The 72,089-nt window shown below is 39.6% G+C and overlaps 1 protein-coding gene across 2 annotated transcripts; it reads left to right on the top strand.

Annotated features, from left to right (window-relative positions):
- The first annotated feature begins 23,365 nt into the window (after window positions 1-23,365).
- Window positions 23,366-63,326, top strand: SLC9A7 (solute carrier family 9 member A7). Of its 2 annotated transcripts, XM_029964731.1 has the most exons (16): window positions 23,366-23,560; window positions 24,839-24,916; window positions 25,601-25,677; window positions 26,344-26,456; window positions 27,859-27,964; window positions 28,234-28,375; window positions 31,925-32,030; window positions 32,388-32,476; window positions 32,590-32,703; window positions 33,880-33,991; window positions 35,390-35,543; window positions 42,048-42,107; window positions 46,867-46,930; window positions 49,388-49,470; window positions 52,558-52,663; window positions 59,265-63,326. In XM_029964731.1, exons 1-16 carry the CDS (start codon window positions 23,549-23,551, stop codon window positions 59,508-59,510), a joined length of 1,662 nt encoding a protein of 553 aa, XP_029820591.1. In that variant the 5' UTR covers window positions 23,366-23,548; the 3' UTR covers window positions 59,511-63,326. The 2 variants fall into 2 exon arrangements, with proteins under 2 accessions (XP_029820591.1, XP_029820592.1); XM_029964732.1 differs by lacking the exon at window positions 42,048-42,107.
- The last annotated feature ends 8,763 nt before the right edge of the window (window positions 63,327-72,089 follow it).

Raw genomic sequence — 72,089 nt, 5'->3', positions numbered from 1 at the left:
GCTGAGGATAGACATCATGTATTTACATTCCCTGTACACCCAGCACCCTTATTTGCAGTCTTAGGATCTGCCTGGTTTTGTAGGTGAACTAGAAACTCTACTCTTTTATATATCATGAAGTATTAAAAAAAATTACATTTGGAGAAGTAGAGGCTTTGTCTGAGAATCTTTGAGTGATCTGCGTTGGCTTTTTGATGTAATGGCAATTCACCAAAGACCTACATAGGCTCTGTCTCACTGATACTGTATTTACTTGTCTGTGTATGAGCAATGAAGTTGATAGTTTTAAGTGGTTGAGAGAGAGAGAATACAATTCATGCTGTATTTGTGTTTGCTACTAGATGCCATATTTGAACTTGTTATTCATGGCCTGAAACATGAACTTATTTCAACTGTCTTTTAGTTTTGCTATGTAATTTATGCTTTCAAAGTAGCCTTTATAAGTTGGACTCCATAGAGGAGTTTGAACTGGCAAACACTATCCCTCCCTGGCTAGTTGGAAGGGATATGGCATCTAGGTGGAAATAGCATTTACAGGAGATGTGAACCAGTGCATGGAGTTGGCATCACTGGCTACACTGCAGTTCTGCCATGTCTGGAACATACCTAGAGGAAGAAAACTGGTGTAAAGGCTTATTTCTGTCATGGAAGTGACACCTGATTGTTTCTCCTGGGTTGTCTTTGATATTTCCTCTGTATTAAGCGCGGAGGAAGCTGACTGTAAGTGACCTTCCACAGACGCGTCTGGCAGGGTTAGCTGTAGCATCCTTTCCTGGCTCACAAAATTGAAGTGCACACTTCTGCTTGTTCAGTTTGTCTTGAATCTTTTACTTTGACAGTTGTCTTTGTATTGCTGCACAGCATAAACGGTGTGGTTTTGTCATACCTATCTTCAATGATAGTGTCTTACAGGGAATGTATTCCCACCAGACACTATTTATTCACCTTCTTCCAAGAATGATTCACTGCATTTTGAAGATATGATGGTGTGAGTGAAGTAACCTTCATGCTGGAATAGACTTTTACGTAGGCAACTGAGTGTCAGTACCCTGTTTCAGCCTAATCATTATTGCTTTTGATCTCTGCACAGCAGTATGTCTGACTTGGCAAAAAATTGTTTATGAAGTTCATTTTTTACATCTAGAAACTTTTAACCTTTTTCAGCCATGTTTGTATGTGTTATAGCAGTTTGTATACATACAGACAGACACACACACACTCTCTTCCTGATGATCTTTTACAGACATTCACGGACATAAAATTAATCTTTTCCTCAGCACTGCATGACTGAAGAACTAGTGAGTGATTTTCTAATGATGACCTGCTTGTTAAGCTGCAGTAACAAAATATAATTGCAGTATACTCTGTTTATACATGTGCCTGCATGAAACAGAGAAATGTCAGCGTAGATATCTTGGTGATACGTAATACTTGATTATGTCCCCCATTCCCTGAGGGAACCATAAAAAGATTTTATTGCTTTTGCTGGCAAATGCTTGAGTATATTTATTTAAACATGTTCAGTTTTTGATCCTAATGGTTTTGGGATCCCTTCCAAAGTGTAAAACTTGGGACAGTTCTGTGTACTTCAAACAGAAATACCTAATCTTCTCATAGCATCAGGTGCTTATCTTAGTGTTTTGTCAACCCTAATTACAGATAGGGGAGACTTTGCTTGTTGCTTTTATGTATGACAGAGCCCCTCTCCTAAGGGCAGGGCAGGAGGTGTAAGCACAATCTACTTCGCATTTGTAATCACTTTCTTTTTAGTCCATTGAAGCTGAGGCCCCTCACTGGGGCCTCAATCTTTTAGGTACTGGTTAAACTTATAGTTATGTTCTTAAAAATGAAATTAGAAAAACAAACTCAAAATCTACCTCTGAAGCATTTGGTTTGCTATGCTCACTAGCCAAAGCCATAGGTTGTCTTTGCTTCTCTGTTACCAGATCACAAGTTGTTTTTCTGCATTATGAATTATCTCTACCACAGCTCCCAGAGAACTTTAAGACTCCCAAAATTTTTGGAGGATGATGTCTATATGAATTTTAATAGCCTCTTTTTGCTTTCCTTTATTCATATACATGATGCTGACAGAGATAAATCTTGCTGTCCAATGGTTCCTGTGGGTTTTGTTATTCTTGTCTTTTAGCTCTCCTAAATGAAGTATTATATTTATGCTGACTGCATGCTTTTTTGTGAGAATCACCTAAAACTCTTTCATTGTTACTTCACTTCGCCCCAAGTGCATCCAATAGCTTACTTGAATGCTGATAACCTAGATTCCTCTCCATAGGTCAGACCTACTTTTTTTTTTCTTCCTCAGTCTAAACTAAAAATCTTTGCTCAGTTCCCTGCATAATGGGAATGAGAGGGTTGGCTCAATATCAGAATGGTTGAAATAGCCTGTCATTTTTATCTTCCTCCTGCTACCACAGTCTTCTCCATCACTGAGACTGGTTCCCCTGAGCACTAATGAAATTATCTGTACCTTGTCTTCACTTGTGGGCTGTTACCTATTTCTAGGTGACGTGTATATATAAGATATGAATTCCTATGTCTCTCTACATGTCTACAACCTAGGCTTTCATTGCAACATTGACTCCTTTGATGTTCTGCTTCCCAAGGCACAGGAGAATTGTGTTCAGATTAAACTTCTGCTGTTTGTGTTACAATAAACTTTTTTCCTTGACCGTCTCTTGCTTTGTTGCTGTTTTCTCAGCTGTCCTCCTGGTTCTGTGGGTATTGTTTTAGATTTTTTTTAATTAATACTTAATGAATCAGTGTTTTTGTAAAGTGAAAAGTAAAGATGCCACTCTCTCTAGGAACATTTAATTATAGCAAGAATCAAACTAACTTTTTTTTTTAACTTGCTGATAGGCTATGTCAAAAGCAAGACCTACTTTTCAGTCCTTGTGCTTCCAAAGAAGGCTTAAAGTTTGACTCGTGAGCAAAGTATGGATTTCACAGCTATGATGAGAAAAGTTGGACCACAGGCAACTATTTGCCACCAGGGTTATCTAATAGATTTTTCTTCGAATACTGAGTGAGGAAATTTGAGTTAATTTGTAACATTAAGTTATAATGAGTTTGTAAAAAAAGTCTTTTACTGAACCCTTCTTCTGAGATCTTCAGAACCTTTAATTGCAGAAAAGGGCACTATTTAAGAACAAAAGTTGGAGCTTTTGTAATGATGCCAAAGTGCTGGAATCCAAATGTGCATGGTGTTTTCTGTACACTGAGATCCTTAAACTGATCACATTTCTGACCCACGTGTGTGCACCCACACACAACATGCACACCTCACAGTTGAATTGCTCACTTTCCAGAATAACCTGTTCTTGTGTAATACTCTATCTGAGCACAGAGACAGATTTCTGAAGCTTTACTTGATTGGAAACAGTATTTCTTTACACTTGATTTACTATAGAAATATTTTACACGTGGAGATGGTGGGTTTTTATAGTGAAACCGTAAAGACTTGTCAACTAAAACTCAGATATCTTCTTTCTATTGTCCTGAAATATAAACTGAGTGTATGTTGCATGGAGAATATAAAAGGTCTCTGATCCATATATGAAATAAATATATGATCGCTGGCAATCTGATGCACCTTAAATAATGGTTAAGTATACTCCTAATTTTGACAGCTCTTACTACAGGTAATTTGCCTGTTACACTATATTTGCCTTACTGGTTGAGAAACTGGAAACAGCAGCTTTTGACAAATACAGAATTATGGGAAGTTCCTGCTCCAGCAGGGGTTTTCTGTGGTTTGGAGGGGGTGGACTGGTTTGACCAGGAGGGTGTTCTGGGGCAGTTAAAAAGGATTGGGAAGATCTTTCTGATTCCTGTTAGCAGTTGTTTGCCAGAGGTCCATTGAATAATTCTGGACTTCAAAGTTAAAGATAATTAATTTGAAAGCAATATCCATTTTAAAATGTGTGGAATGAAGTTCACTTTCATGCTGTAACTCAAACTGACCAAGTTCCATGGACCAGGGGCTACTACTCTCATATTTGTAGGACATGTTCTGCTAGAAAAGTTGTTGTCTTGATCAGGAAAATTTATCTATTACTTAGTGCTTGATGGGTTTGAGGATCAAGCAGGTTTTTTGTAAGCTTCAGTGGGTAGGAGGTCAGCCAGTGCTGGAGAAGTCACCTAAGCTGTCCAGCAGAAGTTCCAGAACAAATTGCTGTGGCAGCAGGTACCGCAAGGAGAAATGCTTGGCTGAATTGTATCTGCAGAGAGAGAGATGTAGCCAAGGAGAAGGCAGAAGATTCTATGAGGCTTGTTCAAATGGGCTGAGAGACTGGAAGACAGAAATGTTCTGGGAGAATATGATTTTTTTTTTTTTGTAGGGGTGACAAAACAGTGGCTGAAAAACTAGAAGCTTTTCTGCAAAGAAGAAAAATGTTCTGATTACTAGTCTAGAGTTTTCACTGTTATATTGCTGTGCTATTTGTCAGACCTTTCTACGTAGTCTGTGGGTCACAGGCCAGTAGCCTCAACTCTTTGAGGTGATAAGCAGGAAATCCTGAAAAACGACACTTCCTCTTAAGAACTTAACTGAGCAGGGAATTTCTAGCTGTGGCTGGGGCTAGGCTGCTGAGGTATATAGTGGCAAAGATTTTTAGAAGTCAATGTTGGTTGCATCATCTCTGAACCACCACGAGTAAGTTGCTCAGCCCTTAAAAATGTTTTTAGTCACCTGTTTATGCTGCTTTTTTTCTTTGTACTCCTACTTGCTTGGCACACCTGCAGGAATGGTACGATAGCAGGGAGCAGGGGAATAGTTGAGCCACTGCTGCTCATCAGCCTGAAGTTAGAACCCAGATTTTATCATAACCTGTTTATATGGGATGGAAAAAAAAGTGTGTCTGTATTTACAGCTCCATGAAATACCAAGTATCCAAGCATTGTGAAGTCTTTTAATTTTATTTTTTGCCTTTTAGAAATGGCAAATAGTACTAGACCAGAAGTATGCAACAGGAAAAGTTTGGTCAAGGTTGTTTGGGAAACTCCTGGCCAAACTCAGGTCATGAGCTGTGATTCTGTCCTTACTCACTGATTTCCATCAGCATCATCTTTACTGTTCTGGGAAAAGCAGAACCTCTACTCTAAAGCAGTGGATACTGTGCATGCTCTTTGCTCTTGTAATGGTTATACAGGGCCCCAATTAAACATGATCTGACTTTGCATATCTGACCTGTTTCTAGAGCATATCCATATCTTTTTCTTTATAGTAGCCACGCAAAGCAGACAGGCTGCCACGTTTCTTACGGAATAAGTACAAGTGCTAGAGAGTATAATGGTGCTGGACTGTCCCTACCCCATGGCTGAGTCAACCTGGCACAGAGGCATGGAGTGACTTCTTGTGCCCTCTTTTCTAGCCAACATAAGGAGAGCTGACTAATTTTTTTTAAGGGTGCCTAACTATTGGTAAAACAGTTAATGGGGGAGTTTCCCGGGTGTCTTGTGGGGTTTTTGGTGTTTCCCACAAGTGTCTTAGTATTGGGCATTGTGTGCATAACTCATGTTGTAAGATCCTCTCCGTCCTTTATTTCTGTCTGATTTGGTGCAAAGTTTTAGTTACTGTTGTAGCAGGAGAACTGTGGGACACTGTCAACTTTCAGTTGAATTTAATGGTAAATCTTCCACTTAGACTGCTGGAAAAGACGATCTTTTGCTCAGAGAATAATCAAGACTGAATCCAGTGCTCAAAGCAAATATTTTAGCAGTGACCAGTCATTAGGCTGGGTACTGAATATGCAAATTTCTTATATTTAGTGATATTATCTGCCAATTTTTTTTATTGTTATGTTTTTTGGTCTAAAACTTGGCAACCTGACACTGAGTGTTTTCCCAGTGATCTGGCAGTTCAGTCTGTCAGCATTTAGCATGAGCAATTGGGCACACCTTTTGTCAATGCTTTGCTATTATAACAAATATGACACTTTCTCCTGCACCCATCTGGATCTCATAACCTGCAACATTATGGTGACAATGATAATGCTGTACTGAAGCCTGAAGTTCTGTTGTTCCTCTTGAAATATTACAGCTATTATACAGCTATAATATTCCAGAAGAAAATGGTAGGCTAAGCAGTCTGCTTGCTTTCTTAGGATAATTAGCTTCAATCCCAAAACTGGTTTTCTATACCTGTGAGTCTAAGGAGCAGTTATCCAATTTGATCTTCCATTTATTATTGTTTAACCTGCTCATATTTCATAACAAGTCCTCTTGCTTAAATTGATACAGCTTGTTAAAAGCTTCACAAAAAATGCAATGAATGTGTATTTACTGGGTTGCATTAACTATTGTGTAATTTATTTTTAGAATTTGGGAGACAATTTTTTAATTTGCATTGGGTTATAGCAAAAGCACTGTGCAGCTGGTTTGCCTGCTACTGAGGAAAGGCTCATTGAAGCAGTAATTCTCTTGAGGTCCTTGGTGTGAACATGCATTGCAACAGTAATTTTTCTCAAGAACTATTTTAATTGCTACAACTTCAGAATACATCATTGTCAGGACCTGCCATGAACATACTTTTGTACAGCAGCAGCAGAGAGCTCCACAATACCTGCAACAATGTTTGAACATATCTGTAACCTCCTTTTATTTTTGTCATTTCTTCCTTCTGTGAGTTATGGATCCCTAGACAAAAAGGAGTGGGGAAATGTAGTCTTTCTGTGTATTTGTGAAGGAGAGTACTGTGAAAACTTTATTCATAAGGAAGCCCTTTGCAGTTTTTGAAATACGGCATTTAAATGATGTAGTGCTTCATAAACAATTTTTACTCAATTTCCACCATTTTCCTGTTTTGTTTGCAGTGTGTATGCTTTCTAGCTGACCACTGTACAGATCAGCAAATCTTCAGTGCATGCTCTGAAAGCCTGGATTTTCTTTGGATGGATTTTCATTATGGCCCTATTGCCATTCTTTACAATCTAAAGAAAGCCTGCATTCATAAGGATTACTGCATCTGTGAAGGATGAAGAATAAGTAGGAATGATGAACTCTAGTGGTCATGAATGGGCAGATTGTCTTGGGCATTTATTCAGTTTTCAGTATATTGTGGAGTATTTGGGCTGAAAAAAATGTTAGCACTCATAGGGTAACATACTCATTTTATTAAAAGCACAGAGTGCATATTCCAAGACCACATGTGCTGTACTAGTGTATCTCCCTTCCTAAATGTGATTGATTTGTTTATTTCTCACTAAAAGCTTGAAATTTTAGATTTTATTTCTACTTTCCATTGCTTGCTGTCTTAGCAAAAAGGTGCTTGCAATTCTGAGTGGGATGCTGCACTGTGTTATGTCAGGAGCACTGAAGAAGGAATACTTTGCTGTGCTGGCTGAAGATCAGAGTTGATTCTGGAGTCTGAAATGTTCCCTGTATTTCTCAAATATAAATAGTACTGTGACCAAGAGTTATGTGCCTTCAGACTCCAATTTGCCCTTGGTGTGGTGGGTCATACTAAATGCAAATTTTTTCAATGGTGTTCTGATAAAGCACTTTAGCAATTCTATCCCCAGTAATAATAGTCTCTTCTAAATATGATGTTAATCAGGAGTAAATGGCCACTGGGCAGTTACTATACTCTTCCATGGCATGCAGCACTTTGCAATACTCTGGTCCTGGAGCAACTAACATCTCATGTTAACAGTTTGCTCTTGATGGAACAATCCAGTTCAAGTACAACCAACACTTTAGATAAAGCATTAGGAATTTACTACAATATAATTTAAAATAGAGAATTAAAATGAATTCTTTGGTAAAGAGTTTTGCAGGGTATGGGTACCTAGTGTGTCTGGCACTGAGGGTGTGGATCAGGACATGTCTTGACTGACTGGGGCTTCTGATTCCATTGGGTTAGCTGGTTTAGCAACTGCACAAACCAAATGTAACACCTGTTAATGGTGTATAAAAAACACCAGCACTTATGTGAGTGTCATTTATTACACATAGTATTAATACTTTCTTCTGAAGAAGGTTTTCTTGCCTTCGAGTTTTCACCATGGAATCTCCTTTGATTGAGTCCACAAGCAAATCTGTGGACTTTGACACAGCTGCTGAAGTGGTAGATCTTAGTGATACTTTTTGAAGACAGTCTTTCCTGATCAATATTTTGATAGTGACAGTTTGCTGTCAGTTCTTGCATAAAGAGCCTTTGAATAGCAAACTAAGAACTTGAAAATAGTAGCTATTTCAGATATATACACATAGATTTAGAGGAGGAGAAGCAAGGGGGAAGGGATTTCCCCTTGATGAAGATATAGATATAAGCCACCTAGGCACATATTTTGAATACTGTTTTCTTCAGTGATATTATTTTATGCATAGTTGCAATCTTTAGGGTCTTTGCTAGTACTAGACGTGAGTACACAGTGATGTGCTTTTTTTGCAGATGTATGTGTGTTCCCTGGTTTGACAGGAACTGGTGTGACTATGTTTCCTGACATCAGGACATCTGTGATTATTGCTCATAGGTGTTGTTAATTGAATATTTGCACTTCTGTGGGTACCATTTGCCCAGCTACTATCTGTCAGGCTGGATTTGTATTACTGTAGCCATATGTCATGGTTTGAGAACCTCAAAATCCAATTCCCTAGTCCAAACCCCCTCCCACATCTCAACCCAGTGTGAGATGGTTTCCAGACACCACACAAGACTCAGAATGGGGGAAAGGGGATATATTACAACGACTGTACAAAATAAATACTACAATACATTATATACAATCTTAATTATCTCTACCATGGCATAAGTATTTACAATGGATCAAATCTCTTCTCCCCTCCAAATAAAAGTCCAGGAGGGAAGAAGGAAAAGATCCCTTTCTACTCTCAGAGCAGCGATGTCTCTAAGGCAGCAGGTCTCTATCCTCTTCTCATGCAGCAGCTGTAGCTGGATCTCTGCCAGTACACACGAGGGGGTATCCAAGCCCCTCAGCCACTCGTCTTCAAGCGAGGGTCTTCTCTTCCGTGGGCTGCGTTCACCCAGACAACGGTCACGTCACCACATCATACCACGAAGCACGGGGGTCTTCGTGACGGTCTGTATCTTCAGGGGATTCAAGTCCCTTTTGCAGAGCTCTGTGCTCTGTCTCAAGCAGCGGGGGGGGCCAAGGTCACCCTCTCCGCATTCTTTCTCTGAGCTTTTCAGCTCCTTCCTGCAGTGCATGCTGCACTTCACCCCTCCCTTCTAAGAAGTGAGGGGTCTCCAAGGAGTTTGGGGTCTTTTGGTTCAGTTCTTACCCCAAAACCTCTGTCTGTAGAGCTTAGGTCGTCTCTCTCTGCTGCTGGCTCTCTTTCTCTTTCTCTCTCTCCTTCCAGGAGTTCTCTGTGTTGCTGCATGTCTGTTGTTGCTGCTCGGTCTTATCTTTCCTGGCTCTCTGCCACTTTCTCCGTCCACTGCTGTCCCTGCAGCTGCTCCGTCTGCCAACTCACGGTGGAGAAAACTTCTTTAACTTCTCAGTCACAGACCTCAGTCCAGTTTAACACTGTTTCTGACTTTCTATGACCCCAGCCGGGGGCTGGGGGACCGTGGCCCCCCAGAGGGGCTCTTGCCCCTTCAGCTCGTGGCTTCAGAACATGGCTACTTCTTTAACAACAACTGCAACTACCTTCTCTTCCATTCTGCTTGTGATATGTTTATATTTTGCAAAAGCGCTCATTGGGTAAAACCTCAAAACTTCAAGGGTCACCAGCCCCTTGGGTTTTACCATTTTATAACTTTGGGGGGAAAACTGTTTCCCCCACCAGACCATATCACAGATATTATTTTTTTCATGTTCCTACTTGATAATTTTGACAGGTCACACTGAAGGAACTGGCCTGTATAGTACATTTGTACGAACCAGCTTCCATGCTACTTCTGGCACAGGAAATTGAATAACAATGTCCATTATTACTATCTTCCATGCTCACGTGGACTTCTAGGATATTTCGCCAGGTCTATGGAAACTACAAAAGCCATGACTTGAGAGTCGCTACTCCAAAAGTCTACCAGTCCAACCTGTGCTCTGCTTCTGTCCACTCTAAGAAAATGCATCATCATCTCTGTGTCAGTGTACCTCACTCAGGCTTCAGCAGTTCTAGCTCAACTTCTTCTTTACCTTGGGCTCAAGGATAGTGTTTCTAGCAGCAGTGAAGGTCTATTACTAGATGTTGTTTGAGATAAAAACAGAAAATTACCTCAAACAGTTGACTTGAAAGGTCTACATAACTTCTGGTGTTGCCTCTTATCTTCTAGAAGAGAGCTTACATGTTATCATGTAAGATGTCTCTGTAAAGTTTTCTTCCTTCCTTCTCCTATTTTATCGGAATGTGATTGCTGCTCTCCTGGAGTTCACTCAGTCATTAAACCCTGTGATGTGTTTGCAGGGGAGTGCTATAACTCCATCTTACAAGTGAGGAGTTGTGGCAAGCATCAGAAGCACTCACTGAATCTCTTTTAGTTGTCCCTTTTTGATGCCTGCAACTGAGATTTTCTTTTCTTTAAGCTCCCTGCTATGCTCTCATGTATTGGTGAAGTTTTGAAAGCCCACTACTGTGGTAAACCAAACCCCTAAATACTTACTTGTTCAAAAATGCCAAGTCCTCCCCCCTTGTAAAAAGGGATGTCTGGTTGTTTGCATCACCTGGAAGCAAACTCAAGACTGGAATCTGCAGACAGCATGGCTTTGCTTTAGGGCTTTGTCATTCTTGGAAGAGACCCATCTTGCTGATATCCTTAACAAATTTTAGCAAACTGGATGGGATCCTAGTGCACAGCAGCCTCCTGTGGGTTTTATCAAGTCCAATCTTAGAGTAAATCTAAGATGTGTTGGAATGAGGCCGGATTTCATGTTTGAGCTGTCTAACCCGATGCAATATTCTCATGTTCTGCCTGCTGATTTCTGGGAGTGGAAGGCAATTTTCTAAACTGAAATGAAGTTTATTGTGCTGCCTGTACAGAGTGGAACACTTCAGTTTCCTTTAGAAAATTGTGTTCTGGGTAGAAACATGTTTTGGTTACAGCTTCTTTGCACTTTGCTTCTTGGTGAGTGTCTTTGCTTTATTGACAGTCAGTGTGTCATCACCCAGCCTTTTTCCTCCCTGTCTGAGCTATGTCAGGGTGCCCTCCCTGCTCCAGTGTGTGTGGGTCTTCTGGTGTCACGTGAGTTTGTGCTGTAGTTTTGATCAAGGTAAATGTGGAAGCCTAGCTAAATATCCACTACTGATTCTAATCTTTTATAAACAATGGCAGAACTGTGATGGAAACCTCTATGGAAATACTCATAACTTGATTTGGATTTTTCTTCCTAGTGCAGTAAATAATTCTTTTAACAGCTAATATAATCTTTTCTCACTGTTGTCACTTTTGTTTGATTTTTTTTTTAGAAGTCTTAAATTTCTTTTTTGAATCCCCCTTTAAAAACCCTTATGAATGTCTCTAGTTAATCTTTCACAGCGAATTTGTTTTAAAGCACAGGCATTAATAAGGATAGGACATAAGTCTAGCAAAATAGAATGGTATAAATTTTATTTGACAGAATTTGCCTTGCTTTTATGAGACATTTCCTCAGAAATTGGAACTGTGAAATGTTGTTCTGACAGAAATATTTTCTACTCCTTGTCTGAAAAAAAAATCAAGTTACTTTCATGCAATCACTCCTTTTGCAAAATCTATAGCAACATTAGGTGAAGATACCACAGAGACCACTCAGTCTGTCAGTGTTGGATTGCAAAGTCTTGAGTCTTGTTGACAACTCTGCAATTTGTCTGGCCTTAATATTTAATAAGCCTAATACTCTGCAACCTCAGAGTGAGAGCAGTTCTTTTAAAACTACCTTGAGCTTTTGCCAGAGCTCTCACCATTTAAAGTCTGAGGTGTGCTTGCAACACTGTGTCTGGAGGGTAAAGCAGTAATCATCCATTTTAGGGTTCCATGCTCTTGTAGTATTAAACTTCTAAGCAGTTTGCAGAAAGAATACTTTATATGGCACATCAGACCTTGGTTTTGCTCCTCATCAGTGGGAATTACTGTAAGTCTCAGGTTGCCTTTTTAGGAGGTATTAAGAGGTTAGTGTCCAGGTAGTGCTGCAGCTTGCATGTTCTGGTAGTCCACTTCTTGCTGAGTGGCTTTTCCAGAGGGAGCCGATTGTTAAATGCACAGGAGATAAATGAGAGGGGCAACCCACACCTGCCAGTGAAAAGGCAACAGTCAAAGCTGCAGATAAAGGTCTGCTGATACAATAGAAAAAAGCAGCTGAGGCTGCTCCATAAACACAAATTTTTATTTTTGTCTCCAGCCAAAAGCCACAGGGAATCTTGAAGAAATATCGTCGGAATAAACTGGCTTAGGCAGCATCTGTGAACATAAGGGCTCTTTCATGCCAAACTTCTGATTTGAACTCTGGTTTTTTCTTTGGGTCAATTTTCTAGATTGCTAATCATCTGCAGGTTCCTACTAGTTGGGCTTGTGAGAGTGGCAAGTGCTCATCCTTTGCATCTTGTATTCCAAATTTGCAAGATTGTGTTGGAGGCTACTGTTAAAACAGCTATCTCTTCTGTTTTTCAGGCAGCCTAAGTGAAGAATCTGACTTTGTTCTTTCTGCAAACCCTTAGCCAGTAGAAAGTAATGCACAAATTAAAAGTACTTGTCATTACATTGGCATATTTCACCAAGGAAATCCATGCTGTAGTTAATAACATTTTGAATTACTTTTGTGTAAGAAGCTGCATATCTGAAGTTTAAAAACTCTGTTATGTGGTTTGGGAGTTTTCTAAAACTTCTCCAAACACACTGCAGTCTCTAAACTCACGGAAGTGGCTTTTTTAGGACTCAAAAGTGGTTTTACCAAGTAACGTTCAGCTGACATTAAAAGAGAAAAAAAAGATTATTCTTTTTTTTTTCTTCTTTTCTCTCTGGAGACTTGAATCACTGTTTGATCAATTCCCTTTCTCTTTAGTCATGACAGTTGCAGTTGCAAACGCTTTGTCTGAACATATCGGTTTTGTCCTAATAAGGCTCTAGATTTTGAATATGAGCTTGAACTTTTAGATTTGCTCTTCAGACTTAAGTTGGTGCTCACACTTCAACACTGTAATTTGTTTTGTTTGCAGTTGATTACTGTTACTTTTTCCCCATCCATCTTGATGAACAACCTGCAAGATAAATGTGTGGGAGCTCTTGCAAACTGCTAATGGCTTTTAACAGGCAAATCCTTAAATCAGAACTCTCTTCAAGTGTGCCAGGGACTTTCAGTGTCTGCAAAAAATGAACTTCATTTATAGCACATCTGTGGCTTTTTTAACATGAATCGCAGAGAAGATTCAGTGTCTGCCTATGGGGTGTATATTAACTTGTCTAATACTTTGAGGCATATTAAAATGTATCTTCTGAAGTGTAAAAAGTATCATGTTGGGCTGAAAATGCTCAGTTGAGCTGGAAACCTCAAGCAGTGGGATGAAAGGAAAAGTCATTTGTCTTTTGAGTTGGCACTTGGAGCAGCAATGGGAGAAATGGGAAAGCCTAGGCTCTGACTGGTTTCTCTTCCTTTTAACACTTGGCTGCTTGGAAGAGATAACAGCTGCGTTTCCTGCTGGCTCTGGGCAAGAGCCATTCACCACTCCTGGTGGCTTCCCTAAATGTCAAGGCATACAGAGGTATGGTACCAAAACTAAGCTTGGTGGACACAACATAGAAGCTTGCAATGAATTCCCCTAGTAAATCTGCAGTCCTTATGTGTTAGCTACTGATCCAGCTTTTGTGCTTCAAGGGTATTAATAAGTGCACATACACTGCTCTTTAACCTGCAAATTTATATAGTAACAAATCTTGGAATAAATGCTTCTTAAAGTTTCAAGAGGTATTTCTCTAAGTGTCTAATTAATCACCCAACTTTTAATCATGTTGTCCAAAAGCAACAGTACTAGCATGTAGTTTTTAAAAATAAAAATCTAGTTATGAAGACTTGCATGTTCTCAGAGGGTAGCTCTCTAGACGAGCAATGTTGATGGATGTAACACTCTCATCACTGCAGCACAGGGTGGAGTAACCTCTTATGTAGACATACCATTGTTTATGGGGTTTTCTGTTGTTGGTTTCAACTACTTATCTGATACCAGAGCCCTAACAGCCATGGTGCTGTTAAATGAGGTATTTTTTTTGTGGTATGGGATGGCAGTTGTAGGCTGGACAAAATACATTATATCGTCTTGCATGTTGTTGTCGCTGGCACTTACATGATTCTGTCAAGCATTTTATTAATCTAAGAAAAGAATATCTTCGGAGAAGTGAAAGTGAGTTGAAGCCAGAATTAGCTGATACTGTATTTCACTTGAAAAATCTAAATGAAAAAGTGAAAAGAAAAGGCTGTGAAGGTTACATCTGAGCAGTAATGTGGCAGATTACCTAAATTCCTGTTTGCAAAAATGGTAAAGGATATGCATGCTGAGCAGCAGTGCTTGGTTTCATGGCCTGCTATACTCTGTGCTACCTCATGATAGTGGATGTGAGTGCATCCCCTGTCCTCTAGTTCTATACAAAATGGGAGTTGTTCGTACTTCTGGTGGAAAATGTATAAATTCCCAGGTTTTTATAAGTACCATGTGCAGTTAATTATTTAAAGAGCAAGCTGACTTAAGCAATTTTCTAACTGAAAGTTAAGACATAGATGTATTGATAAAAATTAATACCTTTTAATTGCTATAAATCATATCATGAGAAAAAACTTGAATTTTGGAGGCTATTTTCACGATGCTTATCTTAAACAGCCCTGAGAGTGCAGTGGTGAAACAATTGAAACAAAGATCCTTCTTTTGGCTTGGTATCTTCCTGACAGTGTACTCATCTGCCTTGCGATGCAAGAATTGCTTTATAGATACTATTTTGCATACGTCCAAACCCAAGATTTTAGTGTGGGGCTGAGAGCTATTGTGTTGAAACTGTTTGTGTGGGAAAACATTCTGTCTCAGCCTAAGAATCTCGTATGTTTTTTCTTGAGCTTGTATTTGTTTGAGAGAATATGCAAGGGAGAGGAGTGAATGGCCAAAAGACAGCAGAAATAAAAAAAATATGCTTTATGCCCTTAAAGTGATTTGGACAAGAGCAAGCTCACAGGGTGCACAGGGGTTCTGCTCATGTTAAGTGCTATCAGCCTTTGGAAGGGAGTTTACTCCTTACCTTTTTCTGCCCTTCTAAGGAGTCTTACACCAAACCCCTGTGATGCCAGTAGTTGTCCTGGACATCAATGGGTCAGATTATTCCATGTAGCAGCAATTGGCTGCTCTTCATCTCTAATAAACGTGATTTTTTTTTTATCACTCAGCTGCCACCTTTGTCCTAGAAGGAGACATGAAATTATAGGTTCCCAACCACTTGGGCACCATGCTGGGACCACTGCTGCTAAAAAAGACGTAAGGGATGGCAAAAACGTCGGGCCACAGCAGCACCTGAAATCTGTCAGGAGCAGGCAAGGAGGCATCAGTCTTAGTGGCAGCAGAGCAAGAAGTTAGTGACTAGGAACTGTAGGGTGATCTCAGCTGGAAAAAGGTAAAGCTTGTACCAGTTTAGGAGGAAAGAAGAAGGGTGGTAAAAGGCTGTATAGAAGGTTGGGAAATGCAGCTGTGAGACCTCTGGACAGTGTGCTGCTTGTAAGCAGGCTGAGCTTTTGGATGGCTTTCCTTGTTGCAAGTCAAAGTACATTCTTTCTTCTCTTGCTCATGGGAATCAGAAAGGCAGAAGTGTCATGCAACTACTCACGCACCGCAGGCTGTGGCCACAGTCTTTGCTGGCTTCTGCATTTAGTACTAAGACAACTGCTTAAATTTTGCACTGTATATGAAAACAAGTAATGGTACATTTCTTTGATCCTCTGTTCAGCTGTCCATAAGGTCCTAGAAGAATATTTACTGGCTTTTTATTGGTTCATAGCATGTAAAGTGGGATGGATGTCAGAACAGCCGCACAGTGGGATTGAGAATTGTGGTGTGTTTGTGGTAAGGCCGTGATCACTGAAGTGCCTGTGCTCAGAGCAGTCACTCAGAAAGGTGAAAAAGAGGGAATGTGGCTTCTTGATTCTGTGTAGGAGACATCTCTAACCAGCAGGTTGCTCCTATGAGATGGAATAGATATTCTCTTGGCTTGTGTGTGTTTGGATGTTGTACTAACAAGACTTCTATGGTCAGACATAATGATCACAGACAGCCAGAGTTGTCATCTTGCTGCTATTTCTGTCTTTTGGGTTGGTACATTTCTCTATAAGCCCCAAACCATTTTGTTTACAAGTGCTGGTTGGTTTTCTGCCCACAGCTACAGAGCATGGGGCTTGCCTCAGCAAAAAAGATTTCTTTGAAGATTCAGTCAACTCAAACCTTTGTCTTTTCCACAGGTAGAAGATTGTGTTGTTAGTAAATATAAGGGATTTGGTGCAAAAAGTCCTTTTGGGAAGGGAGAAGCACTGGAAGGTTCTCCTTGAGTGAAAACGTTTTTGAGGCAGATTTTACTTCATTTACCTTGCTCAAAATTCTTCCTATTCTTTTCTTCCTAAGACTTTGTTTGGGACTCTGTCCTAATCAGAAGCTCCTGGGTATGGTTTTTAAGATGAAGGCTTCCACACACATCCATTACTTCCTTCAAACAAGTGAAGGCCTGAGGCAGGGATATCAGACTGTTCTTAGTAAGAAAACAGGCTTATCTATGGTTAACAGCACTCCTTGTAGCTATTGTGAGGTCTCTGAGCTCAAAGCTGTGCCAAAATGAATGTATTTCCTGCCCATTCCCCCTTCATCCTCTGCTTAAGTCAAACCTTCAAAATTAAATGACAGTGTCAGCAAAGAGATTGCTGCTGCTTAATGAGTTTCAATTGGGTTACAGATTGAAGCCTGACTCCTTTCAATGACAGATTAATAACTCCTTCTTCTGAAGCTTTACAGCACGTTTAAGAAGGGGGATAATTATTTTCTGGGCTTTTTTCTTTTAAACTGGGAAACTTCATTTCTTGCTAGTGCCTGAGTCAGGTGAAATTACTGTAAATCTTTTTGTAACAAAAGACTTGACATTATTATTTTTCAGACTCTGAGGAACTCGTGGCCTCCTGTTTGAGATATGCCAAGTGTTTCTAACATGCAAATGGGGGAAAGCAGTAACAGAACTCAAGGATTAAATAGAAAGCTTTCTGTTATATACCATACAACTGCTCCTGCTCCTGCTGTTTGTTCTTCTTAGTGCCTACCAATGTGCCTGGGGGAAAGAATCTCAGTGTTTGGGGTTTTCCTCATCTGGCTTAGAAGTCTGTGTTGAAAGAAATGCTTCAGCTCTGCTTCTGTGTCGTGAGACTGGGACCAGTTACAGTTAGGGAATCACTCCTGAGGCAAGGAAAGGGAGCCACAGTGGGGCAGAGGTTGGTGTCTTTGTGGTGGCCCATTGCTGCACACGTCTCTAGGAACATATGTGGTATTAGTATGTGTATAGCTTTCACTGCTTTGGGTTTTATACCTAAGGAGGGATACTTATATTTTTGAAAGTATAAAGAAGCTTTTCAAATGTTAATTGTAAAATATTTAACAGCAAATGCTTTGTTAAATGTATGTTGCATGAAACAACGATTATATGGTAAATGAACTTGAAAACACCTGAGTTGAGATTACAAATACTTATGCCCTTTATAACTGTGGTATCTTATTTCTAAATTGAGATTGTCTCTTTAAATTGTCTTCTGTGGCTTGTCCAAGTTCTACTGAGTCATTACTAAGGCTAGGATTTGGCTCAGGAGCCTTGACTCATAGTCTCGTGCTTGGACTAGAGGCCACAGGAGCTTACCACAGCACAGCAGTTTCTTCCAAGGCTGAGCTGTCAGTTTTGGGCTATTTGATATATGGTGTGGGGTTGTTGTGGGGTGTTGTGTTTTGTTTGTTTCTTGGTTGGTTTTTTGGAAGTTGTTGTTTGTTTTGTTTTAGCTGTCTTTTCTGGATTTTAGATTCTGGGGCAGAATACAGGAAACAATTTTTCTTGCTGGCTATTGTTTTATTTCTGTAGTTGTCATCTTGCTAATAGTGTCTATTCATCCCTACAAATTATTTAGAACAAACTAATTTTTCTGGAGTTATAACTCTCCTGTGCAAATGTGAAACTGTATGTGAAACTTAATAATTCTTCAAAAATTAACTATTGAAACTTCAAAACAATCTTCTTTTTAAATCTCTTGATAGTTATATATTTAAATTACTCCTTCTCTACCTTAAACCTGTTCTTTAACCCCATTGTCAGTAAGAATTTGCATTACAGAATAAAGGATACCTGCCTGCTTCTGTAGTTCATAAGTTTTTTTGACCATTTCACTATATATAATACGAGTATGTAAATCACACTAACATGACACAGCCTGAAGAAGAATTAGTTCCCCTAGGAAAAAACAGAGCAGCAGTTAGTGAAAAGGCATTTTTGACCATCATAGACAGTCCTGTGAGTTTTTTGGAACCAAAGGCTTACGAGAAGGCAAAGGTGTGCACATTGCATATTTGTCTGGCAGCACAGAGCCAGCAAGTTAATTTGACATTTGGTTCTGCACAGTGTGCCAATAACTTTTTTTGCATAATCTGTTTATTTAAATTCAAAACTATGCTTAGTTTGGCTTATTTTAAAGGTGAATGAAATGCTTATTACAAAGATACCCTTGATAACATACTGCTTTGTCTGCCTACAAGGAGGAAGAATTACCCGCTTGTTTACTGTCTTTTAACTTCCTTATCTAAAATAGCCCTAAGACAATGACAAAGCATGACCTTGAATATGTTATTCAGCATTTCAGGGTTTGGATATCCCCAAAATTTCCTTCAGACTTCAAGAATTGTCATCACCTGCCTCCACTCCCTGTTTAAAAATGGTTTTTTAAAATTTTTTTTAAAGTATTTGTCTTGTGCTTGTGTTGCTGAACATAAACTGCCAAAGATGAGGATTGATTTCAAAACAGGCTTCCTATTTTTCTTCTGCAGTGGTGTGACAGGCTGATGAATGCTACACTGGCAATGTTGAATCATTGAGAAGGTAGCTAATAGATTTGCCATGCTCAGAGCAACACGGAATCGTAGAATCACGATTAAGTGGGAAAAGACCTCTGAGATCATTGAGTCCAACTCTTGACTGAACACCACCTTGTCAACTAGACCATGGCACTAAGTGCCGCATCCAGTCATTTCTTAAACATCTCCAGAGACAGTGGCTCCACTACTTCCCTGGGCAGCCCATTCCAATATTTAACAACCCCTTCTGTGAAGCATTCCTCCTGATGTCCAACTGAAACCTCCCCTGGTGCGGCTTGAAGTTATGTCCTCTTGTCCTGTCACTAACTGCGTAGGAGAAGAGGCCTATTCCTACCTGGCTACAACCTCTTTTCAGGTAGTTGTAGAGAGTGATAAGGTTTCCCCTGAGCCTCCTCTTCTCCACACCAAACAACCCCAGCTCCCACAGCTGCTCCTCACATGAATAGAACGGTATAGGGAGTGAGTTGCTGATGCTTCTGGAGATGGTATATAATATGTCATCTGATTTTTTTAAAATATGCAACATTACCAGCTCAGTTCTGGATCAGAAACACTGTTTGAATTATTTTGTAAAAGTTTGGAAACTTCCTCATAAACTAGTGTGGATTGTGAGGTTCAAAGGTTGACCCTGTAATAGGAAAAATACTTTCTCTGTTGGTTTTTCAGGCTATTTAAAGTAAAACTTTCAACCTGTGGTATCTTGATGCACACGAACATCCAATACAAAAATGATATGTGTGATAAACACTGTGTATTGTTATTGGTCATTTACCTTGAAAATACTTACGGGGGTTTCTTTCATCCTTCTTGTCAAGTTTTTTTTTAATCTTTTTTTCTTCATCCTCAAGCTGGTGAAAAGTTCAGTCTGGGAGTAAGGAGAAAAAAATCTAGACTTTTAAATGTAAGAAATTCTTTTTATACATATCCTTTATGTGTATTTTAAAAAGCAAACGGGTGTTTTACTCACTGTCACCTTTCACCATGAGGAAACTGGTGTCCAAGTACCCACAATGTGCTGTTCTGCCTCTCTGTGTGGGCTGTGCTAAGACTAGGCAAATGGTGTGTCAAGGTGAGACTGGCTCTCACCACTGACAAGGCTGCCCAGCTTCACAAACCAGTCAATGGGTTGCTGTAATGTCACTTCCAAGATTGACTACTATTGCATAAAAAAAAAAGAGAGAAAGACTACCAGCAAGTGCCTTCCCTGCTGTAGTGCAGTATCTGCTTTCCTGTACTTAAGCAGCATTAGTTGAATATCTCCTGGTCAGTCCATCTGCCTTCTTTCCATAGGGTGAGTTTTGACCCAAGGCAAGTCAGGTTGAATTGAGGAAGTAAAAGCAGTTCCTTCCTAGTCTGTTGTGTCTCTTCGACTTTTATGATGAGATTGTAATATTGCCATTTCTTCTTCTCTGACTTAGAGAGTCAGAAGTGCAGTTTCTCATTTAAACAAAGTAATAACACAACTCCAAAGTGACAGAAAACCCCAAGGCTGACCCAGGAAGCAATTCGGTTGATTTTAAAGAAATTTTTTGCAGCATAAAAGACCTGTCTGGGAGGTCCAAATGGTCATGTGAAAGACTGGGAATTGCAGGGTAATCTAGGCTGAAAAGGACCTCTGAAGGTAGTCTTGTCCAGCCCTCTGCTCACAGCAGGCCCCAACAACTTGAGTCTCAGGGCCATACTCACAGGAGTTTTGGCTCTATGCATGGAAGGAGATTACACAACCTTTGTGACAGCCTGATCTGGTGCTCAGCCACTTAGTTGTTTAAAAAACAAACATTGCTTAACTTTTTTCACCTGCATTGCAACAAGTTTGTGGCATTTAGTCTTAATCGCTGTGCACTTCCAGAAGATTCTGTCCTTCTCTTCTCTGTGTGCCCAGTGGATAGCTGCAACCAGCAGTAAGATCTCTGCTGAGTCTCCTTCAGGTTGAAATGTAGTCGACAGGGGAGGACCTCCTTGGGCCTCTTCTCTTTTCATGCCTATTTCCTTTAATGACTGAGCTGTGGGTAGCTTTAGCCACGTGACTGTTTGTGACAGCCTCTTGCCTAGACAGTGGACACCCTGGTCCATGTGTAGCCTGGCAGCAGGGATCACATGTTCCTGAACTGTGATACTCAGTGCAAAGCTCATCCAGTTTGGTGTTTTAACAGCAGGATGTGTATGCAAATTCCCTGCGGCTGTGTTACTGGGCCATGGGACTCTGGGAGTTAAAGAATGTTTAGCTTCAAATGCTAAATATCAATTATGGATATAATTGGCACATAACTGGTATATTTTATTGTGGAGGAAGTGTAAAAGTGGATTGTATTCAGTTGTATAGTGCAAACACCTCCTGCTCTCCAGTGCCTCTTACTAATACAATAGCAATGGGGTTTCCCATCTGCTTTTGCAATGAATTCACTAAGGACAGTCTCTGAGCCTGAGAAGCTATTACATCTATCAGTGTTTTTCTTTCTATTCTCAGCTTAGTAGCAATATAGATTTGGCTTTGTACCACTGCTACGTATAAGCTCATCTGTACAGCTTTCATTCTGCCTTCTGATTTACTGCAGGATTTCTGGCTGATGTTGGTTAGATCAGTTTTTAACACAGACAGTCTTGCTGATGTATTCTATGAGCCTAGCTCTTTCTAGCTGTGAGTGGGGGGGAGAGCAGCAGAAAGCTTAGACTGCTTGCCTGGCTGGGTTGGTAATGATGTCTGTAGCCATAACTCATAACGCAAGTGGCTTGGAGGTGACTGGCCATAACCTGTCACTTTGCAGAGCTGTGTTTCTGCCACATCTGTCATGTGTAGCTGTAAAATGCTCCAGTGGTGTTAGGAGAAGGCTTGTATAAAACTCTGTATTTAAACTGTCAGCACCTGAAATTTCAGTGAGTAGATTTCTCTTGCTAAGGGGGTTTCTTCCCCTGTATTCTCTTTGAGTGTGTACTTCTCTTTTCTAAATAAAACTTAATCTTCTCGTTACTTTGGAATTATCTTGTTGCTGCTATGTCCTCTTGATCACAGAGAACAAGGGCTGGAGGTGAACCACTCACTAGTGTCACAGCTGCTACCTGCTGTAGCTTTGCTTGCATTAAAACTGTTTTTTCACCATGAACCTGAAGAGAATGAGATGCGTTCTTTTGGTTGGCTTTTTGGGGTACAGTTTGGTCACGCTTTACACTATGCCATAATGTCTGCTTGGGGTTTATGTGGTGTGTGGTAGAATTGCCTTCGTTTTGCCTCATTTATTCTCTGGTTATTACCTGTCAGCTTCATTTACTACCCAGGGAAACAGATCTATGGATTCAGAGTGAGGGTCACAAAGAGCAAAAGCAGCATTGATTACTGATTTGTCAACAAAAGCATCAGACATTATCTTCATCTTGTAGTTGTCTGGAACAAGAATTAAATTGCAGATCACCCTAAGGCAACAGGGGAGCATTTAGTAAGTGGGTATCAATTTGTTTACTTGCCAGATCAAAACCACTCTGACTGTTCTTATATGTTCTCTTTGCAGAACTGGAGTCTTGTTCTTTTCTTAGTACATTGTAAAAGGAACAATTAAAACTTGGTGCTTCTCTAGCCTCCTAGCACGGCCCTTCCATTAGCTTACAAATTATTTTTGTCTCTGTGTTTGATGTATCCATTATTGATGTCATTTTCTGGTTGGATTTATCTCAGCTGGCTACGTAATTAGTCTTATATTCCTGTATCCTGGATCTGTTATGATTGCTCATTTATACCTTATTTTTGCTTATGTGAAAAGTGGAAAATGATTGCAAATGGCTTCTTTGTGCATGTCATCCGACTTTTAGTTTCAGAGTTTGTGGACTACACAGGAGATTGTGCAAGAAGCATTGTTTACTGGCTTAGAATTGTCAGGCTAAAAAGCTGCATCCTTGCTGCAGCTGTGAAATAATAGGGCAAACATCACCATTTCATCTCAGTTACTGTCATGTGTTTACAGAACTCATTGTTTTCTGGCAGTGGTGTGTATGCTCGGTTCTGTCCTAAAGTACGTGATATGTATTTGAGGTGTCCTAGCGTTTAGCCTCTCATGCAACTAGAGGTTTACACTTTGAGGGTGAGGAAGACAAAACTTGAAGTGGAGCCTTTTGTTTGCCCCTTCTGGCAGATACCAGATTTTATAAATTCATTGATAGTTTTGATGTGCTCAGATCCTCTCTTCCTCTGCAGGAAACCAGCAGTCACAATTCACTGCAACATGTTTATGGTGCATGTACGTATTAAGGCTCATGGATTACACCTTGGATGTTATTTGAAACCAGGAAAGGTACAGAAAGTAGTGAATCAGCCTAATGGATTTTTAACTCTCTTCCAGGACTCATAGTTGGGGTGATCTTGAGGTACGGGACTCCCTCCAGCAGCGGCCATGACAAGCCGTTCAGCTGCTCGCAGGAGGACAGGCCGTTCACAACCCTGCTGGTCAACGTCAGCGGGAAGTTCTTTGAGTACACACTCAAAGGGGAAATAAGCCCTGGGAAGATCCACAACGTGGAGCAAAATGACATGTTGAGAAAGGTGAGGCTACACCATTTCTTGTGCTTGGCTGAGTGTTTCTCCTTCATCTTCCTTTCTCCATCCCATTGGAATGTTGGCCAGTGTCAAATGTCAGCACTGCTGATGGTAACAGTGCTTCAATGCCTAATTCAAGAGCACCTTCCGTATTATATTGCTGCTGGCAAATTGTGCTCCATTGCATGCATGTAGTGCTTTCCTAAAGCCCTTGGTTTGAAGACTTAATGTATGTTTCTAACATTTGTAGAATTCACAAAGACCAAAAAAGCCTGATGTTGCCTCGTATAAACGCAATATAAGGAAAATGAAAATTAGTGAAAAGTGATTGGTTCTTATTGTTCTTTTTCCTAGGGTTTTAAAATCTGTTTATTGTCAGGAAATAGTAATTTACCTATAATCTACCAAATGAGGCAGTCTGGTGTTGGAAGTGAAATTCACCTATCAACTGTTATTCAGATGTCCTATTTGGCTTTTTATTCAGTGTCAAGAATTAAGCATCTTTTATATATATAAAAGTTAGACTTTGAAGTATGGGATTGAGACTTTAAGGTTTGTAATCTAAAAGTACTTCGTTCTGCTAACTATGAAGAAAGTTTAGTTGTCTGTTTGTACGTACCTGTCTGCTATAGATATCTAAAATTAGCTGGAATGAATCCTATTCTGGCAGAGCACACTTGTTTCATTTGTCTTCTAACCTATGCTTAGGCAGAGGGTGAAGAGAATTAAGTTAGTTTCACGTGTGTGGGTCTTGTTTGGATTTTAAATGTTGAGTTTTTTCCTAAGTGTAGTGTAGACTTTCATGGATATCTGGAACTTCTACTGAAATACAAGCAAGTGATGAATGATCCAAATTCCTGAAAACCAGTCTTGTATCTGACTTGTTTGGCTTAAAATAACTGTACAGTGGTTCGACTTTCAAAAAAACATAAACTAAAAACAACATTTAGTTTGCACATGAAAATCATGTGTTGCAATAAGAGAGATCTTCTCCAACATCATTTCTACTAGAAATGTTTAATTTAAAAAAGAGGACTCTGCTAGGGATTGCTGCCAGATTATCGTTGGGGATGGATGTAATGGATGTTTTTCCTAGATGCTGTTTACCAACAAGAGCTGCAGCTTTTTGCTGCTGTATATATATAGAGATGACCAGTGTTTTAGAGTGTCAACTTATCTATTTCAACGACCAAAAATAGTAATTGTGAGAAAACGAAAGAGGAAAAAGACCTAATGATTTGTCTACATCTGTTTCTAATTGAAATTTCATATTTTATTTTGTAGGTAACATTTGACCCAGAAGTTTTTTTCAACATTCTGTTGCCTCCAATTATTTTTCATGCTGGTTATAGCCTAAAGAAAGTAAGTGTAATAATTTCTGTGGAGAATGGACTTTTTTTTTAATGTGAGATTAACGATATTTTCAGGATTGCAGTCTCTATTTCAAGCATTTATTTTTTTTTTTTTAGGGCAGGAAGAAAAATCTTATTTCCTCCATAGATGATTAGACTATATTGTTTTAAGAGAAAATACATGTATTTTTTAGTATAAATGTGTTAAATGTCTATTTAATCTTGCTGATCTGTTTTCCTTTGAATTTAGTCAGAGATTAATGTCAGTTTCATTTACAGTAAAAGATATTCTGCTATGAATGGTTTTGATCCTTCTCAAATATCCAAAATGCAGTAAATTATGCTGAAAAGTGGACCTAACCCTGAATACTGGTGGGGATGTGCCAGACACTGAATGACAGAAGGGCCCAGATTCTGATCTTGCTTGAAGATACCACAAATCTGTGCTGGTTTTTACAGCTAACTCTTACATCTCTTAAGAAAACATCTGTGTGGAAAGCTTCTGTCAATAAGTTACATGTAGGATTTCAGGCATGGTTCAGAGCTAGTTTATTCCATTTATTGAAGTTGGATAGAATGTACATTGCAGTAATTGAAATGTTTCTGTGTATGCAAGTGAAGTAGTGTACTATATGTTTTTGAACAGGTGCTATAATTTTTTAAAGTAGGCATATAAACCTCTTTTCCTATGCAGAGACACTTTTTCAGGAATTTGGGGTCCATTTTGGCTTACGCCTTTTTAGGAACAGCAGTCTCTTGTTTTATTATTGGGTAAGTGAACTCTGATATCAGTTCCTTTCTATACTAAAGTTTAAGTTGATAAAGTGCTCTCTCTTTCTCTCTCTGCATGCATAGGTATATTTTATGTCTATATGTACACACACATTTAGTTTAAGATAGCTAGTCACATTATTGTATGCTAGCCTGCATACAATATCTTCTGTTGCTAATATTACTGTGTCTTGTGTATGGATATTCTGAAATACAGAAATCCTGAATTGCATTGGTGACCTTGGTTTGTCTTTCCAAGAATTTCACTAGAGAAATAATTTGAAGGCTATTCTTAGCTGAGAGGTTTTGGTCTATGTACTGTGTTGGGAAAAACAATACTGAAGGGAATTTTGAGCAGGGAAATGTTCCCTTTGGTGGAAAATGGAAGCATCCTGTAGACTCTCTGTGCTAGTTGTGTGAACAGATTTCGTGCTTTGTTTACTGGTTTTAAATAATGTCTTCTGGATACTGTATTGCTTGACTCAGTTCATAGGGTAAAGAGGAAAATGCATGTTGAGAGCTTAGCATTATACTGTGGCAGTGTCCCACAGAGCTCTAGCATAACCAAATCTGCTTGATATACTGTTGTTGCTTGTGCTTTTCCTTTGCCTGTCTGAAATGCACCCACTTGTTTGACTTGGACCGTTTTATCCTCTTTCTCTTCAGGAATCTTATGTATGGGGTTGTGAAACTAATGAAGTTGGTGGGTCAGCTCTCTGATAAATTCTACTATACAGACTGCCTCCTCTTTGGAGCGATAATATCTGCCACTGATCCAGGTAGCTTGATGAACATTTTTTAATAACCTTCCAAAATAACCCTATTGCTAGGATTTTTGGCTACATATTAACAGGACTTGAATTTCAGTTATGTCATATTAATATCTCTGAGCCTCTTCTCTGAAATGCATGCAAATTCTAAGTGTTTTAAAAGCTGTTCTCTGTTGATTTGGTGCTGAACTGGCATAACACCATGTTTTATTTGGAGAAAAATGTAACTCTCCTGTTCAAATACTTTAAATAATCTTTCCCCCCCACCCTAGTAGGTTTTTTCGCAGGTTTTCTTGTGGGGGTTTGGGGGGGGCAAGGGTTGGGGCTTTTTTTGTTTACTTGTTGTTGTTTTGGAAGGGGATGTGTAGTGTGCATCAAGTTTTAGACTGCAAATAGATGAAATTATTACATGTCTGGGTAGAAGGACCTCCTTCTTCAGTTCTGTTGCTTGGGGCTAGGTAATTTAAGAACAATATTTGAGGCTTTTAGACTCTTTAGGTGGGAGATTTTTCTTCTCTTTCAAATGAACTTCATGTTTTACAAGTTTAAGCAGAAAAACGCTCTTCTGGCCAAGTAATTTGAGCTATTGCCCAAATAGTGTAGTCATTCTTCAGGGTCCAGCAGGCTCACACAGATGACTGGTCAGTTTGTAGGGCTGGTGTATGTCAGGGGCCAGGGTAGGGAGTGGTAAAGTATGAAGCTTGACATTTAAAACAGCTTATTTGAGGTGCTCAGTGGTAATTAGTGTGAAAATGGGAAGTAACTCCTGTGACTGAGCTGAGCTCTGAACAGCTGGTGGTTGCACACAATTTATGCAAAAAATCACTATGTGATTTTTGAAGCTTGTATATGGGAACATCTTCAAGATCATGGTCTTTCATCTCAGACTGAATTTTCTTGAAAGGATGGTTACAAATATTTAGCAGTCTTGCCCTTTTCAAATCCTGTGCAAATGCACGCTCCTATGGCATAGTGTATACCTTGGGTACATTTAGGATTATTAGCACTATTTTACTATGGCTGAAATAATAAACCTATGTCAACAATCAATAGAGTTTTTGAAAGTAACAAGAGCTGCACAACGTTTTGTTGATTATCTTATATGTGGCATGTTCTAAAATAATATCAGGGCTTTGGTAGAAGTGCTTTGTCTGCCCTATGCCCATTAATCATGGGGGCCTTCCTATAAACACTGTGCAGATGGGAGGACAACAGAGCCACCTCCTAATAGAGCTGCCCTAAGACTCGAGGTGAAATTGCTTACCCATAGATAAACATGACTAGTCTGTTTCCCAGTTTAATTTTGATTCTGTACTTCAATTCCTGCATTTTGTTGCTTATAGACAAACTGGAAAGGCTGACTGTCGTTCCTCAAGTCAGCCAGTGTTGTTTTTCTCCTTTCTTTCTGTAGTTACCGTGCTAGCAATATTTAATGAGCTGCATGCTGATGTTGATCTCTATGCCCTTCTGTTTGGGGAGAGCGTGTTGAATGACGCTGTTGCCATTGTATTATCTTCGTAAGTAGCTCCATGAATTTCTACTCTGAAATTACTTAGTTGTTTTGGTATTTGTCTAAAATAAATGCTTTTTCTGAGAAATGTCATTTTAAATTTAAATGGATTGTCTTGAACTGAATTAATAACTATTGCAAATGTTTTCCAAGATCCCTAATGCGTACGTACATGCCTTCAGTATGGGATTGTCTCTGTTGCTCAGGTGGTGTTCTTACAGAATTAAACTTTTCTGATGCCAATTTTAAGTTCTCATTATGTTACTCTCTTTCTAGATCTATAGTTGCCTACCAGCCAACAGGTGAAAATACTCATGCTTTTGATGCAGCAGCGTTTTTCAAGTCCGTTGGTGTTTTCCTGGGAATATTCAGTGGTTCTTTCATGATGGGAGCAGTGACAGGGGTTGTGACAGCTCTGATATCCTTTTTCACATTTAGCTCTTCTAGCTGATATGGCATATGTGGGTATTATCAGGGTTTTCCTGTTTCCAATTATAGCAAAATCGACTCTCTTGTTTTATCCTGAGTGTGAAGATGTGATCAGTATTCATGTGACTTTTTTTCTATGGAAAGACATTACAGGTACCCATAGAAATCAACTTTTTTCAATATAACAGTGGCCATGCTAGAAGATTTAGTGATGTTGCTGCACACTGGAAGCTAAAGGGAGACCTTAAACAGGCATGCCTGTCTAGTCCATGTTTAGTTTCTTTTTATGAAATTAAATAAACTAGTTTTTCTTATTAGGCTTGAATAACATATAATAACCGGCCTTTGATTCTGTCTTCAGCAAAATCTGTAATAGTCATTTCTGACCCCACAGCATTCTATGAGTCCTGCATTTAAACTTTCTGCCAGAAATCTGATGTCATATGCCCTGGATAAGATTGTGTCTACATGAGAGTAAACTTCATAACATGATGTGCTTTGCATGATCTGTTCTGTTCTCTTGAAGCTTACTGCTGCTGTTTGGTTTGATCTCTGAGGTGCTCAGCAAGCAATTTATGTGGGTTTGTTTTAGGCTCAGGCAGTAGATCTTCAGCCTGGCCTCCTCCAGAAATCATGACTCTTCTTCAGGAAAAAAATTAAGGGTCTTTGCTTTCAGACTGGTCAATATAACTGTCTCTGTACATATCCCAGAATGCTTTGATCTGCCTAGACTTCTGAACACTGACTTGAAAGGGCTAAAATGTGATGTTTTAACCAATAATCATGACCCTGTGACTTTTCATATTAAGCAATAATGTCTCAACTGTATCTTGTTATATACACACTGTGTAGATTTGTCTGACATCTGCATAATGGAACTCCTTTAAGTATAAAGGGGAAGCTGTGCTGTTGATGCTTTAATGTTGGGTCTTTCAATTCCACTGATCTGCAATCGATGTGAGCCAGAATCATGATTCTTCATCTGGCTTTTAGGCAACCAGCTATCCATAGTTCTAGCTGCTCAAATGCAGTTGCTGTAGTTTTTGGCTTGCTGACTGAAATGCATTCAGATCTACTTTGCAAAATCATGCTTCTGAAGCAGCAATTGGTCCTTGCTGTTTCTAATGCTTGTGCTCAGGAGGTTGATGTGAGGCTGTGAGAGGGGAGGCTGTTCAGAACAAAGCCTCTGTGGTAGCATTTTGTGTGTTGTGTGGTTTGTTTGTTTGTTTGTTTTTCCATTTTCCAATTTTTGGTGGGTTTTTGTTTATTTGTTTGTTGTGTTTGTGTTTTTGGGGGGAGTGGGTTGCTTAAAATTATATGACTTCATGTATTTATTTTCTTTTGGAAACGTCCTTAATGTCATGCAATACTGTAGAAGCAAACTGTAAATTTGCATTTTGTGCTGTGTCAATAGACTGTTATTCCCATAACTGTGAAGTACCTGTTACTATACTTCCCTGAGTAAGGGTTTGCATGCAGTCATGCATTGTCCTTCGAAAATAGAACACTTATTTTCCAAATGATGCAGATAAGATACAAGCACTTGTTCTGGCTTCCAGCAAGCTGTCTGTGGTTACTTTTAAAACAGTTTAAGTATTGTATCACTTTTTTTTTTAATTGCAGAATCTGCCTATTTGAAAAGAAGTGAAACAGAAAGCTGTGTCTAAGGAATAAAGAAAAAAGATAAGAAAAAAGGAATAATAATTTACTTTCAAATCAACACTTCAATTTGGTCAATTGTAGAAAATAATAAAATATTTTCTTTTCTTGCCTTTCCTCCAAAATGATGAGTACAGGTTTTAATTCCAGATTTAATTGAATGTTTTGGTATTGTTGTTTACAATAACAGCAAGGGGAATAAACAGTTTGATTTACAAAGCTGCCAGAAAAGACCGCAAATGAGAAATTTGTTCTGACAAGGGCCCATGCCAAACTTTAGTGGAAACAAGGTTCAACCTCTTCCTCTCCCATGGAGTGACTGTGGCTACTGAGTTTCCTTAAGCATCCATGAATACCTCTTGACCCAGGCACTGGGGTTATCTGAGCGTTCTAAATGTTGCTATGGTGGATGTTGCTGCTTCAGAAACATGATCTTAGAAAATGGGTCTGTTTCAGGAGAGTGTGGTGGGGGGCAGAAATTCAGCTGAGTTCAAAACTTTTAGAGGTGGCTTCTGTGGAGAGTTAACAGCTGTTTAAAAAGCTGAGTTTTACATTTGCTGTAATGTCAACTGCCATGGAGAATACTTTTTTTTCTGTTTAATGATGCTTTGGGCTTTTGGTTGGAGGGCAAACTTCTGACAAAGTAAGTTCACAGCTGAAGATGCGTCTGGAGTATATGTTTGCCCTTCTCCAGGAGTGCAGAGAATGTCAATAAGAAGGAGGTGTGTGTGGAGAGTCGATGTTTGTCCTCAGAACTGCTTCATCCTAACCAGGTTCCCATTGAAACGCTGCCAGCTGTGTTATGCATGGAGAGCATTGGTGGATAATGGTGCAGCCTTGATGTGTCCATTGAGGTACTGATTGCCTTTATATGAGCAGGGGAGAGTGCTACCACCTTCCTGTTTCAAGTGCTTTTGCTGTCCTCCCACTTAGATTTCAGAGAAGATTATGCTACTTGTCAGCTTTCAGATAAGGGTTGTGCATAGCTGTCTGCAAGTCAGATACAGTGTGCTGTTCCTTGTTTACCTGCTGCCAGGTTAGTGCTGAGGAAAAAAAACTAAAAATAATTCTATAAATACATGAAAAAAATTTTTGTAGTATGTGAAGAGCTAAATTTAACACTACTGAGATCTGTTCTACTTCTTCAGTAGTTGTCTGATTTGTTAATTCAGTGTGTGTTTTGATGTTGCTCAAGTTTCGCTCTCTTCTGCAAGATGAACTTTTTTCTTTCCATTGAAAGATTGAGTTTCTCTGAGCTGGCTTTTCCTCTAAAACACATAAGGAGAGATAATACATTTTGTAGGCAGTATTTTTGTTTTGCCTCAAAAGTACTGAAGTAGCCATGCTTGCTGGAAAAGACTTGTTAACAAATCTGAGCAGAAAAATTCTCATAAATCTACTTCATCTTAGGGGTGCTGTAGTCAAGAACAGCCCCGTGAATTAAATTCTGAATTTATTTTATGCTTTATTTAGAGATGACAGGGGGACTATTTATTAGGCTTTGCAGGGGGAACCAAACATCATTCCCTCACCAATCCCTCAAAAAACCAAGACACACACAATCTAAAAGGAACACCAGGTATATATCCCTTCCTTGCTAGCACTTCAAAGGGGAGCATGGAGTAGGATAATATTCCCTTTAAGAGGTGGAGCCACACCTTATGCCATGGATATGCAGCAAAAATATCCAGAACTAATTGCTGCAAGGGGATACCTTGATTCTGAAGTTTGCCTTGATGTGTTGGAATTCATGTTTTTCAGCATTAAAGGAGGGGGGATGTCCAACTAGCATTGGTTGTTAGCACATAAAAGTGTTTTCCATAAGTACTGGGTACAGAGAAGCCAAAGTATTTTTTGATCCCTTAACAAATGACTTAACGTAACGAAGTTTACCAAGTTGCACTGCTTCCCCCTGCTGGAAACGGCACTCTTCTTCTTGATGTCCTGGAGCACTTTCTTGCTTGCAGAAGCTTGTGGATTTACTGGTGAGTTGGGATTCAAGCACACGGAGATAGAAGTCCTGTCCATCTCAGCAGCCATTCTTTCGCTTTCTCATTAAAACTTTTCAATGAGAAAAGTGCTGTTTGTGCTTAAGGCTTTTTTTTTTTTTTTTGCTTTCTGTTCAACATCATTGAAGGTGCAGCTCACTGTAACAAAGGCTTTTAAGAACAATTGTTTGGTTAAAACACCACCTCCCTAACCTGGAATCTCACTCACATGAAAATAAGGTTCATAAAATCTCAAGGTTAAGGATGATGTATAAATTTAATGGAACTTGGGAAGAGAAAATGTGATGAACTCCCAGTAAACAGGCTGATTTTCACATGTGACTCTGTTCACAGGTGTGGTGGCTGTCCTCTTCTGCGGAATTACCCAGGCACATTATACATACAATAACTTGTCAGTTGAATCAAGAAGTCGCACTAAGCAGGCAAGGATGTCTTTTACCTTTTGTACAGTGTATTGCTGTAATAGTCCATGTACTATTGCTTTTACAGCATCTTTTTTTACTTGACCTTTAACATGTGACTCTTTTCTCCCTAGCTCTTCGAGGTATTGCACTTCCTGGCTGAGAACTTCATATTTTCTTACATGGGTTTAGCACTGTTTACTTTCCAGAAACACATATTCAGCCCAGTTTTCATTATTGGAGCTTTTGTATCCTTTTTCACTTTGTGTGAGGTTTCTCTATTGTCTTATGTGCCTGAAAACTTGTGATGTCTGTTGGCTTTACCAGAGAATGATGGCTGGCCTGAGTTTTCCTGATGTCTTGCAGAAACAATAATTTTGAGAACAATCTTTGGTTATGCCTTACATCAAAGCCCTAAGGCCTCTGTACCACACAGTTGTTGTTCTGTACCTGAGTAGTGTTAGAAGTCATAAAATTTCACTAGATAAATAAATTAATATGCTTTACTGTGTCATTTGGTCATTGACAGCCAACACTGCTTGTGTTGCTTTTGTATTTCAACTTGGGAGGCCTAGAAAAGGATGCATTTTTCTCTTCACTTCCAAGGGTCCCTTGAGAAAGCAAGCAAACTTCAAGTATATAGAGAGGATTGTGTGTGAATAGATTATATTTGAGCAACATCCCAGAGGTAGAGATCAGCCTGCTGTAGGAGTAGGGCTATTGGCAATGGAGATAAAACCCAGTGAAAGCGTATACATCCCATAATCTGGGATACACTTGTTTTCTCTCCTCCTTTCTATTGTTTTCTCTCATTGCTATACTGCTTCTCAGGGTTTATCACATTTGTCTTTTTTTTCCTTTGCCCATTTACTTTTTTCTGAAATAGTAATAAATTTTCTCCTGTGTCACCTCGCGTCCATTTTTCTGACCTAAAAAAATGCTCCAGAGCCCTACAGACATTGAATAAGGACATGAACAGAATAGTTGTGTCTGGTGTACTAAGCATTACTATTTTTCACCTTTGGTGTGGCCTTCCATGTTCTCTCAGGTTATGCTATCTGTCTTGGTTTTGTTTTCAGTATTTGTTATTTTCTTTTCCTACCCGCTTATCTTTTATTATGTTTTCCACATCTTTTTCTACCACTGCATTTAACCTCTGTTGCCTCTTGAGTGATTTTCTACCTTTGTGAGGAGGGCAGCTCTCCATTTAAAAACTTGGCTATATTAGCTAAAATATGTATTCTGTGCAATGGGTTCTGTGTTCACATAACTGGTGAAAGTCTGCTTTAGATATGTAGATATAACAAGAACACTTGCTATCATGATCTAAACCTCTCACAAAAACAAAAGCTTCAGGTTAAAGCCAGGTACCCAAGAGTGCATGCCTCAGGAAAAAGAAATCCTTAACCCTCAGCTGTGAACAGATTGCAATCTTTTTGGGAAGAGCTGCACACATCTACCCTCTCTCCTTTTTGTTGAATTTGGGCAGGAGGCATAAGATCACCTGGAGCTTTCAGCACATGATGATGTTCTCAGGTAAGAGCTTGGTAAAATGCTTGGTAATGCAAAAAGATTTATTTTTAACTCACAAGAAATTGATAGTGCTACCTTCTCCTTTTATAATCCACTTTCATTCATCCTAAATGGAAGGCTTACTGATTGTTGCAGCATGCCATCATGTATCTTTCAACCTTTACAGAAAGTGTATCATGTCTGGGATGAGCGACATCTTGAAATGCTTTTTGCTTGTGGCAAACAGTACCTCATGTTGGGAATAGAGCATTTTCATTTGAAGTGCATCTGAGGGGATGGGGGAGTTGGGATGTATCTCTTCTAGAAGGTTATTTCTAGCTGAGATGAAAAGTTGAGCAGAAACAGACACTTGCTGAGAAAACAGAAGTGTATTTATGGATGCCCTCTCCCACTTACTTGGAGAAAGAAAGGTATTTGACTTAAACTCCCTTACAATTTCCGTCACACAGGCAACTGTTCAAGTTTATCATCTAGAGCAAATTATGGAGTGTGTGTCTAAACATGTTCATCCTCAAAAAGTTCCAGAGAATCCTCTGCATACAAGAGGGAGTAAAGAGGACAAAGCCAGGCTATTTCCAGTGGTGCCCAGTGACAGGACAGAGGTAATGGGCACAAACTCTGTGCCCATATGGCACAGAGGTTCCCTCTGAACACCAGGAAACACCTTTTACTATGTCCAAGCATTGGCACAGGTTGCCCAGCCAGGTTGTAGCATCTCCATCCATGGAGATATTCAAAAGCCATCTAGATGTGGTCCTGTGCAACTTACTGCAGGTTGAGCAGGGGTTGCTTGACCAGGGGAGGGGTGGACCAGATGATCTCTAGAGGTTCCTTCCAACCATAACCATTCCATGATTTCCCTACATAAGAAGTCTGCACATGGCCAAATGCCATGGCTTGTTCTTGCTAGTGAAGTTTCCCCTGGGATGCATGGAAGAGGGGGAACATGTAGTCTGTCTGTGAACATGTTATTAACTAGAATATTTTTCCAGTGATAAAAATTTCATATCAAGAATTCACTATTCAATTATGAATTCAACTGGGAAATTGTGCATTTTTATCTGTATTCAGGATGCTGCTTGACTTCCACAATATGTTTTGCTGTTGTCCACAACTTGTTTGTTTCTCCGTTCCTTTCCAGTGGTTTCTGGGAATATTTACACATTTTCTTAGCTCTTGTGGATTCTCTAAGTTAGAGAAAACTGGGATGGCAAATTATGCTGTAAATCATGCCAGGGCATAATTTATCAGGGAATCTGAGGAAATCAAAACCTGCTGGAGCCCAGTGCTTTCTGTCTGTCACTTTATGTTTGTGTGGCAGGGATAGAGCAAGGGAAGTTGCTGCGTTACCAACAAGCACAATTGCACTTCTAAGCTCTGTTATTTCATTTTTTCCGATAGGTCTCAGGGGAGCCATGGCATTTGCTCTGGCTATACGAGATACTGCTACCTACTCACATCAAATGATGTTCTCAACAACTCTCCTCATCGTCTTTTTCACTGTGTGGATTGTTGGTGGAGGTACAACTCCCATGCTGTCATGGCTGAACATCAGGTTGGTATGCAACTGTGTGCTGGGGAGACTTTGGTTTTCTAGAGGCAGCTGTGTTAATTTGGCATAGTTCTGCAGAACTTGTTTGATGCTTGCTAGAGGTGTTTGGAACATGATATTTTAGATATATCTATAAATATCTAGGTACATATATATGTGTAGGTATTTAGAACATGATATTTTATGGAGGAAGGTGATTGTGCAGGGTGGTGAAGAAAATGTACTGATGCTGCTGGGATTCAGCCTAAAGCCTGATGTGTTGAGTGGTTATCTAGGTCCTTGTCAGCCCATGGAATAGTGTTGCCTGATAAAGCAGCCCTATACTGGAAAGAAAGAATTAATCTAGTCCCATATAAACTTCTCTTCATGTTATACTAAGAGAGTTCCCTGTCTTTTGGCTCTTGGTAATGGCCCTATTATGGTTTTTAAGTTCAATGGAGTCTTTAGTGGATGGTGCTAAACTGAATGTGCTTTAAATATGATCCAAACAAACCTGATGTTATCTAAGCAGCTGGGATAAATGGGATCCTGCTAGTCTTCTGGGAATGTTTCGTCCTGTTTTGAGGAGATCTGTGAAAAAGGTAAGTTGCACGATTAAGGAGGTTTGACTACAAATCCTGGTTATTACTTAGTACTTTTGGGCTGCAAGTACTTTCATGTTGGAGAATATTTATCGACAGATGTGCTAGAGAATCATGAATCAATCATTGTTAAAGACGACATATACTGTAATTCTGAAATTTTTGGCAGTTGGGGAGGCACAGATAAATAGAGTGGAATTAAAATAATATAGGCTGTATAAACCCTTCAGTGCATTTTTTAATATGTAAACTATATGTGTTCTTTAGCACTTGAAACTTTTCTTTTTCTTGCTTTCTAATTTTGCTCACCAGAATTTGTATAGGATAGGAAAAAACATCCTATGTCCAACCAGTTTCAGTCTTGAGAAGAACTTAGGGACTGGTTCTGCATTTGGCAAACTTCAGTGAACTGCTTGTGGCAATAGGTAGCAAGTGCTTTCTAGGTCAGAAAAAAAAACCAGATAGGACTCCCAGAAATGCTTGTGAACTGTTCTCATAGAAAGTCGTATGCTTCTAGCTGGACACAGACATTTCAGCCATGATTTGCATTATCAGCTCTGACTGACAGCAAACATTGGGAAATCAGCTTTTTTTTTTTTTTGGTGCCAAATTAATCCATTTCTGTCCTTTAAAAATATCTTTAAATGTGAGTTCCAAATGCTTGGCTAGTGCACCAGAAAGAAGCAATACTTCATGTAGTCAGGCTCTCTAGAGGTCACCCAGTGTCAGTGCAGTTGTGTCATTAATGATTGTGAGATATCACATCCTAATGATACCTCTAAGCCCAGCCTGACTGATTTGTTTTCCCACATGAGAGCTGTGTAACGACTTTCTAAAAGGGTACCTGGAATAGGTGCCATGTGCAGCCTTCCATTTGGCACCTCTGACAACAGGAGGCATCTGTCTGATGGTGGTATATAAGAAGCAACTGTACTAAGGAAGGAGGGGAGTTGCAGTGTCTGTGTAGCTGTCAGTGTGCACGGACTCTCCAGGGTGTGCGGTATAAGGAGCAGGAGATGAGTTCTGGCCAGCAGTACACAGGTAAGAGTGCTGCTTGTGGTCTGCTTACAGTGCATGAGCAACGTCTGCCAGGATCAGTCTGCAGCCTCTGTGATGGCTGATGTGAGGATATTCCTTGTCTGATCTCCACTTGAGTTGATTCCAAAGCATTTTCCTAAGCATAGATGCAACCAGGTAAACAAAGCTTACTCTAACAGCCCTCATCATAAGTGCTGGCAGCTTGAGCTGCCAAAATGCAGTTCGCCAAACCATAGATTTGAGTGGTTAGCTTTAGGTTTGGGGTCTGGTGGGGGTGGGGGTTTTTAGGGGGCTTTTTTTTTGAGATTTAGCTACCCTTGCTAATAAGCAGTAACTTGACTTGTCATTTGTCATAGTTGACAGAAAATAAATTGTCCTTCCCTTAACAGGGAAGTTAATGACATGTATATAACAAGGGAGCTCTACGCAGAAAGCGTTTTAGAGAACTGCACAGATCTGCCTACAGCTGGCTTGATAGGCACTGCCCCGCCAGTGATGGAGTCTGCACCTTCAGGGGCTTCATGAAATCAGCTTTGTGCCAGGAGGTGGCGGCCGTGTACAGCTGATCGAGCATTAGAAACTTGGTGCTGGTGAAGTACCCTTTGTGCTAGAACCCTTTCTGTTGGAAAACAAGAAGTCCTGTCTGACACTTCAAATTTAAAAGAGGGACAAATTAGTTTCCAGCTGAATTTTAGAATTATGCTACTTTTCTCTTTTCCATCCCTTTATACCCAGTAGAAGAGGTAGACAGGAGGAGATGAAGATAAGATGTTCTGCCAGTGCCTCACTCAGCAGCACAGTATGTAGTGCTGGTGCAGTCCTGAGGCTGCACAGGAGGTAACTTGTCCCTGGGATGCTTTCTGAGCCTTGGCACTTGCCCATTAGGTTAGATTGCCAGAAACTGGAAATAAGTAGTGGTCACATACAGAATTATTTAGCAGAAAAGAGCTTAAAAGATAAAAGGTGGTTTGCTTCTTAGATAAAGTGAAAGGATGTAGGAACCTAACGTCTTTTGTATGTTGAACTTCAATGTCAGGATTTGTGTGGACTCCTAAAAGTCCAGTTCTGGTGTGAAGTTCATACTGGTTGTATTCTGGTTGACTTTGGCCTTTGTGGAATGAAGGATGGAGAACTAGTCAGCCATTACAAAGTCCTCCTGAAGTCGTTGGCCCGACTACAGTGTGGATGTAGATAGAAGACAAGGACCTGCTTTAATGAAGAGTCACCCAAGCTCACTGAACCTTTACTCTGGTTTATCTTGCCTAGTCACAGCATGGCAGAGTGACATTACTGTCATGTTGTGGATACTGTTCTGCTTGTCAGAGGGTTTTCTGGGTGGCCCCTTCAAGATTTCCTGTGGACTGGGATGGGCTGAGCTCCTTCCCTGGGAAGGGCAGGCACATATCTGTTGTACTGGGCAAGTCAGAGGAGCTGAGACAGACATCAAGACAAAAGGGTCTTATTTATGGTTGTGCCTGCTTGATTTAAGTAAACAGTACCAGAGAGCCGACTCCAGCCAAGACTTTCAGCCTGGCTTGATACCACCATGTTCATGGGGAAGCAGCTGCATGCATGCAAGATGCAACGCCTACACAAGGATCCAGAATTTCTTTGCTGTGGCTTAGAGGCAGAGGGACATGTTTCTGACCACACCACTAGTTGTGTAGCAATTGGGATGCATGCTCTGTTCTTTACTTACTGTTTGTCCCTTCTCTCCCATGATATGCAGCGTTAAAAGCAGGTAAGGGGTAGAGAGGCTAACATGAAAATCAAGTTTTATTAAAGTAAAAAGCAGCATAAGGAGGAAATAGGCAAAAACATCCTCTGCCTCCTCTTGCTGTTCTGAATGTCTCAAGTGTTTGGACAAGCCCAGTATACCCAGGGCCCACTGATCAGGCTTTAATGTACAGCTAAGAAAAGGACCTATGGTTTGCAGCAGAGACTAAACTTCAGTTTTCTGCTTAACTGCTCAGAAAACTGAGGTCATGACAGCAAAATCTTAGTAAAAAACTTATGGAATCTTCAGATGCTTTTGATTTCTGCCACTTGATGCTGAGCAAATTAAAAATTAACACCAGAAACTGGAATTAAAGTCGTGATGTCGTGTTTGAATTTCTTGGTTCTCTATCACTGAGATGTACCCAAGCATTTGGGTGGTAAACAGTTATACTTTCCTAGTAGTAGATTTTTTTTCCTTAGAAACTAAAGCATGATTTGGATATTAAAAATATAGTCTCATCCTTTGAGGCCTAAAGGCAGAAACAATTTCCTGACTGAAGCTTTAACAGTTTCAGCAAACTTGAAAGCCCTGTAAACCAAAACCACTGGCAAAATCCCTCTTTTCTAAAAAATAGCTGACTTCTTGTTTCACTCATCTGTCATGGGGGGAAAAGGGAACTCCTAGCATTTGTATTGCAAAACAGTGTGGTTTCCATTTTTCATTAGAGGCTAATGACTGTTTTTTTTCATGTTGATTGAAACAACACATAGATTAATGCCTTCTTCTCCTTCATAATCTGCTGAAAACGAGGAAGTTAGTGTTTATTTTAATTAAATAATTTCAGTTGTACTTAGCAATCTTTTTTCTCAGTCTCAAAGCATTATACCTTACAATTTAAAATATTTTAGGTATCTTCTTACCATAAAAGCTAAAGTTTGTATAGACAATGTCAACTTAGATATTTTACTGCCTTTTGTCTGACTTTGCATGTCCAGTATTTCTAAGAGCTTCCTATTTAAAGCTCTTAAATTTAAATTTATTTCTATTTTCTATTTTTTTTCTTTAAAAGAGCAAACTGAAAAAGAAATCTGGAAACACTAACTCTCACACAGTTACTATGTGAACTACCTAATTATCTGGGATAGTGGTAAAACTGTCAGCTTGGTGGAAGTCTCAGGTTATACTCTGTCTTTCCCAGAGTGGATCAACAATAAAATGTGCATCTCTTAAATACCATGCCTCAGTGTTGATGCTGTGATCCAGCCTCATGCTGTATTCCAGACTGGTGTGGGGGATGTCTGATAGGAAGTTACATCCTCCTGTTTTGCAGCCTATTTCTATTATTCTATAACTTAGATCCTTCAGTGCCTTCTAGCCACTCTCTGCTGTTTTTAAAGGTAGATTCACAGGCACAGGTGTTGTCCCTTGCCCTCTGTTGTGATCTTTTTCCTTGCCCATCTCTTATTCTGGACTGTTTTTCCAGTCTTCCTGCTTCTTTCCCAATCTCTAGTTTTTCATCATCAATCTTAAATCTCCTTTAATGGCAGTGCAGTGCAGCTTCCAAACCTCCAGCCTCACCCTTCTGAGCCTTTTCCTTTGTAGGAAAGAGATTGTCTTTTCCTCTGGAAGTCTGGAACTAAGCATGGGAGATGTTTCCTCATCTTTATTCTTGTGGGCTGAAACACAGCAATTCACACCAGAGAAAAAAAATGTGGGGAAGCCCAAATGCTGTAGGACTTGGGTTAACTGCAAAGCTCTGGCAAGCCTCAGACAGAAGTTTTAGGAGTCATTATCTTGGTTAGATCAAGAAATACCAAGAGACAGTTTCAGGAGTCATTGTCTTGGTTAGGTGAAGTAAACAGATACCCAAAGGCATTCTACAAACAACCTGAAACAACTTTTCTTAATTCCAGGGTTTTTTAGTGATTGGGTTTTATTTTATTTTTTATTGACGTGGTGATGGGAGTTCTCTTCTTCCTCAGTCACCTTCTGAAAAACAGCTGAACTCTTTGAAATCAGCTAAAATTTTCTGAAAACACTGCACTTATTACAGACATCTGGAAAAACTTTAGTATACTAACTTGGCAAAGATACAGCAAAGAGAAAGAAGTTGTAGAAGGGTAGTTATTGGGCAGTTTTTAATTTTAGTTTTTGCTGTGCATACGGAGCCATCTCAGAGTTGGCCTTTTTGAGCAGAGTGCTCTGACCTGGAGTGTATGTTGGTATGGGAGAAGAGCTATTGAACCTGGAATCCAAAATAAATCTGCTGAAAGTCTGGTATTTGCCTCGACATTCAAGGATTACATGAGTACATGCTCATCGTATCACAAGCTATAGCCTTAAATATTTGGTCAGCCTGCAATCAGGGTGTGCTTTTTGTAAAGTGAGGCCTCTGTGGATTTCTGATCATACAGGCTTTTATTTCACATAAGCAACGTTCATGATGCATGCTTTCATGGAAAAATGGGGGGAGATGAGACGGGGAGGAAAAGCCCCCCAAGCTGATAAGGAACTTGTGTGGAAAATACTAGAACCCAAATATGCTTTCATTTGTACCTAAAGTCCCCCGCCCCAATAGAGAAAGGCAAAGCAAGGAGTAAAAACACACTGTGCTATGACTAGAGATTAATTATGTTAAAAGTTGTTAGTTAATTTTTAGTTAAACCAACAGAGTGATTTAGAGCTTATTACCAGCTGGTTTGGACCGCTCTGAGACTAGGTAGTATTGGTGACCCCTCTCATATATGCACAGCTTCCCATACTTTTTCTGATGACCCTTTCTCTTTCAGACCATATGCAGGTCTGAAGTGGTAGGAATTGTCTTAGATGGGATCTGTCTCTGTGCAGCAGCTCAGTTGAGAGCTATTGAATCTAGTTTTCTGGGGGAAGTAGTCTGCCATTGTGTTTTACCATCATGGTGTTTTGCCATCTGGAATCTGAACCAAGGAAGAATATTATTCGATATGTCAATCATAACTTGCTGCTGTTAATTTTTGTTTCGTCACTTTGTTATTGCTCTGCCATTGTTGTTCAAGTATGTTTTGTCTTATTTGATTGGGTACGTTTTGGGGGTTTTTTGTTGGTTTGCTTTGTTTTGCTAAAGAGCTCTGTAAAGCACACATCTCATGAGCATTTTGTTACTCACATTGCATTCTTGTACTGTACCAGAGTTGGTGACCGTGTTCCATCGGTGGAAGAGATGAGTGAAAGCCGCTGGCTGTATTTCAGGTGACACCGTGCCTTCCTTGATACCAAAGTAACCTGGTGCTTGGCTTTCTTCATCTTTGTTACACTAAATGTGTGCTCTTTTTCTACACTGTGGCATGCTGCTGCTGCTTCTTTTCTGCAGTTCCTCAGTTATGAGTCTGTTCTCTTATTCTGAGCTGTGAGTGTGGATCACACGTTGTCTTTAGTTTAAAAAAATGAAACCACAAAACACCACATACTTTCACTCTGTGTAGGGGTATTCAATGAAGTAAAACTGGCATCTCTGGCCCTGGGAAAGCTGAGAAATCATGGATATGACCCTATGCTCCTTAATCACATGGATATTCTTAAGCATTCCATGAGATTATTTCATACAACTTTTCAGGCTGGAAGGACCTTCATAGATGATTTAGCCCAGCCTGTTTGGGGATGTATTTTAAAAACTGAGGGTTTCACATTGCTTTATAGGAAGATGCTAATAAGAGTGGAGATAACCAGAGAAGACTAGGATTCCGGTTTCTTTTTTTTAGAGAGATAATTTAAAGTTAGATAAATCTCTAACTGACATCTATAGGAAGATGTGTATTTGTATGTACATGTATGCATATACATATAAATATATAGAGAATATTTATGTAAAGAAAGCTCTTTGGAATGGGATAATGGTAAGTTTCTCATGTACCTTGTCACACTTGAAGGTTTGCAGCAAACTGCTAAATCTGCCAGAGATGCAGTATGTTAGCTTGTACCGAGAATCTGAGAACAAATATCTATTACAGTCATTCTTGGCTGTTGCCACAGTAATTACATATGCTAGAATGTAATAGAGCCTAGTATTTTGGTAACTTGCCATCTGTGTGTTGCAGGGTCTTTCAAAGGTTTCTGAAGTATCAAAAAAATGGTCCTACCCATTTAAAAATGATGTAGTAGAGAACTTCAAATAGTTTTATCGGCTATCCATTTCCATCCATTTAGTTTCCATTTTGTGTGTCAACCCCTTTCTGTCACAATGTTTAAATTACTGAATTGTACATAGGCTTAGCATTTGAGGGATCAAATCCAAGTAACTGTTTCCCTAATGGGTGATGCTGGAGTTGTAGCTGTAGGATAAGGACCAAGAAGGTCAAGTCAGTTAGGGGTAGAAATGTGATGCTTTAGTATTGGTCATTAGGAGTGAGCTCAAGGCTAGTACCTTTCCTGTTACAGAGCTCTTAAAGCACGAAAAGCCTTTTGTGCCTTAAAAAATATTTTCATTAGGGTGGAGTGAAGAAATATACTGAAAGTAGATTAATTTTTACTGTAGCATATTAATGTCTACAGGTTCCAGTGAATTTCCCAAGACAGAAATAAAGGTGTCTGAATTTTAGGTACCAGTAACTATCTGCACTGAAATAATAAGGTATCTATCAGATACCAAAGTGATTCCAATGGGGGAAATGGATTTTTCACCAGTTTTGAGATGTATATGCGTTGTTACAACTAAAAGACTGCTTATATTCTTCATCTGAAATCTTTTTAAGAGTTACTTGTTTGAATTTCTATTTTACACCCTCGGGGAATCCACACAGGAATGCTGCAAAGGGCTTTCAGAGGCGGTGGGGGGAAATGAAGATGCTTGCTGGCACCTGCACTACCTTGGCCTTGGCAGTCCCACAGCTGAGGTGCCCTTCAGTCCCCATCACACAGATTGGGTCTCTCCTATAAGTTTTCAACGAGCACTTCCTCACCTGCCTTTCTGCTATGGGGTTGGAGCAAAACACCATGGCCATTGGCAAGGCTACCCTCTCTGTGCCCTTAATCTTTGGGAGGAGATTGTTTAAATCCATCCATTAATAGTTTTCCTTAATTTATAAAACTAGTTAAATAAATGATAACTGATATTAGCCTTTACAGCACATTTAAATTACAGGAAGCTTTTTAAATGTGCCTTAGGATGAGAGATGGATTTTTTCTTTTTATCACCAGAAAAAAATCAATGTTGAAGACATATTTGCATCACCTTTACACTCATACTTTTAATTATGGAAGTAGTTAAGTAAGGATGAAGTAACTAAATGTTTTCTGTGCTTCACTGTAAAGGAGGTTGGGAGAGACTGGACTTGATTTTGGTATTGTTTTGCTTTAGGTGATAAAGATGAGATCTTAGAAATCTAGGGACAGGGCCTGCAAAAAATGTGATGCCAGTGTGTATATCCCTTGAAACTTAAACAGGCAGACTTGCTAAAAAAAACAAACCTGCCTGTACAATTCATGCTAGAGAAGAGGATAAAAGACACTACATACAAAAAAATAGTTGTGAGAAGTCAAAATGGAAATTTATTTTGTTAGTCTGTGAACTGAAGAACACAATTTGAAAGTGAAATTAAAAAGAAACACAGTGATTTATGGGATAGAATTAAAAGCATTAAAAGTATAAATTCACCTGAAGAATAACTTTGAAAAAAGTTTTTGAATTACAAGTTTATGTGGATGTACTATTTCAATATTGAAAGAAACATCTGTAGTGAGAGTTTTTTTCTAAAACTTAACCATTTTAATATAGAAAAGCTCTCTTTTCCTCTTCAGCACCACAGTGAACCCAAACACCTGGCCTGTGATGTACTATGACTTTTCACTGAATATATGTTTGTCCTGCTTTGGTCCTTCATTAAGCCCCCTTTCCCTGCCTAAGGGCAGTTAAAATCCTCAAAACAAATCCACGACCTTGTAAGTCAAGTAAAAGCTGAGACACTCTGAATTATTTCGTTTTCTTTTGTACTGTGAAGTGAATGGGTAGCCCAGGGAGTAAAAACTATTTAGGGAATGCAAGCTATGTTCATCTTTTGGAACAAGCTTCTTGAACTCACTATTAACATGAGTCTGGTTGCTGTGCATAACACATTAAACCTTCCCCAATGTGCAGCTGGAGTTAAGAAAGCCACAATTATTTTTCTTTTATTTTCATGTGTAATCTTGTATATATATTGCCATATTGAGTTGATTTCCTGATGTTGCTTGTCATCTTTCTGCATGAGGCTTCATTAGGTAACTAGTCTGTCTGCAGAAAACCCTTCTTATGTTGTGATAGCCGAAGCAGTAATATCTCAGCCCTTGTAACCTCTCAGAGCTCTTGTGTGTGGTGGTTTATTTTAGCATGTGTTACAATCCAGTACTTAATCTGTCTATCCAGTGTTCCCTTAAACTGATGAAGCTTTTCAGTCCTGAGGTTGGTCAGTGCTAATGGATTCTCAGACTAAATGTGCCTAAAGTTCAAGATGACTATATGTGGAAAAAGGAAGTGATGAGGAAAGACAAGAGACTCAGAAGAAAAACCAAACCAAACCAAAACACCAAGCAGAGGACTGGGTCAGCACTAGTTTTATATGAGGCTACTGCAAGGTGGCCTTCTGGATTTTCCCTGAACTATATTAAGTCACGTGACACCTTGAACTGGCTGTGAGCCCACTGGCTGTGCATCCACAAGGATGACTTAAAACTTTAGTTCAATGCCTACTTTTCTTCTTCTATTGTTCTATTAGAAAATGCTGCCCTGGAAGCTATTTGAAGGATGTTCTCTGTTTGTTTGATCCATCCTTACGCAAGCATGGTGTCCCTGAGGCACACAAATGGTATGGTCTTACCAGCGAGGTTCTGTTGGTCTCTGGTGATCCTCAGGGCTGTTGCATAAACACCGTGGCTATAAACAGTTGACACATAGTCTAAATAACAAGGAAATTGCACTAAACCAGCTCAGTCCCTTCTAACAGAGAAGACATGAAGAAGTTAACAAAAACTTATTGTCTGAAATGGCTATTTCGTGAGTTTTCCCACACTTACTGTGCAATGTGGTGGGACTGAAACACAATGCGTTTGAAACTGAAAATTTTGATTGGAGGTTTAGGTTCTCTCAGAGATGACAGAGATTAAGACATGAATAGGATTTAAAACTAGATAAGTCCAATCTTAACAAATAGCTACCCTCAAAATAGACCAGAAGAACCTGAACATAATTACAAGGATAAATACCCATCTTGGATAGGAGCCCTATGTGAAAGGAGGGTTCAGGAATAAGATGCTTGCTAGCTATGCAAAAGTGAGTAGACAGCTTCTTCTTAATGTATTATTCTGTCATCACCCACCATCTCATTGCACAAACCCTGCCTCGCTCAGGTGGGAGGCTGGACTAGAGGCCCCTTGTTAATCCACTGCGGCTGCTTTGGGTTAGATGAATGAAACTTGCAGCAAATTAAGCTTGTGAATCTTTATAAAGTATTTTTAATAGTATTAATTAATAAATTAATTTTATAGTATTTTTGGTGCTTCCCACAGGGTATTAAAACTTTTTAAAGTCATATATTTGAGCCACTCTCAAGCTTATCTGGCAGTTATTTGCTGTGTCAAATATTTAGGTTGGGCTTTATCCTTAGCTTCTGGTTTCTTCCTGCTGGACATGAGGGATGTTCTCCACTAAAGATGATGTCACCCACCTTTTAAGCCAAAAATAGTATTTTTCTAGTGTCCTAAAAGAGTTGGCAACAAAGGCAAGCAGTTAAAGTTGATGCCAAGATGGAATTAAAGCTGTTGTCTATAGGCAGGTGCTTCTTGAGTAAAAAAGTTTCTTGTTTATAGCTATGTAACTGCAGGGGAATAATGGACAACTCTTCCTCAAACTAGTCTCATAATCTCTCTGAATGCAGCTTTGCTGGGTGCTTAAAGTGCTTTTAAAATGCATTCTGCCCAATTTACAACATTTGCAACTCTCAGTAACACCACTTGCTTTGTTTTCCTAATGTTTCTGTAGGGTTGGGGTTGACCCAGATCAGGATCCTCCACCTACTAATGACAGCTTTCAAGTCTTACAAGGAGTAAGTAATTACATAACTTCTCTATTAGGCTGATCTTATTTTATATCTAAGATGATAGAGAACTGCATAAGTTGAATGCATGGATAAAACCTTTCTCTTCTAGCTGGCAAATCAGTAATGGATTTCACTTTATAATATTCAAGTAGTACCCACTGAAAAACATTGTGGTATTGGGTGTAAGGCTGTCATATTCAAATTTTTGTGTATATGTATATACATACATATACAAGCCTTCCCAAATCTACTAATACTCTCTGTTTAACAGTGTGCTTTTCTACTGCTTCCCCCACCTACCCAACATGTTTGCTTTTTAGCATGCTGCTGCATAAATAGTTCTTCCCAGTTCTGACCCAGAGGCTCCTGTTAATAACTGATGCCAAATTTTGGCCCTTGGAGTTGCTTATAATCAAAGATGAAGTTTGCTAACCCGATCTCAGCTCTCGTATGCTGTAGCACAAGCCAGCTGGATCCTGCCTGTACTACCTACCACTTGTATGAAGCACAAGGAGCATTGGAAAACTGCCATTTATATTCAGCCAACTCTTTCTGTGAATCTTTAGTGAAGCCTTCTATGCATCAATAACAATCCAAGAGTTGACTTTTTCCCCTGAAATATGCTATTGGCAAACAAGATCATTGGAAGAATGTTGTTCAAAGCAGAAAATTTTAGTTTTGCTCATCTGTAAACTGGGTAAATTTGCAGGAGTGAAGGATCTGGAAAAAAACAAAACAACTCAACATTTCCCAAGGCTTAACCGGGTGTTTCCTCTGTCTAGACCCTAGTTTGCATTCTCCCAGAGTTCTGTTTGACGCTGTTGTTCAGTAGCACAACTGGTTGCTTACGTAGGAACCTTCTAGAGGAAGTTGAATGGCAGATGACTTTGGATGCAGAGGATGTTTAGGGAGCAAGTATGTGAACTCTGCTTTGTAAACCTCAGGTTGTACGATACTGATGTTCAGGCTGGTAACAGGTAGACACACTTATTTGGAATTAGCTTTCTTAGTGGTTTCTCCTGCCTTACTTTTCTTTCTTCACGTGTTGTACAGGTAAGAGTTGCTGCTCAACAAGATCTCTTTCATTGCAGAAACTGCATTAGGCATGTCTGTGTTCTTTGTAGAAGCCTGTGTCTAGCACACAAAATAAATTCTGAAATGGTGGAGTTAGCTACCAGAAAGGGTGAATTTTGTTTTATGTCTATCTGCAAGCAACCAGAAGTCCAGGCCTCAAACCACCTTTTACAATGAAGGCCACAATTATTGCATAAAACCAAGGTTAGGAAGTGGTATCATGGTAAGACAGCTTTGGCCAGTTCAGGCTGAGTTTGTCAGTAACTGAGGAATAGCTTTACCAGGAAACAGAGCATGGGTACTCTGTTCTCATTCAGTGTCTTTTGTGGAAATATTTTGTTTGCTTTTTTCTTGTGTAGACATAAAGAACTTACCCATTTTTTTCCCCCTCTATAAATGTACATTGCATTCCTAATAGAGTCTGTTAGTCAGTTCCCTTTGGATTCCTCTTTCTTTCACCAAGCCAAGATTAGCAGCATGTCACAGTTAAAGAAAATATATCATTTGGGGAGGGGAGGGAGTGAATGTGTACTAAGCTTTAACTCCTCATGGATCATGGATTTTTTTACAGGGCAGTCCTGTCCTGTTCTTTTCCAGTAGTTTGGAAGGTGATTCATACAAAGCATCCATCTGTTTTATTGTGTTTAACTCTGGCCTCTGGCCAAAAAAAACCTCAAACAACCAACAAAACAAAAACAACAAGCAAAACACCCAAAAAACCCCCAAACAGTAAAAAAAGTAAAAAACAAATGCAGCTGCAGACCAGCTGGTGTGATGACTTGCAGCACAGCTAGTATATTTAACACTGCTAGCCCTTCCAAGGTTGATCTAGCATTTCTGAGATTGGCATGACCTCCATCAAATGTGATTTTTATATGCATTTCCTGTTAAGCATGTTTCTTTTACATGTGATATATTTCATCAGATTTCTGAGAGTTTATCAGGTATGGTAATTTAGTTTCCTTTGAAGCAACAGGCTTAAGAAAAGAGAAAACCTAGAGTTAGACCTAGACCTAAAGTTAAGGAAACCAACCAAGCAATAAATAGGAATCACTCTGGAATATCAATGAGGTTTATTTTTCAGTTTTGAAGTTACTTCTTTATCCATTACTGCACTAAGAGTTGAAAGGTTTTAAGCTCCAGGAAACTTGGTGGGAGAGGGCTTGTTGAGGTAACCTGAGTGCAATGAAAACAGCCTGCTTCTCTGCAGTCATTTCTGGTCTTTGTAGGGAAACTAACAGTCTCAGTATAAGCAAGACTCTAAATAGCTTTCTTCTGCATTCCAAGTACAGTATTGAAATAATTTGGGTTTTTTGGACAGGGAATGTTGCAATGTATCATTTGGAGTTGTTTCTGTCTGAAACAATTGAATATGTTTTTATCTTTTAGGATGGCCCGGATTCTGCAAGAAGGAACAGGACAAAGCAGGAAAGTGCTTGGCTCTTCAGGCTATGGTATAGCTTTGACCATAAGTATCCTTTTGAAAACACAGCTTACCTTCAAGGCATGAAATGTTCACCTTTTCCCTTATGTAGCCTTAAGTGCTTGATCTTTGTTTGACTCTCTCAAGTATTTGACAGTTTCAAGACATAGAATTGAAGACTGAACTCACCGGCTCAGCAGACAGACCTTTGCTTTCTCTAAAGTATGTATGTGACACTTGCTGGAGGACAGAATCCAGTCAGTTCTAGGAGCTGAAGTGCCTTCCTAAACAATTAGACAGCTGATTAACTATTTCAGGGCCTCTGATTTGTTTATTAATCTGTTCTCATCTTCACTGATGCTCAGAGCACAAACTAGTTTTCCAGTTCGCTGGATGTGTAAGCCTCAACTCATTGCTCTGCAGAGCTATCTGCTCTTGTGATGAAGTCCCAAATCTGTGGTTGATTTCTAAAGAGGAAGTTCTACATGAGATCCAGCTTATCTCAAGTATATCCAGAACTTACTATAGGTGTTAAAGCAGAGTGTCCCTGTGTGTATATAGTACTGTAGAGCCTTTCTGAAGCTATTATTGTACTATTTAGATAGCCTTGTTTAGGCTTCTGAGCAATTTTTGTGTAGCTGTCCTGTCTTTCATACCTGTATTTTTTTTTAATCTTCTTAACTGATTCTTAATCAATATGTCATACATATGCTCCTCCTTAACAGCTTGCATTCACTTAGTGGAAAATGGCAAAGACAATCTTGTGGCCATTCACTTATACCCAGAAACACAAAGAAATTTCAATTCTTGATTCCTAGTAATTTCTTCATCAGTTAAATATGCAAAATTACCTGTGACAGGGCCTTAATCTGAGGAGTGAGGCTTTTCATTGGGATCTTGGCCGTTGGTTGATGAGAGACTGCTGGCCTAGTTGGAGCATAGTAGTTTCCTTCCATGCCTTGTGCATGAAGCTTTCCCACCCACGCAAGCCCTGGTAGTGTGTTGAGATCCTAATAGCACTTGCCTCTCCCAGATAAAATCTTGTGAGCAAGGCTTTCAGATGCAGTAGTATTGGGCCAAAGCCCAGGAAGGAAGTGTACTGCTAGTTTAAGTATACATAAATGCTAGTAACTTCAAGTTAACCCTTTGAGTTGTAGTGGCTAGTATCAAAGTGCAACAAGGACGATTTTTGTTATTAAAAAGAAAACAACGCAAACTATAAAACTTTGGTGTTAAGAGCATGGAAGGATCTGGCTGTGGCTGACTGCTTCTGTTTTGTCTTTAAGGAAGCAGAACTGTCCTCTACCCCTGAATTTACAAAGGGATGTGCCCGATGAAAGAAAGAGTAGTTAGCACCGGCTGACTTCCCTCAGCTGACACTGGCACAATGCAGTCCCCAGCAGCTGCAGCAAGGGCAGGGGGAGTGCCTGGAGAAAATTATAGCCTAACTACCTGTTTCACAGAAATTTAAAAAATGCTGTTAGTGCATTTACTTTTTTCAGTGGTGACTAGCAATCTTTAGGGAAGGTTTCTGTGAAGTTTGTGCCTAGGAAACTGACATCCAGAGGCAGAGCTCTATCTTAGAAGTAAAAGTCTGCTCCTTCTGTTACAAGGAGGCATTCAGATAAACATTGTCTGGGTGGGCTTAAATTGCACAGACAGAATGATCTTTAGCATTGCCACCTCCGTATTCATGACTAAATGTCAAAATATTTTTTCTGATACATTCACTTGGTTCCTAGGTAGAAAGGCAGATTATTTCAAAATTCCCTCTTTGCAAGGGAACTTAACTTGAAAGAGATGGCAGCGTGCTCCAATGCTGGCTATTGCCTGCAGAGCTCTGTACAGATGGATAAGCGGCAACTTCATTCCTGTGGAATGCAGAGTTCATTTAATGTCATGGGCTGTTCCCTGGGTTCACCCACAACTGTAAAACACGAAGAAAACTGCAACTTTGATGAAGTACCAGATGTCTTTTACTGGGTTTGTTTTCTTACGACCGAGTTGCTGCGGGCCTGTCTGCCGCAGGGCAGCGTAGAGGCTGGCAGGTTAGTGCAAGGGCCAAGTTTGTTTCTTTCAGGAATGGGTGTAACAGCAATGTTAGTGAAGGAGGAAACATAACTCTGCTCTAGCAAAGACATTATGCCAGGCTCTGCTAAGGAGAAAAGATAGCTCTTTGCTAGAACAGCCCCTTTTTAACCCTCTCTGTCCCCTAAGTATGTTGATCTGTTGGGAGGATCAAAGAAACTGTTATACTCACAAATGGACTTGATTTTCTCTGTGCTTAGAGTCTGAGGAAAGTAAGTGGAATACCTGCAACATATTTATTTACATTTAAAATAATTAGACTGACTCATGTGCCAGTCAAGATCAACATGCTGCTCCATAACAGGGAAACATTTTTTGACTCTTGAGCATTTTTTCAGGCATATTATCAATCTGCAGTACTCATGTGAACAAACATGAGTTTAACTGGGAGCAGACCTATGAAAAGAGGTGTAAAGATACCTTCCTTTCCTACCCCCATGTCCCCTCAGTGTAATCTAGGTAGTATTGTTTCCTTCCATGTTGTGTTACATGGTTCTTGCCATACAGTTTTCCCTTTGCTTTTCTGAGACTGTGTGCTGTATGTGTATGTGCACTGCAGAAATGTCTTTGAGCCTTACTGGTTGCATCTCTGTGGCTCAGTAAGCAACTAGCAGATCAGCTGGCTATGTTGCTTTGAGGATGTTGGATGAACAGCATTTCTTTATTTCCCTACACTGAGCCACATAGGAATGTCACCTTGTTACCTCTCGCTTGCAACCTTGACACCATGCTTCCGTCTTCAGAGCACAAATAGTCTTGGACCCTTTAACAGTAAAATGCTTGTACCTTTACTTGCTCGTTTACACTTTAGAGAACTCAGAAGCTGGAAAAATCAGAACTGTGTGAAACTTTTAAGAAAGTTGTCCTTGCAGAAGATGTGTGAGTAACGAAACTGCACTTGAAAGGAAAAAGGGGAAAATGTTGGGGATGTTTTATGTAAAATTATTGAGTACCAAAGTTGAAAGGCAAAACCACATTTATGTACACTTGCCTTTTTATTTTCGATAGTAGTTGTTGAGCACTGGTGTGTTTTCCTTAACTACTTAAGTTATTTAAAGCCAATTCTCACTCACAGTGGCCCTCCATTGACCACAACTCTACCCAGCTGGTGTGGCCTGATAGCCCGCTGTCTGACAAGTCCCCAGGTTTATGATGTAAGTAGAACAACTCAATACTTCTGTGTTTTGTTTATTATTTTTTTAACTTCAGCAAATCAGTGTTTTTCTTTTTAGGCATTTTCTGGTTTCAGCTGATCTGATAGATATACTGCAAGAAAGTACTGGTTTATCCTAGGCAGAAAAGATTTAAGATTCTCTCCCCTAAGGCAACAACTTCTGTTGGTAGAAACCAGAAAGGATCTTGTTTTTCAGATACTACATTAAAAAATAACATTTAAAGATATTGGGAAATTACAGGCTGTGCTGGTTTAAAACTAAACTGGTGGGAGAAATGAATCCAGCTCAAGAGGGATTACAAGTCAGAGTTACAATTTCCTAAAAAGATTAGAATCAATCAAATGATACAGAGAAAACTGGTTTTAACCCACAAAGACAGTTGTATAACCCCACACCCTGGGACAAGAACAGAACAGTGTTTGTTAACCCCTGTGCTGAACACCACGTGGTTCCCCTGGGGACAAAGTAAAAGGAAAGGAAACCTGTTAATCTGGATGATGGTTGCAGTTCTGTTGAAGTAATGATTGCAGTCTTGTCGAGAGTTGCAGTGGCAGTCCTGTTGAAGTTCTGGTTCTCCTCTGGATCTGATGAGTGGTACCAGAAGTCCCAAACCCTAAAGATTATATATGCTCAGGTGCAGGTGGGAATGCCCAGTACCTCCCTCAGCCTGGGAGTTTCCCAATGGGTGATGTAACTCTGCGTGTCATGGGATATTTTTGGAATCTTTGATGTCTAGGCAGTGCAGCTGCCTATTATGCCAGTCCATTGTGGCCCATTAGCAGAGATGACCCCTCGGGCTGGGTGTGAAGGTGCTAATGCCTCCCCATAGGGGAGTTATCACAGATGAGTCATTGGTATGAAGACAAAGAAACACTCCCCTGCCTCGCAGTGTTCTTTAACACCCAGCTTGTAGCCTGAGGTGTCAGGTGTGCCCTGGGCAGCTGCTGCAAATGATCCATTGTTAACAGTCCAACAGAAATAACAGAGAGAGTGTAGAATACACAGTTTTGGTTATACCCCCATAGTGATAAACTAGTCCTGGCCCCTGTAAGTAGGACACAGGCTTAGTCAATAACCCAGTTCAGTGAATCATTTCAAAGTATTCCCTTCTCAACAGTTTTGCACAAGGTTCTTTCCCTGTTACCACTAAGCTTTGAGGTCTCCTTAGAGAAGTCACTGACACATATACCCACACCAGAAACAAATCTGGTAGAGCTTCCCTCTATTGTTTCCACTGTGAAATTTGAGATCACATTTCAGGAACCATTAGGCAGTTACTTATCTCAGTCTAGCAGGTCACTCTCTTCTTTACAGCCATGTCTTGCAATAATTAATGCTTCATTCTCTCATTACTCTTGCAGGACCCTGATACATGTCATTGCTATCTGTACAGTGCTTCTGAAATCTACAACTTTTTTATGAGCCACTTGTAAATAAAACCACAGTACTATGTGGGAATATCTCTAATTTGCAGGTTCTCTGGGATGTTAATATCTCTGCTATGTTGAAGTAGTCTTGCACCAGTTTGCTATTAATCCTTTCCTAGACAGTTATGAATTCCACTTGCAACTTTGAAATACTTCCCTGCGTTTCTTTCTGGGTATTATTAGCAACTTACTTGTACCCGATAGAAAAGTTTCAAAGGACTTTGAAATTTCTGTTGCCTATTTGGAGCTATTAGTAATGCAAGAAATTGGCCTTGTTCTCATCTTTGCAATGCCACTGGAGGTCTTAAAGCAGATCTAGACTGGAAGGCATCCATCAGACCAATTAGCCTACTTGTGTGTTGCCTGTGTGTCTGTCCACATATGATCTTGTGAGAGTAATTGTCCAGTAACTGAGAATCTAACCAGAATGAACATGCAACCTTTGCCTTTTGTTTTCTCTCATAGTTAGGCTCTTTTTTTTTCTTTACTCATCATTGTTAGCTACTGCTGCATGTGGAAACTTATTCTTTAGTTGGATTGGTTCTGTGACAAACACACATGGAATGTTAACTTCATTAAAAATGCTTGCCAGGTTGCATAATGTTAAGGTGTATAATGTGGAAGTTTCACATTGTATTCTCTCTTCTGTTCCTATTTCAGTGCATTGTGAATTAGTCTTAGGAAAGAATCTAATTTTGAGGGTTTTTTCCTAGCTTCTTTTCAAGATTTCTGAACCCTGCAATTGCTTTGTTGCTTTTTGTCTCTTTGCATGGCTGACTTAGCTACAGAACTTGGCTGTGCCGTTTTATTACTGACTAAAAAGCCATGGAATTTTTTTTCCTTTCTATTTAAGTGCAGGTGAAGCAATGGAGAGAGCCATGTTTTTGTGGGGACAGAAAGTGCTTGGAATAGTTTGCCTTTGTGAGGTATTTCCAGGGAAGTTGAATGGTACATCTGTGAGAATTAAAGACTGAAGACTTTAAGTTTAGCAAAAAAAAAGTCTGTAAATATTCAATAGAGTATAACATAGCTGGAAAATATGTTTCCAAAACAAGTATTAAAGCCTGGATCTCGTTCAGGTGCAAGTCTGAGTTATGACATCTACATAGAGAAGAAAGCTTACACCTGTGTGGCTATACGGATTGTGTATTGATGTATTGTTTTCAGCTTTTATTGTTTTGGGTTTTTTTTCTCCTCTGACTTTATTACAACAGTATTTAGAATTCACTTTCATTTCCATGAGTGGGAGTATGTCTTTTTAACTAGATGCCAAAGGAGGGTTTGAAAGTCTGAAAGTCAAATGATCCTATTACGTAGTCCACCCACAACTTATTTTTAAGTATGAGATCGTGTCCTCTAGGCTTGAATTTGCCTGACATACATGTCAGGCTCTGAGTCAGCACACAGAGGTGAGGTACAGTGGATTTTTTTTCCAGAGATGTTGTTACTGTTCCTTGCTGATGTTCTCCCACTGTTTTCAGTCAGTGCCACTAGGCCCACCATTAAGTGTTTGTCACAGACATACTGCAAGTTGGAACTTAAAAACATGAAAAGTTGCTGCAGTTAGGAGAGAAATTTTGAAAACTGTATTTTTAAACACTGTTTTTCTCTTCTGGTGCTGTTGTCTTCAGTGCATGACCCATTGGCAGGGCATTCCAATTTATCCCAAACTAATGTAGGTCAGTTTTTTTCTTCTCCTTTTGACATGTTCTTTGAAACTTTTAGTAATTCTCTGTTCCATTAGTCATTTATCCCAGTTGGAAGAAGCATTCCTGCTTCTTGTTTGGTTTTTTTTTTTTTTTGTTCAGGGTGTATTTTTTGTCTTATACACACTCCTACACTTTTTTTTAAAGTTTAGTTCTTGCACCATATGTGGTATGACAACTTGGCATGAAAGTAGAGGGAATTGAATTAATTTATAAGTATGCGACCCCAGTGAAGAAACTTAATTTGGAGTCTTTATAAATCTTGCAGGCTGTAACTCTCAAAATGGGTAAGAAAACTGTTTAGCCATGCTTTGCCCTTCCCATTCCTTACTGGTTCTACCTTCACAGCAAAAATTGTTTAGTTTCCCTGGTGAATTTAAATTCGGCTGAGAAACAGAGAGACTGTAGGCAAAGCATCAGATTCAAGTTGCAATATATTTTGTATGCACGCTACTTGATGCTTTTGTTTTGGAGCCACAAGATAAGTAACTTCTCATGCAAGTTTTGTCATCTGTGATGCCTGTGTTGTATTCAGCACCAGCATTTGTGACTACTGCCAATGCATTGCACTCTGCTTGTGCTTCTTTTTACATTGTCTTAAAAGGCAATAAAGACAGGCCTTGTAAGCAGTAGCTCACTTTAAATAAGCTTTAATATAAAAAACATCTCCAGCACACATTCTTAGGAACATGAACAGATTTTACCACAAATAGGACAGAGTGCAGTGAGGTCCCTCAAGGTTATGGTCAGTACATCAAAGCAAAATTCAGGCTTTTGCAGAATTTTGGATTTAGGTATTTAGCCATTCTAGTCTCAGTTTAAGTAGTGAAGTTCAGACCTATGTTTTTTGACTGAATTGAAGCTATTCCTACAGAACTGTAGGGGATTGCAGAGGCCTGTTTAGGGTTTTTCTTGGAAGTATTTCAAGTCTCTGGGGATCTACTTGGATACATTTCCTGTCTTTCTTGAAAGAATTGTTCATGCTGCATGAAGCACAGTAGGTTTATTCACCCATCCTCTTTGTTTGCAAACATAGTAAATCCGTATACTACATGGGATTGTTCATGGATGTTGTCTGGGGAAATATATGAAATAAATTACCTGCTGCTTGCAGTGCTATTCGGAAGTGAAATAAATAAAAGGAACTTGGCTCATACAAGGCAATGTTTGTTCACTATCTTGAGAGAAAGCTAAGTGTTTTCTCTGGAACTGATCACGTTTATGTACATGCAAGTATAGCCTGGGACAAACCGGCAAAGATTGAGTTAGGACTTGCCATATAGTATAAATCTAAGGCCCTCTCCTTTCAATATCTTGCTTCCAAGAGCTTTTCAACCTTTTGGGGAAGCTCAAGTGTAGTGTGCAAGGATTCACTGTTCAATAGCTTTGTGGAGACAGGAGGTGCTTTGAGAGCTTGCTGCAGCCACTTCACATGTGGTCCTGTTATGGCAATAGCTTCTGGTTCTCTGTTAGCCCTGCCTTCCCCTCCTTGGTGCTTCTCCAAGGGCAAGGACCGTGAAAGGGAACATATGAGAGAGCTTCTCAGCTTCTTCTGCTTCTTAAAACATGATTGTCAACAGTCACAAACTGCCTGCTTCTTGCTCTTTTTTCTGCTTTTCGTCTTTATTTGAATGCCTCTTCTTCAAAACAATATATATATGGATATCAGAATTTCTTAAACGGGTTACTATTTGGAGTGCCTTTTTTAGGCACATCTTGGCCTTGTCCCTCAGACTTTTACTTTTTTTTGCAACTAAAAGCTTGTACAGGCTGTTTCTGCCAACTATAGTCGAACACTTTAATTCTTGCTTTTTAAGATAGTGCCAGTAGTTCAGTGTTTTCTTTCTGATCAAAGAAAGCAAGTGTTCTAAACTGTATTTGCTCTTTGGGAACAGTGCTCTCTATCACATTAACCCTGTCACTAAAAACCAATGATAAATTTGGATGCCATGAAGTTTCTGAGAAATTAGCATTCATTTTAGGTAGGGCTTGTCTTGAACCCACTGCTGAACTGCACTATTTCTTTCATTGGTTTTGGCAAACTCCTGACACCTCTTCCAGTCCTTGTTAGTTAAATATTCTGTATCATCTAGAGGCTTATGCTGCTTTATTTTGGCTGATTATCATTCTGACATAACAAGAAGCTTTCCCAGGAAGTTTTATTTAGCCAGGCGCTGCATTTTTCATCATGGACAGGTGAATCAGCATTTTCGATCAGCAGTGCCCTGAGCTCCTGTTCTGCAGTAGAGACAGGGCTTTCTGTTCAGGCTGAACACAGGCATCCTATCTCACATGGCCTATGTCCTCCTTCCTTTGCAGCAATGGAAGAAAATAATGTATTTTGAGAGCATAGCCTGATCAGTGTCCAGCCTACCGAGGAGAACAGCAATACACAGACACTTACAATTCAGCTCCTGCTAAGCAGTATGGAGCTATTCATGTGGAGAAATAATGGCTTTCACTTGCAAGAAGGCAAACTTATAGTATTGATAGAATTTTCTTCAAATATAAAGAAAGCCCATTTTCTGACCAATTCAGCTGTTTTGCCTTTTACCAAGACCATGTTAAACTGGAGTGGAACATGGTACTGTTGCTTGCTGTTGTAATTATGCTGTGTAGAGAAATTAAGTGTTTTGTTACACTTCAGCAATTTCTAGTCTCTGACCATATATTTCATCCCATCTCTGCCAAAATAAATTCACAGGGTTTCATGCACCAGTTTCTTAAATCATTTTGAAAAGAGAACATATCAAAACTAGTTACAGAACTATGAAGCAAGCACTTTCTTGTATCAATCTTTTTTATGGCTCAGTAGCATTCACAAGAACTAGGTCAAGTAATTCTCTATTTAGTAGCAGGCAAAAGTAAGCAGATAATTTGAAAGAATATTGTTAGTTCTTGATGTATAACAAAAAATTTTTGAGGAATTCTTGAACATGAAAATTTTAGGCCTAAAATTTCTAAAGTTCTTACCAGTTCGCATGAAACTTTTACCAATGAATGTGATTAATTAGCTATAGATGCAACTCTGACTTTGTATCTGAAGTGACTTAATTGTCCTTGGTCTCCAGTCTTTTTCCTGTACTGCCTTCTAAACTGTCATGCAAAAAACAGTGTGTACTGCTGATCTCTCCTGTACTTTTGGTATACTTTCAGTGCTACTAAATCCCAGGTTACCCGTTTCATAACCTAGTTCTTGGCTTCAGCTCCCCCATCATCTCTCCACAGTAGCAGCAGTTATACAGGGATCACTAAGCTGATTTGCAAACGCTGGGTTCAAGGTTATTTTTAACATTTCTTAAGGTGAAGCTTTACCTCTTACTGCTTCTGTATTGACACATAGGTAAATTCTTCTGTTTGGTTACTTTTTGGGCAAAGAAAGATGCTGTGCACTCTACAAAGATTTTTCTTTTTTTTTTTTTTTTGTTTTTTTTTTTTTTTTTTCAGAATCAGGAACAGCTTAGAGAAGAGGATTCTGATTTTATTCTGAATGATGGTGACCTTACTGTGACATATGGGGATACAACAATAACTGCAAATGGTTCATCTGGCCCCCATACAGCTACCACTAGCCTTGATGGCAGGAGAACAAAAAGTTCAGAGGAAGCATTGGAACGTGATTTGGGAGCAGCAGATCATGAAGTTACAAGCAGGGGTACCCGGCTAGTATTTCCTCTGGAATACAATGCATGATTACTGACTCAGTAAAAATAACTCTTGCTCTCTGAATGGATCAAGGAAGACTGCAGGCCACTGTGTCACTTGAGGTGGGGAAGTTTATTCAAACAAGTTAACATGCGTAAGTGGTTTTACAAGGGTCTGAAGATGTCACCTGTTTTTCACTCAAGATGCTGACAGTGGGGTTTTCTAAATGTCTGAATACAGACGAATGAGAAAACTGGTCATTCTCTTCTTTTCAACCACATATCGAATCCAAGTATAACTAGCATGCTGCAATTGTCTTGTTCAGCTGCAGCAGCTCTCTCTCTGAAGAGAGGTACATGGAAAACATTGTCACAGAACTGAGTTTGTCTTGACTTAGCTGGGGAATGTGGAGGAAGAACTAAAAACTTGATAATTATTATGAGACAAAAAAGGATGTGTGTTATCTGAATGTAGAGAAATCCATTGCTAACTTCTCTCCTGAGGCTGAGGAAGTGAAATGGGACAGAATACGATAGGACTGCAGATGCATGAATGGAAGACTGAGGAATCTGTTACTGCAAGCTGTACTTAATATATTTCAGGGAAAAAAGGGGAAAGAAGATTTTTTCACTGGACAGCTGTTTAAATAGGAAGGCAATGAGAGCTATTTGTCCCTTTAGCTTTGGGCAACTTGACTATTACTATTAACCTAACTTCTAGTGCCTCAAATGAAAAACATCCAGCTTCCTGTTATCTAAGATGCACCTGACCCAACATAAGCCTGGAGCCAGGCTCTCTTGGATAGCAGTCATGAAGTAAAACTTTCTTTCCCTTAAGGATTGTTGAAAATTTGGGCAGGGGAAAACAGCAGATAGGAGGAGGAGGGAGAAAAAAAGAGAGAGAGAGAGAGAGAGAGGCAGTATTGAACTTGCCTGGAACCATGAGGTTTCATATTGCTCCGAAGAATTCATGGACTCTGCTTACAGTTCTTGTGTGTGATAAACAGCAAACATCTAATTAAACAGAAAAACAAATACTACTGGCTTTACCATTTGTGACTATCCTAAAAAAACGCTGTTTACTCTTGTTCTCTCTTGCAGAGTAGATGTGAAACTTCAGTGGGGCATTGCACAACAGCATATAAGCTACAGAAGTGATGAACTGTACTATCATCTTAAATGTGAAAAGGGAAAAATCTCTGACTAGTATTTAGCCCACTTACACGTAGGCTAGCTTTAACTTATTGCTAAATGCTTTTTAATTTCCAGATGAAGAGATAATAATTGTCTTTGCCAATAGCTGAAAATGTATGCTTTGAGGAGCAGTTCAGCTATTTAAAGCATGCTAAAATGTGATTTCATTCTCATGTCTCAAAAAGATTTATTTTTTTAAAGAGTTCTGTGGCCCACTAATGTGATGTAATATCAATTTGTCCAAAAAGTGTGTTTTTCTTGCTGACATTTCAGTTGTTCCTCTCATAAAATTGTGTGTGAGTAAATACCCACTCTGTTTTTCCTTACGTATTAAACTTATTGGGCTGACCTCGGTACACGAATTTACTGCTGCAGAGAAACATTGTAGTCGTGTTGTCTGGTCTATTTTCTTTCACATATGTCCTATGATGAGTGATCTACCTCCTTGTCTGTCCCTCCAAGGTAAATTCGTAAAGGCCATTGATCTGTAATCACTGTCTAACATTATTAAGAAAAGAGACACAAGGAACCCAGAAGTCTTTTTGTGGAAAAACTAAGACTGATGTAGTCTGAGCTCTGTTTTTAAATGGTAAAGACTAACAAACACTGAAGATCTCTGAGCAGAACAACTCCTTTTCAGGGGCTGCACATGTTTTGCACAAAAAAGTAAGTTCACTTCCCTGGGACTACAGGCTGTTTATTAGTCAAAGCTGGGGAGCTCTGAGCAGATCCTGTGACTGCTAAGAGCAGTCCTATAAACAGGATTTTTCAGGGTGCTTTCTGTGAGAGGTGTTGAAGGTGCTGCTGATGCTGGCTCCAGGAGTAGCTCTGATACTCTGATCTCCAGTTATCAGAAAGGGGCAATGCTATGACAAGTGTTGGCGCTGTGTGTTACATGTCTGCTATGCAGTGTAAGCTGGCTTTTCTGATAAAACCTGAACAAGGGTGAAGTATCACATACTTGGTACTTGACCAAGTCTAGCCCTACTCCAAGGATGCAAGTTTTATGGCCTATGAAAAGACAAAAAAAAAATTATTTACTTTTATACTGAAGGAATTGCCTTTTGGGAAAGGACTGCAGGAATTTTGACTGGAGGAGTGAAAAAAAAGGTTTTTTTGGCTGAACTTCCAAAGAGCTGATCTGAAGTGAGTACATAGCAAAGGTTGAAATTATGTCTACTATTAACTAAATGATAGCTACTATGTTTTATTCCTCGGGGGAGGGAAAGACATAATAGGAAGTCTAGCAACTTTAGTAGCATGAGGAGCTATCTATAGTCTTTATAATCAGATTGGAATGGAAAGCATGGTCCCTCTTGTATAATTTCAATTAAAGTCAAATTGCAGTCTCTCTTCAGACAGCATTGGTCAGAGGAGCGTCTTTCAGTCTGATTCTGAACAGTAAAACCCTAGGAACTAATATGGTTCACATGCCTTTCAAAGAAAGGTTCAGTGTTTCCTTTAACTCTGAAGCAGCTCAGTGGAATAACATGCTTGACCTCAGCTTTGGCAGACATGGTCTCTGCTTCTGCACCAGTGTGGGAATGGAATTTGGATACTCAGAAACCTCAGCTTCGTGTGCTGTTCTTTAACATGTAGGGGGAAGACCTTTGTAGGGGAGAAACCGGGGAAGTTACAGATCCATCAGCTGGGAGTATTCCTCTCCTTAATTTACTGAACTCATGACCCACTGGAACTTAAAAGCAAGGGAAGACAAATCATGACCAGGAGGCACAGACCATCCAGCAGAAGAGAAGCCAGTTAATACCCTGGACTGGCTGTGAACAATCTTAGTCATAATCAGAATTGCAGAAAGTAGGACTGAGCTGCTGAGTAGGTTAAATACATTCCTAAGAGAAAAACTTGTAGATTAACAAATTCAAATGCCCTATATTGGAAAATGCTCTTTGTAAGAAGCAGCCCTTGCAAATCTTTTTGCAGTGCAGGAGCAGGGTCTTGCTTCCCAGGTTTGGGGAGGAGAGTTTAATACAGTGCACTGAGAAACCACAGATTGCTTCTTGGTGTGGAATTTTTGGGAGTGCCCTTCTGAAAAATAACTTCCAGTAGAAATAAGCCTGCAAAGTGAAAGAGGAGGAAAGTGTGGGGGAAACAGTGAATTACAAAGCCAGGAAATGGCTTAAACAGGCAGCTTTACTGTGGGAACAGCATTGTAAACAATTCCTATTCTTAATCTCACAGTCCTAAATGCTGAGACGTTATGTAGGCTTTGCATATTTTATCCTAAAACAAGGGCAATGGGACAATGCAAAAGTAATAAAACCACCCCATCTTTAATTGATCAAAAACAAACGCTTATACTGACTTGCTTCTAATCCAGAGCAAGGAAAGTAACTTTGAACTTTTTTTTTTAAGGTAACCTCACAACTACAATGTTTTCTTGACTCTAAAATGCCTTTAGTAATTTTGAAAGCAGTTCTAGGGTAACATTAGTGTGACAAATGTGGAGGTGCCTTACACAGCATGCATACAAACAAACAGGATGTAAATGCTTGGTGAATCATATTTGAATCTGTGTTGCAGAACTCAAATGACATATCTTGTTTTGTTACGAGTGACTTACATAAGCTTTTACTATGGAAATTAAACAGTTGTGACAAAGTGATTAAATATTAGAATCAGTTCAGATTTTCAGGAAATAAAATTATCTATCTGATTTGGCTGCTTCATTCACTATGTCTTTATCTTCTGCTACTTTCTTGATCGTAATCTATTTTGCACCACCCCATATGGACTTGCAGACCTTCAAAATGCTAGTGGGTTTGAAGCTTCATCTGGGGACTGTTAACTGGGAGAGCCAGCTACTGGAATAGAATTTCCATTGGAATGGAACACTTTATTAGTTGCCTGCACTGTCTATATCAAGGAACTTGCTGGAAGAGAAGCTCTAGCTTTTTTAATACCTGGCTAAGCTGCTGTGGATAAAACCAATGCCCTTCCCAGGTTCACGTACAGTAGTACAGATCCAGAAAGTGTTTATATTGATGCATGCAAAGGAACAACAATCTTTGTCCTAGGAAAACTAAAAATATTTGGGTTAGTTCTAGCTTTTGTTAACCTAATTTTTTTCATTTAATTTTCTGATGTCCCTAGTGTCCTGTGGGGGTTTTTTTAACTCTTTCGAGTTGAAAGCACCACACATGAACACATTAGATACAGATTTTATAAAAGAAGGGAGGCAGAATAGGCAGACTTCACTTTTGTGCCTGAGCACAATTTCAAAGCTATGCTAACTTATGCAAATTTGATTAATTAAATGGCAATAATTTGAAATACTGCAATTAAAGGTCGCTTTCCCACTTTTAATTGGAAAAAAGTCCAGATTTGTATTCCCTCAGAGAAAGTGAATACTCAACTTAAAAGGGTTTTGCTGCAATGTTAAAATACTTAACTTCAGGCTATGAGAAATAAATTGGATTTATTTTTTAACTAGTAGAGTCTCTGAAGTTGTTATTACAGAGGCAGGGAGAAGTAGGTCATGCAGTTCTACGTTGTAATATGTTTATGACTTTTGTTTCTAGATTTTAGTTTAATCAAGGAGCTTATCATCCACTGCCTGATTCTGAATTTCAGTCCTAAATTGCTTGGCTTGAATGTCTTAATGTTGACACAGATTAATACCAGAAAGCAGAATACCAGAAGAGTCTTCTGGTTCGCATCAGCTGATCAGTAATAGCTGTTGTGAAATAACAGCTTCCAGCACATGGGGTCACTTGAGGTAAGTTTGTCTGATTTGAGTTTGGGATATCAGAAGTAAAGGAAGGGAGGTAGAATGATAGGATCCATAGCTGGTTTTGGTGGAGCAGGGAGACAGGCTGCTGTGCTTTTCCTTTGCAATTATAGGATGGGTGCTACATGTTTCCTTTTTATTGTTTCTGGTCTGTTCATAATGCTCAAAATCAGAAGCAGCATTTAATCTGATTTCTATCAGTTTACCATTCTCGTAATTCTTGTCACCTAAGGTATGACCATACCAGTAAGGTTGCAGGAGGTGTCTTAAGGTTACTTCAAACATAAAAACACAACAGGTATCCAAAGCATATCACACTGTCCTAAGACTGCTGTGGTAGATGTCCAAAACTTTTGCAACTTCAGTTCCCTTGAGGCACTTAAAGCCTGCATGGTATGAGAGGTTCAAGTGTCCAAACGCTGTCAGGGAGGGCTGTAATTATAAGGCCTAATCTGAGAGATAAACACTGTTTCTTGTATGCAAGAAAGTGGATGCTACTACACCAAATGTCTTTAACGATGCTGAAGTAATTACTGTAAGCAGAGGTTTGTAGAAGTGGACTATAGTACTGTATCCTTTGATACAGCCTCTTTGTCATGTTGACAGCTACAGCGACAACCCTCCTTCTGATATTTGCAGTTAAACTGGTGAGGATTTAAGGAGAACAGCAACTCTCTGCAGTGCTAGGGTCTGGTTTCTTGGTCTTCAGCACACCAATGGCTTGCAGGTGCTCTGAGCCCTAGTTTGGGCTCCTAACAAGGCTAAATGGCAAGGGATAGGGAAGAGAGAAAAAAGCAAAATCTTGTGAAAGCTCTCCATGTTGTGGGGATAGTAGTAATGGAGGATGGGGAACAAACACTTGCTGGGCTTTCTGCCACTGACTGATTTGTGTACATACTCAGCTAAACATTCTTTCATGTGGATAAGATACTGCAGTAATTTCAGCTTTGTTTGAGCCTCCTGACTGAGGCTTCATCCAAGCATCCCTTTCTCAAGAGAAGAAATGTTAGTGCTGTTTGGAACCCCTGCTCTATCAACAAGTTTCAGGTGTTACCGTTACAGGTCGAAGTATTTCATCTTTCCATTTCTTCTTAGTACTCCCTTACTTCCCCCATAGACCTTGGAGTCACTGGGAAGTAGCAGGTACAAGGTGGTGGTAGCTTTTGGGGAGTTAATTGTTTCACATTGAGTTTTACTGTTGGCTGCACTGGAACAAATTATCATAGTTGTCACCTGTAGTCAAGTCAGAAATATGTAATCTCTTCTTATTTGATTAATATTAGTGCAAAACTTACTGTGGCTTGACACATACCTATAAACTTTGTATTTTATCTCAAAAGTGAAAAGGGCTGATACTGTCAGACCTTTCCTCAAGGCAAAGCTAGCAACTCAGCGCTCTTCTCACCGTACAGAATAGATTTGACATTTTCATCCTTAAAATCTAATGAATTATTCCCACCTTGGAGCATCCAACAGTTGCTTCAATACCCTTTTATTGTCAGAAGGTCTGGAAGCTACAACTAAAAGTGAACATTTTTGTGTGGAGAAATAAAATTGTTTCAGCTGGGTAGAAGAGATGGCAAAGGAAGATCTGATGCAGTTTTGTAAAATAAAAAAGCGAGTAACAAAACTGATTGTTCAAAAGCATATCAACAGGTTCAAAAGTCAGCACTTCCAATACCACCAGTTGCACCAACAGCCGTTCAACACAGTCCAAACCCAAACCTGACCTCTGACAAAGGCATTCCCTGAACAACTGAGTCCTGCTAGCCTGAGTCAGGTACCACTTCTGCAAGGTTTGTCCCCTCGTACACATGCAGGGAGCTAGTCTGAGTTTTGCAACAAAACAGATGAAAGCTGGAAACAGACCCCTTGTGTTAAACTCCTTTCTGCTGTACCTGCACAGAGCCTGGGCTGAGGGGCTGGTACAGAAGCTGCTTGCTGGTGCTGCCCAAAGCAGCAATGCATGCATGGCTTTGCCACTCCTCTGAGAGGATGTGAGATGAAGCTTAGGCAGAGTGCCAGTTCCAGTGCAAGATACCAGAGGACAGTCTTATTTGTCTTGCGTTACCTTACCGTGTATTTTACACCAAAACTTCACTAATGGTGTACAAATTAAGGAATTTTTTACTGTAGCAACCAGTAAACACTGGGGTTATTTTTCAGTTTAATGAAAACAGGAACTTACACCTCAGGATAAATATTTCCCTTGTGCCTTGCACTTTTACCGTAGGAACAATGAAGAAATGAGTACTCCTTGGTAGCTTATGGAATTATTGGCAAGACTTCTACTCACAGTGTGACCTTCTCTGAGCAGGAACGGTCCTCCTCTTCTCAGTGATGCAATCAGAGGGCTTTGCTGTGCTTCACATGGAGGAACCCACTTCTATAATTTCTGGTGGCAGTACAATTCACAGAGTCAGCAAATCTGAACATGAAATATTGCAGTTCCAGTTAAAGGATGTGAAACCCATCTTATGCTGTTCTTGTTCTCATTTCTATATGAATAGTTGGAAGCAGTGTCTCTAGTCATTAAGAGTTGTTGCATTTTGACTGTACTTTTCTATTCTCGTCAACCATAAGTGTTTTAATGGGAGTGAATTTGTTTTAGGAACTAGATCTTGATCCTTTCCAGGCAAAAAGTTTGTGGGCATGGACGCTCCACATTTGGTAGTGTGATTTTAGTTGTTTGCCATCATACTGTACGTGCAAAGCATGCACATGCTGATGAGGCAGCACAGGTACCTCTGACTGCTTTCAGGGAGAGCAAACTGCCACCTGCTCTGAAGTTCATCCTCCGGTCAAGAAGGGAAGCTCTGCAGTGAGCCTGAAAGTGAGAGGCATATTGGGCTCTACTGTAATAAGTAGGTTTTAGAATCTGTAAGCTTGTAATCAGGTGAGTTATGAAATTCGGAACTGTTATTTAACGAGAAAGGGACTCTTCTTCAACATTACCAACTGTTATCCTGGAAAACTGAGATCTACAAAAATTATAGTTATTTCCTGTCTCAACTACAGAGCCCCTTTGTTCAGGAAGCCCAAGAACTGGTGCTTTTAACGCTACTTGCTTTCAATGGTTTTGTTTTTCTGTTGTCCAATCCAAGTAAATCATTCTTCTTTGTTTTTACAATATGTTTTCCTCAAATATGTAGGACCTACCTTCTAAAAATAAAACTTTTTAAGGGTGGTCAATAAATTTTCAGTATGCTAATATCAGCTGAATATTTGAACTGGATCAAACAAGGGAGGAGTGGAAATAATGAAAGGAGATGGTGACCAGAATTAAATTCTGCTTGAAGAGCTACAGACCTTCTGCACACTGACTTCCTTTGCCCCTGTGTATTCTTAAATATAATCAATAAAGGATGTTTATCAATCTGACATTGCTTCTATTCCAAGACTAGAGCACCACTACTATGACTGAGTTAAATTTTCTCAAATCAACTGAATTTTGTTAATCGAGTTACTTCTTATTTTTCCTAACCAAGACTGAGTTCACAAAATAAAAACCATTCCTGCTAAACTAATCCACGCTCCAGGACAAAGTGATTTCTGCAAAGCACTTCAAGTAACATAAGCCCTGTGTGTTTTTGAAGTTAGGAGCTAAGTTTTTTTCTAAGAAGAACACATTCAGATTTGTGTAGGGTAATGCTTGAAAATATGACTATTTCTAAATACACTACATATCCTGAGCCATTTGATCAGTGAAATAAAGTTATCAAATCCATCCCTATTAAAAATCTTAAACAAAACCAAGTCTACTCTCTTGTTATGGCACAAGAAATAGAATTTATATACTAAATGAATACATAAAATCTGAAAAAGGGAATCATAACATGAGGTAAGACTACAGCTATCTTGAAAATATGCTTTATTCTAGAAAGGATAAGGAATTAAATACATGCCACAGCTATAGAGAGAAATGTGGTTTATTGCATTGAAATTTTCAATACCAACCCTAGTACTGAAATGTACCTGTCTTTTTCTAGAACTTCCAACCGCATCTTTCCAGCAGTGCTTTTATTTTTCACACTATGATGAGGGAGAGAGCTCTTCTCTGTGCTTCTCCATGCCCCACCTCTTGCTGTATGCTGGTCATCCTGTATAGAAAATTGTTTCTGTCCTATTACACTGCTGAGTTTGTCTTGTGCGGTGATGGTGAATTTTAAAAAAGCAACCAGGAGGAAGCAGACCTTTCCTAGTGCCCCCCAGTGTGCTGGAGGCATTGGACTAGACAGATGCTGTGGGGTTGGATGCGGCTGTGGAGCTCCAGCCACCTGCTCACATCCAGATCCCTTGGTACTCAGACCTTGAGAAACCAATTGCCGGCTGGGTTAGCTGAAGAGTGGGATTTGAACTGTATGTGTCTGTGGGTCTGTGTCATGGTTTAACCCCAGCCAGCAGCTAAGCCCTAGACAGATGCTCGCTTACTTGCCCCCAGTGGGACGGGGTAGGGAATTGGAAGGGTAAAAGGGAGAAAACTTGTGGGTTGAGATAAAGACAATTTAATAGGTAAAGCAAGAGCTGTGCACACACCAAAGCAAAACATGAAATTCGTTCACTTCTTCCCATGGACAGGCAGGTGTTGAGTCACCTCCAGGCAAGCCGGGCTCCATCAGGCAGTGTGGTGACTTGGGTAGACAAATGCCATCACTCTGAATGTCCCCTCCTTCCTCCTTCTTACCCCAGCTTTGTATGCCAAGCATGACACCATATGATCTGGGATATCCCTGTGACCAGTCGGGATCAGCTGTCCTGGCTGTGTCCCCTCCCAACTCCTTGAGCTCGCCCAGACTCCTCATTGATGGGGTGAGGAGCAGAAAAGGCCTTGACTCTGTGCAAGCACTGCTCAGCAATAGCAGTGTTATCAACACTGTTTCCAGCACAGATCCAAAACACAGCCCCAAAGTAGCTGCTCTGAAGAAAATTAACTCTACCCCAGCTGAAACCAGCTCATTTGGGCTCTTCAGCCAACGGCAGGAGTTTATGTTTAGACCCCAGAGAAGCAGTGGTGTTGAGCAGCTTCAGACAGTGAAAGAGAGGGGAGCCTAGGGTGCATAGTGCAGTTTCATCTAATTGATCATGGGAGAAGGTCTCCTCAGGCACAAGTAACATCCATGTTGGTAAAACCCTACTGGAAAATTAAACAGGACAAGATGTGATTTACCTTGGCTACCGGTATTTAGAAAGGGAAGAGAAGGGAATGCCAGCAAATTTCCATGGTTCTCCCTGCACTAGCAGGGAATTAGCTGTTGCAATGTAATGGTCAAATGTAAACAAAACTACCCTCAGGGTACTAAAAGCTATCCCTAGCTGCATGCTTCAATACAGATGCTACAGCTGTGTGAGGCAGAGGCAGCAGTAAATAAAAAAAAAAAAAAAACAACGAAAAGCTTCTAAAAAGGAAGGTGGTCCATACTGGGCCTTTAATCCACAAAATCTGCAAAGCTGGGTGTGAATTCTTTTCCTTGTTAAATTTCATACCTTATTTGAAGAATAATACTATGCATGTATGAAAGCACTTGGTTATAATATCAACCTAATTTTACCTTTTGGCTGTTATTCCAAAACCTGACTGTCAAGTCAGGATGTAAAGGAATTCAAAGGATGCAAACTTTGCTCCATATTAATTGCACTTATGATATCACAGGTATTCAAATTACTGCTTACAGTTAGATACTTTTGATACTACAGCTGGTTTAGTTTAAGGAGCAACTTCCCTAGATGGTTTTTACCTTTACAGGTTTAAAACCTCTCAATATTGTAATGAACATTTCATGGGTAGAGCAGTGATGAAGCCCTGCAGGCATTTAGAAATAAGTCCCCATCGTTAGAAGATGGAAAAGTTTTATTAATTAAATGTCTAGCTTGAAATTTTTCTAGCTGTTCTGTAACAGATCACAAGAGACTTCTCTCCCACTTATCCCTGGACCTTTTCTTCCATGCAATAGTAAAGATTTTTTAAATAATGTTTGTTAAAGGCACAACCTAACTCTTCTGAAGGACAGGATTTTTGCCATGAGGACTGGGGCATCACTCACCTGATCTGTACTCAGTAAAGTTTTTCTCTCTGCCTCTGCCTGCTGAAGGATGCTGAAGGGTCAGCCCTCAGGAACTCTGTTTCTCCAAACTGGAATTCTTCCTGGTAGGAATCTGTGAAGCTGTAGGTACAGACATGAGCAGACACACTTTGGCAGCTCCAAGCAACCTGAAACTCAGTTTAGAGATAAGTCAAGTTTATGCACTAGCTGCTTCCTTCAAAGTTAGCATCTCCAGTTTACAAGCAACACATTAACCCATCTATGGTGGGGAGCTAAAAGCACCAGGATGGCCATTTTCTAGTGCAGAAGTATCAAGGCAGCTACATATAACCTCTATTACTAGTCAAGATTTTCACTCCTTTCCCATTAAGGAACAAAGTTTTAGAAATAATGGCTAGATTTTATTATTATCATCATCCAATCTTTAATTGTAAGTTCTGAGAAGAGCCAACTAGCCCCACTAGCACAAGTACTTTACAAAGAATTCAGAGAATCAATAGGAAGATATGGTCTCAAATTAACAACTTAAGATACAAAATGAAATTTATGCTAAAGCAGCTTCTCATTTACTACAGAGTATAAAACCACAATCACTCAATTCATCAGAAATAAGCAATTTAAGGCTGGGTCCTGCTTTCTACCAGTTTCCACATCTTAGATATAAAAACCTTTGTGAACATCCAAAACCAATTTTCAGGTAAGCAAAAGCATCTCTTTTCATGCAAGAAATTGAGGTTATATGAATGACTGAAATATTTATCTGGTTATCTGGTCTAGTGGCATCAAGACAGAACTAGGACTTGTGTATGGAAGTTGATCAATGTGAAAGGATGAACAAATCAAAGTGCTTTATCAAAACAAAAACTGTAAAATTGAGACCTGAATTGGAAACGAATGGGCTTACAAGCTGAGTAGTTGGGAGGGTTCATTGTGTAAAAAAAGAATCCTACAGTTATTTGCTTGTGACAAGAACAAGTTAGCATAGAACAATGGCAATAGGCTGTTTTCTGCATCCAATAAGAGAAGTAATGGGTTTAAACTGAATCAAGACTGATTGAAACAGATGATTGAGAACAGTTTTTAACAGTGGACATACTGACATAATGGAGTAAATGACTGATGCAGGATATGAAGTCTTCATCATTAATTATTTTAAGAACAGCTTGGGACAGGTAACAAATGTCCCATCCTGTCCTCTCTAAATCCATTTGAGATAGAGCTAAGTATCACTAATTATTCTTAAACTGGCTTTATTAAAAAACAAGAGAAAAAAGAAGAGGGAAGGAACACCCACAACAACTCACTCAAGTCATCCCTGCTCAAGCAGCAGCTTAAATGACTGTAAAAGTCAAGAAAATATTTCTAAACCTTCCATCAGAGAGACCTCTGCTGTACTTGGCCTGATCTCCAACAACCCTTTCCCATTATTTTAACAAGTGCTGCACTTTAAATGCTATCCATAGCACACCTGAAACTAGTTTCATGCCTCTGTATAAATAAACGAGAGGCTACTCATTTCACAGCTGTATGGCAAAGCATTAAAGACAGCTCAGCCACAGCCAGGGCAGTGCTAGGGCTGTGTGGTCCCACACCCTGCACTTGCTGGCACAGCTGGGATTTCTATCCGTTGCAAGTGAACAACCAC

This window comes from Manacus vitellinus, unplaced genomic scaffold (genome assembly GCF_001715985.3).
Source record: "Manacus vitellinus isolate BGI_N305 unplaced genomic scaffold, ASM171598v3 scaffold_7_pilon, whole genome shotgun sequence".
Lineage (NCBI taxonomy): Eukaryota > Metazoa > Chordata > Aves > Passeriformes > Pipridae > Manacus > Manacus vitellinus.
This window is presented reverse-complemented; position numbering and strand designations above follow the sequence as displayed.

Bases quoted from the DNA above. Each gene is read 5' to 3' on its own strand.
- SLC9A7 (XM_029964731.1), top strand. The intron at 24,917-25,600 runs GTAAGTGTAATA...TTTCCTATGCAG, and splicing joins CTGGTTATAGCCTAAAGAAA to AGACACTTTTTCAGGAATTT. The intron at 33,992-35,389 runs GTAAGAGCTTGG...TTTTTCCGATAG, and splicing joins GCACATGATGATGTTCTCAG to GTCTCAGGGGAGCCATGGCA.